Below are 72,089 nucleotides of genomic sequence, written 5' to 3'. Positions count from 1 at the left end.
CGTCTGGCCTGTCGGTGGGTTCGCCTGCCTTCGGATTTTACCTTTTTAAAGTTGACTAGATTTTCTGCAGTGGGAGAAGCGCGTAGTAACCCCCACGCCCTGTTCTCTTTTTTACGAGCGATCCTACAATCGTCGTTCCACCATGGGACACGCCGTTTGCAGGCCAAGCCTTTTACTTCTGATATGCATTTATATGCGACATCTATTATGAATGCTGTAAAAAACTCGACTGCAGCGTCAATTCCTAACGAAGACAGGTCAGCCCATGAGATACTAGTTAGAGATCGAAATTTCTCCCAATCAGCGGTCTCAATCTTCCACCTAGGAGCGTATGGTGGATATTCGTTTTCCTTATATGATCTTAGCAGTATAGGGAAGTGGTCGCTACCGTAAGGGTTGTCGGTAACTTCCCATTCAAGTTCAGGCAGTACAGACGGGGAGACTATACTCATCGACTATACTCGCAGACTATACTCACTTCCATACTCAAGATCTATTGACGAAAAGGATCGGTTTGCAAGAGAGTAATATGTGGGCTCTTTCTTATTGAGAAAGCACGCTCCAGAAGAGAAAAGGAACTGTTCAACAAGGCGACCTCGCGCATCTAAACGAGAGTCGCCCCACAGGGAGCTGTGCGCATTGAAATCGCCAAGAACAGCATAAGGTTCTGGCTATTGATCGATCAAGGAGTGAAATTCATGTTTGTTCAGTTGGTAATGCGGGGGTATGTAAAGGGAGCAAATGGTGATGAGTTTGTTTAGTAGGACAACTCGAACCGCCACTGCTTCAAGGGGCGCTTGTAGCTGTAAAGGTTTACATGCAATACTTCTATGAGTAAGAATCGCAACACCACCCGATGATACGACGGCATCATCGCGATCTTTGCGAAACGTAAGATATGTACGGAGAAAGTTTGTGTGTTTAGATTTTAAGTGTGTTTCCTGTAAACACAGCACTTTTGGATTATGTTTGTGGATGAGTTCTTGCAAATCATCAAGGTTTCTAAGGAGACCTCTGATGTTCCATTGGATGATTTGTGTATCCATGTTTGAGGTGAATTGGTGCTGTGTTTACGGAGACGGAGTGGATGCCTTATATTACAGAGCCCTTTCGAGGCCCTTTAATAGGTGTTTTGTTCTTTCTGAAGCGTTCGAGCGATTCTCGACGCTCCTTAGGCGTTTGCTGCGCCTTGGGGACAGGTGTAGTGTCCATTGCCTCGTGTGAGGCGCCGGACAAGCCCTCTTGCGAGCGAGAGGATTTCAGAGGGAGTCCCGCCGTGGAGGGCAAGACCCCTGCGCCCACCAGCCCGGAGGTTGATGAGGCTCCCTGAGGGATTGGGCTGCGCTGGCCTTTGCCAGCGCTGGAAGGGGCCTCGGAGGTTGGGGCAGCCTCGGCTGCACCCACCTTTGAGGTGGATGGTCCCTTCTCCTCGGTTGACGGAGCAGCGCTAGCTGCAACCGCCGCGGGGGCAGATTGCGTAACTGCCGACTCACTGCCTGTGGGTCGGAGAGCCGCCGGAGGCCGTTGTGACGCTGCCCCCTTACGCGCCACATCGGCAAAGCTGCTCTTAGACAGGTATGACACCCGCCTACGTGCCTCCTTGAAAGATATATTTTCTTTGACTTTGATTGTCACAATCTCTTTTTCTCTTTTCCAGGACGAACAGGCGCGCGAGTATGCGGCGTGCTCGCCATCACAGTTGACACAATGTGGAGTCTTCTGGCATGTTTCGGAGGAATGTTCAGTGTCACTACACTTGGCACATGTCAGCCGGCCTCGACAGTTCTGTGAACTGTGGCCGAACCTTTGGCACTTAAGGCATCTGAGAGGATTGGGCACGTATGGCCTAACACGAAGTTTGATATAACCGGCCTCGATGGACTCGGGGAGGACACTTGAACCGAAAGTGAGTATCAGGTGTTTCGTATTGATCTCTTTACCGTCTCGCCTGATCTTAATTCGCTTAACATTTATGACGTTCTGTTCACTGAAGCCCTCCAAGAGTTCAGCTTCAGTGAGCTCTAGCATGTCATCGTCCGAGACAACGCCGCGGCTGGTGTTCATGGTACGGTGCGGAGTTACTGTTATTTGGGTCTCGCCAAATGAGACAAGTTTCGGCAGTTTCTCGTACTGCTTCTTATCGTGGAGTTCCAAGAGAAGATCACCACTTGTCATTCTCGACGCCTTATATCCTGTTCCAAAAACTTCAGTTAAAGACTTGGAAACAAGGAACGGTGAAATGTTACGCACTACTTTGTCTGGGTTTTCTGAGTGGATCACATGATATCTAGGAAAATTCTGGACTTGTCGTCCGAAAAACTGAAAGAGATCTTCGGTGCGCCCTCGTTTGTGAGGGCAATCAGGGAGTTTAGGAAAAGCGTTTTCCATGAGTACAGTAGGGTTTTCGGCCGCGATGCCGACCACCCACCATGGAGCCCAACAGGGGGACGTGACAGGAGTTCCTCCTAGAGAAACCCTGCCAACGCCAGCCGTACATCGCTGCTATAACCAAATACAGCATAACCAAGGCTGGCTAGCTACACAAGGTTAACCCTTGCCGCCGGGAAACTAGGAAGTGAGGAGAAGTGATGAGAAGACAGGAAAGATGAAAAAGGCGAGAGAGAAAGACGAAGATTGGAGAGGAGGACAGGAAAAGGCGACTGCCGATTTCCCCCGGGTGGGTCAGTCCGGGGGTGCCGTCTACGGGAAGCCGAGGCCAAAGGGGTGTGTTGCCGCCGCCGAGGGGCCGTAAAGGTCCAAACACCCGGCATTGGCTCAACCCCCAGGATCCCCTTTTCCCCGGACACGGCTAAGCCGCGCACGGCTACACGCGGGAGGGTCCAACCCTGGTGTGCTCGGGTCCGTGGTGTCGCAACACACCAAACGCCTGCTTGCGCAGACGCCCCTGCGGGGACTTCGCTGTCGTGGTTAGTTTGTTTGACTTGTTAGTACATGTGCAAACAGTATTTTGTTATGTTCTGGAGTTGTGGAACGTCGTCGCCCCCATTGCAAGTACTTGCGTTGCCGCGACATCATTCGAACACTATACGAACAGAGCAGAAACAAGTGCTATAACCTACCCCGGTGGTCGTGTAGGCGTCAGCTCTCGAAGTATTGGGCAATGCACGGTGGAAGCCCGTTTTATCTGCAGATGCGTGCTTGCACCAACTCTGACGAAACTCTGATCATTCGGGACCTATGAAAGCAGTGCTGTGTTGTTTTTGTTCCCTGCTTAGTTCGCCTGTTTACATACTCGCCTGAATGTGTGCTATTGTGATTTGTAAGTTTTCCCCCGTCGGTCTGTACCAGATACCTCGCATTCAGCTGCTTGTCACCTGTGGTCGTTTTATAACTTTGCTGCAGAATTTTGTCCTTAAGTCGAATAAACTTGGGAAGGAAATCGTGAAGCTTTACTCCCGAAAAGCGCTTGTACGTCCATAGAATTTACAGTTCAAATGCAACACATGTTCTCACTTAAATTTTAGAAGAATTTGTGATTTCAGTAAATTAAAATTGCAGATAAACAGAATTCAATAAATTGAAGATTACTATATGCACACCAAATAAGTTCTGCAAAGTAGAACGGTTTGTTACATTAAAGTTCAATATATGGAGGTCTAATTGTACAAAATTGATTGATATAGGGGTTAATTGGATACAGGGTGTGCATATTCACATGCCTGCTTCCTTAGTCAGTCGTTACGTGCCGATCTACTTGGGCAATAAACCAAGCAACAATGTTAATGTTTGCGAACTGTTCATATATCGGGAGCACACCAAGACGGTGATCTAAAACCTCCAGGCATATGGTGACTTTCTGCTCCAAAAGAAAAAAAAGTAATAGTAATGTGTACAGTGGCATAGCAGAGTAAACAAACAAAAAAGCTGTCTTTTTAAGACAATGCTACATTTTTTTTTCCTAATTACAGCAGCCGTGCAAGGTGTTCTAGATCAGTTACAATATTTGAAAATTCATTGTGATGGGCCAGTCTGTTTCCTTTAGTGTTATAATGGCCTCATATTCTTGCGAAGTTAATTACATTACTCCTGTATCCTTACTACATTGAACTCCTGAAATGTTTTATCCCGGCCACTGCTCCTCATCCACCATGCTGCCTCTGCTTAATAGTTCTCAAGGCAATTATATTGTCCTCCTCTCCCTATTATTCAGGCAGAGAAACAGATCCACATGGCCATCACAAACTAATTTTCACTTGCACATGCCCTGACATTCAAAATATTGCAGTTAAGCTAGAAGCTAGAGGGAAGCTAGAATTAGCACTAGTGAACTGTGAAGGTTGTTAGCAAAGGTGCCCACAGTGTGTGAGGCCACAGTTTATGCGAAGATAAAAGTTTTGAGAAAAATTACATAAATTTTGCAGTTGATATTGTTGTTTTATTAATGCTTCTCTTGCTTTAGTTATCCTTTTTTTTAGGTCACCATATGTGTTAAATGTCACAGCATTTGATATTATAGCATTGACAGTATCAGTGGGGTGGGGGGTCCTCATCTGGATAGTTCATTTTTAATCCATACACTTTGCATGGCTTGTTCGCGTTGCCAATACCTACTGTATTACTTTGCAATTAAAACCTTCACAATTGTTTTTCACACAAAAATAAAACAAGCAGTCTAAAAATGTTCCTTTGTATCATGCAATACAGCGCTCCTCTCACCTAAATCTGTATGTTCTCGAGACACAAGTAAACAGCTACATGTTAGCTGCAAAACCTCTTAAATTTGCAACAATATCGAATATATTGAGACAAAAAAAATATCTTGGTGAACATATTGCTGCAGATGCTGACCAGCACATGAGTAGTGCTTCTTTTATTACAAACATTTAATCACCTTGCAGAGAGTGCGTACCACTTAAATCACAATCATTTTATTGAGATATTTTTGTGTCATTTGCATGTGGCAGAAGCAGGAAATAGTATGCTGATTCTGCCTTAAAGCAAACATATGCATGAGAGAGCGCTTTAAGCATTACGTGTTCAAACCGAGGCTTTGGTGTCTAGACTTCACGACGAAGAGAGTAAAATGTGAGGTCCCTTACCCTGTATTCTGAAACCATCTATGACTGGAAGCTTCGTTCCACTGAGCTGAGCGCAGTGCCACCCCTCGACTGAAGACGACGCTGTGTTTCACAGTAATTGACATGAAGTTTAATTAAAGCTAAGCAACCGCCTCTGTCAAGGAGCGGGGCTGCTGTGCATTTGAATCCAGGTGGAGTGTTGAGTGGAGTATACGGGAGTTAGTCATCTTTACTTATCCTCAAGCCTCTTAAGAGATTTCCTACAACATTTAAGCTCAGCCTTTCTGTTTTCTTACAGCATGGTTATTACAGGTGGTACAAAACATTCCATTGTACAGTTTCTATAATTCTTCGGGAAAAAATCCATCACCTCACTAAACAGGAATATTCTCAATAGGTTCACTGGTATCATCTATAGTGTTTCCATCCAAGACCTATTGCTATTGCAAGGCATTGCAGACATTCAGTGACGTAGCCAGAAATTTATTTCAGCGGAGGATCTTCCACTGACCACTACCACTCCCCCATAACCTCTCTCTCTCGCACTATATAAATGTGAGGAGGGTTCTACATCGCACCAAGACAAAGTCCTAGCACTATCCGGACAAGAATGCTTTAGCAATGAGGATGCACATTTTTACGTTGCCAAAACAACTTTGCTTAACTTCTGACAAAAGTTTTTCATTGCTAAGGCATGCAGCCGCTTAAAATTATGCTATCATCCTTGTGCTGTTTTTAAAAATGATTATATTAAAAATAACATATTGTTTACAAATTGATGTATTTGTATAATGTATATTATGACCTAGTTGGTACATTACTTTCCAAGTTCTCCAAGTGTTCTATTACTTTCTACCCATGACTGCATTTTTAATTTCACCGCCTGCATCGCCAGCCTATATATAACTGATGTTATCGTAATTGGTCAGAAAGATTTTATGTTCTTCTTATCACCTTTCCCTTTATAAATCAAATTCATTTTACTCTGTTTCCAGCTGTGCGGAATTTGCTTATTTGTTATGACTGCCTCCAATGCTTTTGTCAGCGTTTCCTTGCTTCTTGGACCAAGTTCATTAATTACCTTGATTGTAATTTCGTCTATCCCCGCGGACGTGACTTTTGGAACATTTGCTTCCGCCTTTTTCCAGTTAAGATTGGTCAATTCTAAGCTGTTTTCTATTATGCTATTCTGTGTTGCTCCCTCACTTGGGGCGATTACCCTATCGTATTTCCTAAATGACTCTGCTATAACTGAACCAATGTAGTTCACAGCGTCATCTCCCTCTAAACAATTTCCTTCGGCATCGTGAATCTGTTCCTCTTTTCTGTGATTAGCTTTACCCAGCCAGCTTATATGGTTCCAGAATTTTCTTGACCCCCTTTAGTTGCATCGCGAACTTCAGCCAGCCAGCGATCAGAGGACTGCTTTATTTTAGCCTGGACAAGGACCTGCACTTGTTGTTCCTTTTGTGGATAATATTCCAATTTTTGGCCTATTTCCTCTTCAGATAACTGCGCCCTCTTTGCTTCTCTGTGTTCCCGAGATGCCCACCGTCGTTGTTCGATGGCCTCTCTAATTTCCTTATTCCACCAACTTCGTGGCTTCCCCTTTCCTCTCCAGCACTTTACTCCTTTTACCTCTTTTATTTTTGTACTAATGAGTAGCTCTAACTGATTATAATCCCACCTTTCCATAGGATGTTTCTTTATTGCTTCCTCTATGCCAGCCGCTATTTGCGCGTCATTTAATTTTGCGTACTCTTTTTGGCTTCCCTGCATTTCTCTTATGAGTAGGGCTCTCAACTGTAGACCAATACGATTATGATCACTTCCGAGGCTGTACTTCCCCTCTTCGTCTATTTCCATTATTGCTAGCTTGCTATACAATCCCTGCGACATTAAGCAGTAGTCAATAGTCGTTTGTCTGTTACGGGACTCCCACGTGATTTGCCCCTCACACTTAGTTTCTCTATTTACTATAACTAGGTTGTGTCGTTCACAGAAGTCTAGCATCAACTTCCCATTACAATCTGTGTATCCATCCAGATCCTCGATGTGGCCATTCATGTCACCCAGCAGACAAATATCGGCACCTTCTCCAAACAGCTTTATATCGTCATCGACACACTTCACTAGATCTTTGTTCTCTTGCCTGTATTTGTCCCCTGTCCCTAAATAAACTACTCCTAGCCATGCCTTTTTACCGGCAATTGTACCTGATACCCAGACATGTTCTTTGCAAGTTAACTTTATTCTTTGCCAATTTGTTCCTTGGTATATGAGGATACCTACTCCTCCTCCCTTCCTCTCCGTTGTTGTTCTATTGCTCCCTTCCCAGACATAGCCTTCAATAAGCGGTGGGTCTTCTAGATCCCTGAGGTTTGTTTCGCATAGCGCGTATACACCTACTTCTTCGTCCTTTAACTGCGGTTCTATTTCTAACCACCTCGCTCTCTTTCTACCGCCTTGCATGTTTATGTACCTGATCCTGGTGTAAAATGTATTTGTAGTTTTCTTCCTGAACCTCCTAGTGGCCATTTTATTGGCGTCAGCCTCTATTGTTGCACTTTCTACACTGTTTCTACCTACCCCTACGCCCTGAGTGGTAGGGGCGTAGGGGTAGCCAGGCGCCCTGCCAGGCGCCAGCCGATCTCGGCTCCTGGCCTTCCATTAAAGTGGATGCCATCTCGTGTAAAGCCTCCGCCAAAGCCTGCTCTATGCACTTCTCTGTTTATGTCTGCCACTTCAAATCCTTTCTCGTGGCTTAGCTTTATTTCACAATTTACAGCCACAACGTCCTTGGCAATTGCTCCATTCCTTCCTTGCACCTCTGGCACTGTGCGTACCACAATCTGGACTTGCTTTGCTATCACCCTTAAATCGTCAACTCCCTCCGCTAAGCTCCCCACTACTTTTGCAGCTTCACCATTCAACACATCATTTAGCCCCGCCGCTACCACTACCAAATTGCGCTCTGCAACATTCTCAGAAAGCTCGCTTTTTGTTTCTCTCAGTACTGCGTCCATTTTCCGCCTGGGAACGTCCCGACTGCTACCCGCTTATCACCCTTTGCACGCTCCATTATAGCTCTTTTGCACTTCTTTATATTTGAATCACCACCGATAAGTACTAGGGCATTCTTTCCCTCCCTCTTAACTTCCAGGTTGTGCTTATCATTGACTATGAGCTCATTCCTTGGGGTTAGCTTGTTCCCCTCCTCTCCTCGCGCTCGCTGGCGCCCCTGTGGCTGCAGCGTCGCCTCCCGCGGGGCGTGTTGCGCTGCTTCGCTATAACTACGCCGATTCACCGGCGGCGAGCTGACTACCGTTTGCTCTGCCAACCTGCCCACGACTTCACATGTAGGGTCTACCCTACAATCTGTGCTTTTGCCACCGGCTTGGTGTCCCGACCCATCATTCTCCGCTGCGCGCGTCTCAAGCGCATCGAGACGCCTATGCAGTTCTGCTCTCCTTTCCTACTCTTCTCCAAGCTCGGCCACGGTTCTTACTAATTGCGCGGCCTGCACCGCTTCCACCTTCCCCAACTCGGCGACTTTCGCCTGCAAAGCTAACCGCCTCTCCCGCTCCTCCCTCAGGTCTGCATTCAGCTCCTCGAATTTGGCTGTCCAATTTCCTTCCAGTTTTTGGACTGCTTCCCTGACCCCTTCGCACAGCCTGCACGTAAAGCTAGACTCCTCCGCGTCTGCTAAGCTCTGGAAACTGGTCTCGTCGAGGGAGCACCAGCGCAGGCACTCGTCGCACTGCACTTGCTCCGCGTCCCCCGCGGCCTTCCCTTTCTTTGGTTTCATCGCTAGGCCTACGTCCTTAGGCTCAACGAGCACGTCCGCCAAATCACTTCGAAGAGCTAGCTGAGATAGTTAATTAGGCCTATCAAATAGGTCCCGCCTAGCACCTAGATCTAACGAGGGAAACCGCCAGACCTAGACAAAGCCGGTACGTTTACCACATAGAGTTAGTACAACAACTCTAGAGGAAAAGCTGGGCCGGAAAAGTGGGAACCTCTAGGGCGCCGCCCTGTTGCTACTGGTCAATGTGGTCAGCGCAATTACTATTGAAAGAGCTGAGAACAAGTACAGGTCACCTTATGCTTTTTCATCTAAAAACGCATACCTGATGGTTTTATGAAGGTGGTACGTTAATATTAGGTTTACAGAAAGCGATCGCTAAGTCCGTGACTTATGGAAATCACGATGTACGCATTCATGCAATAAAGGATGACGCGAATTTCGGTTTCGAATCTGTTTTTTGGATGCGTAGTAGTTTCGTTTAGGTTTGACATGCGATCGCGCGTCGACATCGGACGCTATGACACACTCGTGCCTTATGTGCCACCGAAGCCCCGAAGTGGTCTGGCATATACCTGCACATGTAAGTAAACGAATGTATCTCCTTGTTGAGAATATCACGCGAGTAGGCAGCTCTTGTGGTACATCACAATCGTTTGAGAAGCGTCACAGTATAGAGCATTTTTCTGCATGCGGAGCGGTGTTTTTATTTGCAGGTTTCCCTTCAGTAGGAAATTGCTGAACAGGTGGACCAGCGCACCGGAATTGTACTGGCGAAGCCACAAGCAACTCAAACAATGTGTTAAATTGTTGCACTTTGAACAATCATGCTTCTACAAAGGCCACAGCAGAAAAACAGCCTGATGCCGAGTATTTCTGTGCCACGAAGTAATCAAGAGGCGAGTGCCTAATGCGGACGAAATCGAGTGCATCGAGACTTAGAACGACAGAAAGCTGAGCTAGTTGGTAAGGATTCATTATGCAAAACAGGTGAGGCGTGCAGACAGGACACAAGAGTAGAGAAGTGGGCGGCGCTCGTGTTGTTTGCTTGTAAATACTCTACTCTTGTGTCCTGTCTGCACGCCTCACCTCCATTTTGCATAACGAGTGCATCAACCCACATATTAATAGCTTAGGCGTTTTATTAACTGTACAATATTTTCAACACTTCCTTGCATGCCATTTCATGTGGAATATCTTTTCTGGTCACAAATTTGTGCAGCGAATCTATTTGCATGATCGACTCTGGCCCTGTGGGACCGTTCACTTGCACTTGATGCTGAGTCTTTTACATGTATCCATAAACTGCAGATATGCACATCAGATCCCTGCGAGCATTTTCGAAATTCAGTTATTTTCGACAACAGGCACATATGCAATACTGACATAATCCCGAATACCACTAAGCAGCTGGGACACATTTTTGTTGACCATACTCGCAGGTAAAATAAGTACATCATGTGGACAGCTCCAGCTCATTTTCCTTAAGTCAGTGTGTACAAGGGTTATGCAAAAATAATTTTTTTCTCGCGCACCGATTATTTTGCTTTAGAAGCAAGAGAACCCACCACGTTAGTGTAACATATCTTGTGCATCACACTAATATGTGCTTTCATTTACCAAGTGAGATGAGTTACTTTTATGGCTCATTCAGTCATATCACACTGCAAGCTGCATTCATCAATCTTCAATTGGATTTTGCAAATGTTTAATGAAACATGTTTCCCTTTTATGTAGATATGCAATGGCAAGCCCTTCCATGTGTTCCAAAAGTAAAATTTAAGCTCTAAATTAAAGAAGATATTTCTAGTCAGAAACAAGCAAAAATGGTGACTGCAGAGTATCAGAAGCCCAAGGTACAGAAATTATGAGAAGTGTCGAATGATTTTAAGGAAAGAGTCGTATTTGAAAATGCAAGACTCTTTAGTGGAGGTCAAGCAAGTCAATATAGGTAGAATACTCTGCAAAATTGTGCGAGTGAGGGGATGTCAAACAATGGGTCAGGAAATGCATTGTTTTTCTGCAAAACAAAAGCTGATTGCCATTACATAAGTCACTTTAGCATCATGATAAATTCAGAAATAAACCAAAAAACAAGACACGCAAGAAAAAAAAAACATTTAATGATATTCCAGCAGAACTTTTTGTTGGGCTAGTTGGTGCATATTACTGAAGTACTATAGCGCCAAACAGACGACACAAGAAGAAGAGACACGGACATAAGCGCTCGTCTGTGTCTCTTCTTCTTGTGTTGTCTGTTTGGCGCTATAGTACTTAAACCATTTAATGATGCTCTCTCCACACGGGGATAAATAAAAACAAACACATCACATCTAATGTGGACATATCAGATGCCTTGTGAAACACTAAAGGAACAATTCAGTTTCGAGTTATGGCACTAGCCGCATAGATGTGGGGGGGCCTTGCACCAATAGTGATAGTTACCACTGCATTTAGAAATTGAAAGCGTTCGTGCAGGCAAGGATGATTCTTTATATTTTTGGCTACCACTTCAAATGCTTCCACCAAGTGTTACAATGCTGCACGCAGCCATACTAAGGATCTCGCAGCAACACCTACAGGTAAAAAGCAGAAGCAGTCAAAGTGCTGGTGTGTTCTGGACACTGTTTGAAAACTTTTAGGCAAGAAGAGTGCAAGAAGCAGACATAACAACTACATTTATTTCCATAATTCCCCATTTAATTGGTCTTTTCTTTTTGCTTAGACAATGCCTACGCCTAGCCACAGCAGCTCCCACATACAGACTCCGCAAGCCAAGAGGCCGTGGAGGCAAATGCAGGTAAGAGGCAATAAGCAATAGCACTGGTATCTACATTCATCTAATTTCTTTTTATTTCGTTTAGGCAGCCAGCACACCTCCAACAGCCACCTTGACTGCGGGTGTGTCACCCTAGTCGCCAAGGAAACATTTGAGGGAAAGTGACAGGCAATGTGAACAGCCACTTCTCCATGTAAACAATACTCTTTCTCTCGGATGACTCCTTTGCCTCGCCACACCAGCACACTTGTGCACAAAGATGCCGCAGAGGCACGTGCAGGTCAGAGGCAAGAAGCAGTGGCACTGGTGTCGACATTTACCCCATTTCTTTTTCTTACACTGAGGCAGCCAGCACACCTCGAACAGCCACCTTGACTGCAGGTGTGTCAGTAGATTCCTGTTGTACATATGCTCATAATAAACTTCAGTAAACTTTAACTTCATAATAAACTTGAAGGCAAATGGGACGTTGATGCATTGTATTTTTGAACATTTATTGTACACATACAATGTATGTTATACTTTGCAGTGCTACAGAGCGTATTTTGAAGCTTCCCCCTATATTTTGCACCTTTAATTACGCATGTGTTGTGTGGCCCTCAATGCAGTTCATGTTGTAGCAGCTGCTTTGTCTGTGTATCGCACATTGGCTTAAGCTCATGATATCCACATACTTCTCTCACATATACAAAATAAAGTTCTATGTAGTCCTGAGTGTAACAACAAAAAATGAAAGTAAACAATCCGATCGTGGAATTGTGTTTATTACAGTGATTCCTACGACAGTTACTGACAAGTTGATAACTTGAACTGGTCAATCGGTCCATAGCCTCCTCTATTTTTCAAAAATAAAGGAGGCTATGATCCGTCATGGCAAGGAATTGTATGTATACATAAAAAAGGGGGTATGTGTGTGTTTGTAGTGGGGGTATAGGATTAGGGCAGTACGAAAAAATGTACCAACACCGTCCTCTAGACCCATTCCGTTAAGGTAGCGTAACAAAGCGTATTATGCATAAAGTTCGTACAACCAACTCTGATATTACTACAGACGCCAGGCGACGCGAGCTACATTTGTCATGATGCATTCGAGACTGCACCGGATGCCCTCCACATTATTCTCGTTAATCGTGCTCACTGCGCCGAGGCAAAGGAAAGATCATGGGCGCAGATGCCTTTAAAATATCTCGACCTTGCGAGGCACGGCTGCGCGAGCCAGGGGAGCTGTCCGCGCGAACACTCCCTGGCACACACCTGCCTCGGCGGCCCCAACCTACGTACCGTTCTGCTTCGAGCTTTGATCCCCTCACTGTCCCTCGGGTGCCCTGGAGTTCCTGCGCCGCCTGCTCTACTATCATCTCGGGTGATCTCCTGAGACTTCCGTTTGTCGGTTACATGTGCCCTACAGCTGTTTCATTACCTATAATAATAAAAAACGCGATCTATCGTCACGACGATAGATCGCGAAAGCGGCTTTTGCAACATACCGCGCCCGTGCGAAGAGAATTACGGAACGCCAACGAGGAATCTGACCACAGCTTCGAGCTCGTAACGTCGTCGAGTGACACTCCTGCAACAGGCGTGACCGCTGAAAACCGCATACCGCCGGAAACTTGAACAGGATCATCCCTCAGTTCCATAACTGCCAGCTGTACGGCCAACATGGACCACACCCACACCATCCCGCAACATAGAATAAAGAACCGACTTATAAAGCCCAAACACACGGCTGCATGCACACATCTCAACACTACAAGTGAGACGCCATGCTGCTGCGCTGCTACTGTTGCCGGATTAAAACTGACTACTGTCACCATGTCTAGCAAGCGTCTCAGGAGCTGGCAACCTCGGCGCGTAGCAACATGGTGGCGCTCTTGCGGTTCCCGATTTTAATCCATGGGCCCTATGGGTAGCTTGTCCTCTAGAGTCAGCATAGTAACTCTATGGTTTACCACGCTTACCACGAATTCAAAATTTGCGCTCCTGCTCAATGAAAAATAAAACACTTCAAAAATATCAGCTAATAAGAAGAAAAAAGAGTACTTAGCTACGAACGAAGTCGCTGGAGCCTCGACACAGGAGCGTCCGCATGCCCAATTACTATTTAAATGCAAAAAAAACAGCAAATAAAAACAAATGCAAGCTCAAAGCATGCACAAAAATTTATGATTTCGTCGTGGCCACGGAGCCCCGAAAAGCACGTCCATCCGCCACAAAATCCAAATCCAACTCTCCCAAGCGACCTGTTGATGGCGCCACCCACCACCCCGTTTTCAATCCAATCCAATCCAATCAGCATGTCTCTCTGTTCATAGAGTTTCCTACTTTGCCTACAAAGTAATTTTGACGAGCACATCGAAAATGATTTTCACCGCTCTTTCTGCGCACGCGCGTGGAGCAGTAGTTGAGAGAGAGAAATGTGGGGACTTTTGGCGCTCAAATGTTCTCCTCGCCTAGGTACTACTGGGAAGAAAACCGCTTGCTCCGTTTGTCCCTAGCCGAGCTTGCAGCACAGAATCGACAGGATGCGTGGGCGGCAACACGACAAAGCCGCGTCCGAGGTGAGTTTGTTGCTATTTTGTTGCGACCGTAGCATATTAACGCGACAGCGTTAAGGAGCTCGTGTCGCAGAAAAGCCGGTGTCGTCGGCGTCGGCGTCGTCGGCGTTGGCCATGAGCGATAAATCCCAGCAGGCACTTCATGAATAAGAAACAGCTTGCAACATGGGCTGGGTGGGAATCGAACCAGGGTCTCCTGAGTGTGAGACGGAGACTCTACCACTCAGCCACGAGTTTTTTTTCTTTATTGCCTTTTTACAAACGCAAACAAAAAGATCAAACACACGACATGTACATATTCTAAAAACACCAGGCACAGCTCGGCCAGTGTAAGGTGTTTAAAAGGGTTTCACAGAAGCCAATTGGTCTAGTACAGGAAGCCATTCCGGGGGTTCACATAGTGCTCTGAACAAGTCGCGTGTGTATATAATGCTCTCAGCAAAATAGTGTCTTGCTGAGTAAGCCTGTATATGACAATGCCTGATGTCCATTCTCGTCTTCCATACGCTGTGCATGCAAAGCAGCATTAGCATATCACTCGGCGCTCCCCCTGTTTCTGCACGTGGAAGAAACCGGATTCCAAAAGGGCTTATCGGCAATTCTTTTTTAAGTGTTCTTTGTAGGACGTCCCACAGAAATACAGCGTCATGGCAGTCAATAAAAATATGCTCAATTGATTCTGGCTTATAGTTAGATGCTTCAAAGTGGTACAAAAGCTTCTCTAGTGAATGCGGTGTTGGCTTAGAAACGAGCTCTATGGCTCAGGCGTGCGTCGCTTGCTCAGGCGCACATTTCGTTGCCGCGCCGACCGCGGCGCTGCTCGACGCTCACCGCGTCCGGTGCGGGACGCGTAGTCGCTGCGCCGTAGCCCACCGTCTTACACCCCTTGGCGGGTCGACAGGAACGCTGTCGCGTTCCACTCTTGAGGGTGAAGCTTAAGCGTCCTCCAATTTTTAAATTTTATAGTCGCAAGGGAATACGTTTGGAAGTGAGGGGTCTTCTCGGATGACTTTAGTGGCAAAGCATTACGTCGTGCCGATGCATTGTTCATTAGTGTCGTTGATTAAGGTCAGCATACCACACACTTCAGGGGAATCGCGAGAACGGAAACAGTTTATGAATTAACTGCCGTGCCGGTGCATTAGCTCTTAATGTAACTGAGAATACAGCACACTTGGAGGTTCGTGGGAATGGAAATCTTGTACTCTGTATGTGTAAGTATAAAACTTGCGTCGCCATGCAATCTGAGCCGTAGGTCGTTGTGAGCTGTACAGCCACACTGGCAAAACACTACGCCCTGCGGATGAATACGGAAGAAATGTATGCTAAAGAAAAATAGACGTCATGCAATTTCATAGTAGTAGACTTTTGTGAAAGCTGTGCAGTAACACTGATGTTGGCTATAGTTAATAATCCCGGCTGTTACGATGTCTAGCTCATATACGGGGCGCTCTATGTGGGCGAAACAAGAGCTCAGATCACTACAACCGCATGCGAAATAGCTCTGAATGCCTGCCAGTATACTTGTTCGGCGTCTCTGTGCTTGTACTGCGGCAGGAGACGTGACGGCAAGTGGGCACGTATATCACAGTGGCCGCTTTCCACTCTTGGTATATTTTGCCGCAATACAATGCGCATGCTTCATTGCGCGACACTGGTACCTTGCAGCGAAGCTGGCTTTAGGCAAACGGCATTATGCAACGCTCGAGCCATGTTGTCCGTCACTGTGGATAGAAAACGCATAAACGTTCATGCTATTTGAGCTGCATCACTTTGTCGATGTTTAACCATCTGTACTAAATGAAGAGCATAATAGCATAATATACGCCTGTGTGGGTGATTTAAAAGATTGATAAAACGCCTGGTAACAAATGTGCAGTCAGTCAAAAAAACACTATTTATGCAGACGTCCACGCTCCTACAAAAAAAAAGAAATGCAACTCATTGATGACCCTCTGGAGGTGGATCCGCACCTGTATAAGCACAGCCGGCTCATCAGTCGCAATGTAGGAGCTGAAGAGAAATTTTTAATGCTCATTACACGACATTAACAGCGATTCATTTGTGGTCAGCCAGTGACAAACGCATTGCACGAAACAGTGAGACATTGTTTATTCCGCAATGCTACTGTGGCCAACGTGAGAGCAAAAGGTGAAAACAATGTTTTCATACAAGGCAAGTCATCCATGTAATTTCATTTATCGTTGGTGTAGTGTTGATGCACTTTCTGAAGAGCGTTGATGCACTTTCTGAAGTCCAACCTTCAATGCAACTTAGTTTTCGTTGGTGCAAGTGCTTCTACTGGAAACATCCAAAATATGATTTAACAAATCAGGTTGCTGTCTTGTAATTTTAGAAATTTTCCTCTGGTCTTAAGTCTTTTCTGAATCTGGAAGAGCTGGCTGATTGCACATTTCATCTCGAGATAGCTCACACACTTCCTGCAGCACAGGTTAGCACACTTTGTTGAGTGCAGATGAGCACTGCAAATTCAATCATTTTGATGAGGCACCGATCTAATGCCGCTCACTCTTGCCACAACACTTTTTCAACTTGTACTGTACTTGTTTCTTCCACCTTCCATTTGCAGCACCAGGGCTAAGGCACAACAGCAATAACATTTCTAGCAGAAAATTCTTACTCCTTGGCATCTGAGCTCCCCATTAATTTGCTACTTTCTTCAAATTTTTCTTTTCATGTGATGCTCTTGCCTTCACACACTGTCAGGCTTCTCCTTCATGCGTTTCTTTAATACTCCTTCTGTCGGCTTCTTGCTCGACGTACCGTGCATGCCTTCAGTCATGTTCAATTGTTCGATGCAGTCTTGTCCTTTTGTCTCTCTCCTCCAGAACCTGCAACTTTCGACAACCACTCCCCAGCATTATTTTGCTTCTTTTTGTTATAGTGCCTGGCTATCTGTTGCTGATGCCACACATTCACTTTGCATGGTTTATTAGACCACATACATAAATTAGTAGCTGTACAAAACCTTGACTCTCCAGCACTTCCACAAAATTCATGCAGAAGTGGAAACACAGATTACACTTCATTCCTCACCACAGCTTACTAGAACGACAGAAAGCTGAGCTAGTTGGTAAGGATTCATTATGCAAACTAGAAGTGAGGCGTGCAGACAGGACACAAGAGTAGAGAAGTGGACAACACGAACGCCGACTATCAACTGAAGGGAGCACTGAGGCGAAAAATGAAAGAAGACACAAAACTTATCTGCGCATGCTCAGGAATGGTAACACCACGTGTCAATCGGGTACACGTGCTGGTCTACGTGAGAGATAACTGTTAAGACACTTAATCTCTTCCTTATGTAAAGTAATCGAAGGCTGACTCACGCACGCACTTCCACCATTATAGATATGCCATGCCTCTACCATAAGACGCGTATCTTCATTCTTATGCCTGTACAGTATCGCGCATTCATCTAACTTTGGCTTGCAGTTACAATCTCGGCAATGTAGCGAAAGATTAGAAGGCGATCCACCGGTTAACGACCTTTTATGCTCCATTAGCCTCTGATTGATACACCGTCCCGTTTGCCCTACGTAAAACTGGCCACAGCTAAGGGGAATTTGATATACCACACCCATACGACATTCTGTAAAACTGTTGTTCTTATTGTGCTTCACTGGACAAATATCTGTTCGTTTTTTACCTTTAACATGCTCCTTTTTATTCTGTACGGCAGCGCATATCTTACCTAGCTTATTGGGAGCAGTGAAAGCAACATTACCATCATATCTACTAGCAACTTTTTTAAGCCTGTGCGACACTGAATGAATATACGGAATAGCCACTACTCTTTTTTTGCGATTACTGCTTTCTGTGATTACGTCCGTCCCCCTGGAAACCGACTTCTTTAGGCGCTCAGCTACAGTGGCCACCGCTACATTAGGATAACCTGCTTCTAATAGGCGCCGGACCTGCGCATTAAAACTGGCGCTCATTTTGTGCATGCAGGATCTTGTGAGGGAAGACTTAAGGCACGACATGGTGATTCCGTTTTTTACTAATTTAGAATGCTTGGATTGAAAGTTTAGCAACGGCTTCGAAGATCTTGGGGAATACTGCCAACAAACATGATTTTGTTCGAAGATCAAGGAAATGTCAAGAAACTGAATTACGCGTCGCTGAGGTAATTCCTTGGTAAACTTTATTCCTCCCCCATAAAGTTTAAATTGCTCACTTACTGAGGTAGCAGCCGAGTCTAATTCTTTCCTATTGCAGAAAATCAGGTAATCATCAACGTAACGAAATATCTTGATAACGCTATCACCTAAGGCTTTCTCTAAGCAGTTGTCAACCTTACTCAGGTAAATGTTGCTAAGAATAGGGGCAACCTTTGAGCCGATGCAAATGCCTGATTTCTGCAGAAAAACGCCATCTCTCCACCCAATCAGCGTCGACTTCAAGTACATTGAAAGAATTTCTAGAAAAGCTCCCGTGGAAACACCGCATCTGTCAATAAAACCCGACTCTTGCACTTGTTCTTTAATGCACTTCTAGTTTGCATAATGAACAGCTTACTATGTCTGCATCAAAACTTGATATTACCTACACGTGTGCACTGTGTTTGTGTCTTCCTTTCTAGCTGTCGGTCACTGCATGAGCAGAAAAAGATTTTGTTGCTTAAATGTTCATGTGCTTAAGTAGGCAATGTAGTGTACTTGATTTTCACAATGCTTAACTCAATTGGTGGTATGCCTGCACTATAACATGCACAAACTGAACACCATATCCAAACAAGAAAATTGCTAGCCTATCACAGTTAGGTTGAGTCATTTGAATGAAAGTTGGGACAGTTTTTGTATGGGATGGCTGATGGCATTCAGGCTCATCATATGAACATCATAGTGGGAGCAAAAACGCAGTACATGTATAAAATATGAGCAGTTTTATTGGATTGTGGTGCTTTACATGCACCTCACTTCAAGCACAACGATGTCTTTGCGTGTAACCTGTGTCGAAATAAAGCCACTGCAGCTGGTGAGCAATGTGCTTGCAGATGGCACTGGCTACATTCCTTTGGAAAGGCATCCTCATGTTGCACAATAAAGTGAAGATGAAGGCTTTTAAATTAATGTGTACTTTATTTTTTATTTACCTCTCACCTACTGTTGCCAACACAAATGATGTCTCCTGGTAAGCCGAATGCCTGTGAACATTGCAAAGCACAGTGTCTGGCAAGCGTTTATAATCTTCAGCATAATACTGTAGAAGGCGGCCTTCTCGTTTGTATACATGAAAGCACCAGGAAAGCAAGCTAGATAGACTAAAGACTAGCTGACTTGATAGCTCTGTACAGCTTGTACTGCTTACAGAAAGCAAGTCACACTGCTCATGGGACCTATAGCTGCGGCATGCAAATAGAGGTTTGTATTGCCTGTAGTACATATACATAGCCTTTCTTTGAAAAATAAGTTTGGTCACTTTTCATTAACTTTACCTAGTCAGGACATGCATTATCACTTAAGCTACTTGGTCTTCAAATAAAATGAGCATTTTCTGCATAGTAACCTTTACTTACATGAAATATGTGGTGGTGTTGACTTGTAGAAGTGTACAGCATACATAAAATTTTGAAGCACTTAAGCAGAATTTACAAACAATGCTAAATTTAGGTGTGCTGACAAACTGGACTGTACAACACAGATAATATAGGGCACTTGCAAGACAGTTTCTTGATGGCCTAGTTCCTAGAAGGTATTTAGAACAAAAACAGTGTCAACTGATTGGAAAAGGAAAGGGGACAGACACAGTGCTCACTTATGACTCAAGGTTTTTTTTGTGTGTTTGTGTGTGCAGTAATATATACGAGGTGGGTTCGAAAAGAAACCGAACTTCTGAAATAGCGTGCCAATCAGCAGAGGGAGCGCGCTGCGGCTAGTGAGCGCATGTAGCGGCAGGTTTAGACAACAAACTGCCATTTTCCGCGTTTCGCTCTGACCGTTGTTGGCGAGCTACAGCCGCTGAAGTGAGCACATGAACAAGCTGCTCTTCGGATTGGTGCCAAAGTGACAATGAAGGAAGTGGAAGAACAGTGTGTGTGTGTGAAGTTCTGCTACAAACTTGGGAAAACTTTCACAGAGACTTTTCAGTTGCTTAGCCAAGCATACGGGGAGGACTATGCGAGTCGCACGCAGTGCTATGGTTGGTTCAAGCGTTTTGAAGAGGGAAGAATGTTGGTCGGTGACGATCCCAAGCCTGGACAACCTTCCACATCCACAGATGATTACCACATTGAGAGAGTTCGAACTGTGATTCGTGGAATTCGTTGTTTGACTGTTCGAGAAGTCGCTGATGAAGTGGGTATCAGCGTAGGATCATGTCATGAAATTTTGAGTGACAAACTAGGGATGCGTCGCGTCAGTGCAAAATTTGTGCCATGTTTGTTGTCTGGTGCACAGAAGCAGAGCCGTGTTGAAATCAGCCAGGAAATGCTTACCACTGCCACTGACGATGAAATCTTTCTTAAGAACATCATAACAGCCGATGAGACATGGGTTTATGCCTACAATGTTGAAACGAAAGTGCAGTCGTCGCAGTGGGTGGCCAAAGGTTCTCCTTGTCCAAAAAAAGCACGCATGAGTCGGTCAAAAATGAAGGTGATGTTGGTTGTGTTTTTTGACTGCAAAGGCATTGCCCATCAGGAATTTGTGCCACATGGTTAGATGGTAAACAAAGAAGTTTGCCAGGGAACCCTAGCATGTTTGAGGGATTCTGTGTGGAGTAAGAGGCCTGAATTGTGGGAAAATCAGGCTTGAATGTTGCATCATGACAATGCCCTGGCTCACATGTCGCTCCTTGTCCGCAGCTACTTAGCGAAACACCACACTTCTTTTGTGCCCCGCCCACCATATTCTCCGGACCTAGACCCTTTCCAAATCGTAGAGGAGATCCAGGACAATGCGAGAAGAGACCTGCATGCCATTCCAGAAATTGCATTCCAGGAGGCTTTCCAAAATGGAAGAAAAGAAACATTCACAAATTACTTGTAATACAGAAAAAAGTTATTCGCCATATCGAAAATTCCCCATACGATTCCCATACGCGGGATTTGTTTCAGTCACTTAATGTCCTTTCTGTCAAGCATGCATACATATTTAACCTGTTCTTAAAATACCAGACCAGCTTAAGACGCACAAATGAGCATTTTCTTCGAATGAGCTGCCTCAAAAAACCATTGCAGCTGCCGTACAGCGTAAGGCAAAGAGAAATATGGGATTTGCATTTTTCCCGAACTAATAATGGTTTTAACAGGTTATAATATCGTGTACCATTCCTGCTAAATAGCCTTGAAAAGAGGCATATAGACCCGAGGACCATCACTAGAAAACAATGGAAAGAATTTTTAATGGCAAACGACGGTCTTCAACCTTAAAAAAAAGAAAGAAAGGGGAAAAAGGCGAAGGGAAAAATGTAATGTAAACGTTTTCTGTTATAGTGCAGGTCACTTGTTTTCGTATTACCTTTGTATGATTCTTTATTGTCTGTACGACCTGAGTGAAAATGGTCTAAATTGGACCAGAAATGCGTTTTTTATCCTTCCATTTTCTTTATATGTTTTCAGACATGTTGGCCTGTACGTGAGATGCTATTGTACGTGAATACATTTGTCATAGATTCCTTTTCCTCAATATTGTCACGTGGTAGTGACGGTGAAGAAAGAACACTGTAGCAGTACTGTGATAGACAGAACTAGCTTTTATTGGGCGAACCTGTGCCCACAAAACAGGATACACTTAAAGCACAACGATAGCGGCGAACACAGTCGGCGATCGTCGAAAATCTGATCAGCGGGTCAAGTGCGTCGGCTTTTATAGAGCAGTCGTCGAATGTTCCAGACTAATCGTTCGGACCCATGTGCCTTCCACAAAGTTCTACACCATTCGCGTTACGCGATGAAATCAGATAACACAAGGTTCGGCGACAACAGACAGCCAGGTAGAAGCATCGATAACTTTCCAGAAACATCGGATACATTCAGGCGCGTCCCTCGCTGTGCGATTACAGTTGTTAAGCGGCGAAACGTGGTCGCCCGATAAAGATAAGTACACGTGTCAATACCCCCCTCTTAAAAAGCATCGACCCGATGCTACATACAAGCGAAATAAAAACACCCGTAGCAAAGAAAACACCAACAAAAAATAAGGAATTTCGTCAGCGTCCGTAAAAGGGTTTAAGGCGCACCACGTGGACCACTTCAGATCGTGCGCGGCGCCGCTGTGAATGCGAAATGCCGTCTGGCACGACCTCATAGTCCAGAGCGCCAATACGTCGGGTGACCTTGTAGGGCCCGAAATAGCGTCGGAGTAGTTTCTCACTGAGTCCTCGTCGGCGTATCGGTGTCCAAACCCAAACACGATCGCCGGGCTGGTACTCAACAAAGCGTCGTCGGAGGTTGTAGTGTCGGCTGTCGGTCCGCTGTTGGTTCTTGATCCGTAGGCGGGCGAGCTGTCGGGCTTCTTCGGCGCGCTGGAGATAGCTAGCGACGTCAACATTCTCTTCGTCAGTGACGTGGGGCAGCATGGCGTCGAGCGTCGTCGTCGGGTTCCTGCCGTAAACCAGCTTAAACGGCGTGATCTGTGTTGTTTCTTGCACCGCCGTGTTGTAAGCAAATGTTACGTACGGCAGGACGGCATCCCAGGTCTTGTGTTCGACGTCGACGTACATCGCTAGCATGTCGGCGAGGGTCTTATTCAGCCGCTCCGTAAGGCCATTCGTCTGCGGGTGGTAGGCCGTGGTCCTCCTGTGCCTTGTCTGACTGTATTTCAGAATGGCTTGGGTGAGCTCCGCTGTAAAGGCCGTTCCTCTGTCGGTGATGAGGACTTCTGGGGCGCCATGTCGAAGCAGGATGTTTTCGACAAAAAATTTCGCCACTTCGGCTGCGCTACCTTTCGGCAGTGCTTTAGTTTCAGCGAAGCGGGTGAGGTAGTCTGTCGCCACGACGATCCACTTATTTCCGGTTGTTGACGTCGGAAAGGGTCCCAGCAAGTCCATCCCGATCTGCTGGAATGGTCGGCAAGGAGGCTCGATTGGCTGTAGTAATCCGGCTGGCCTTGTCGGCGGTGTCTTACGTCGCTGACAGTCTCGGCATGTTCTGACATAATGGGCGACGTCGGCGGTCAGGCGCGGCCAATAATACTTTTGTTGTATCCTCGAGAGTGTCCGGGAAAAACCGAGGTGTCCAGCGGTCGAATCGTCATGTAGGGCATGCAATACTTCTGGACGAAGTCCTGACGGGACAACAAGAAGGTAGTTGGCGCGGACTGGCGAGAAGTTCTTCTTCACTAGTAGACTGTCTTGAAGCGTGAAGGAAGATAATCCGCGCTTAAATGCCCTGGGGACAACGTCGGTGTGCCCTTCCAAATAATCGACGAGGCCTTTAAGTTCCGGGTCCGCTCGTTGTTGTTCGGCGAAATCTTCCGCGCTTATTATTCCAAGGAAGGCGTCGTCATCCTCGTCATTTTGCGGCGGCGGGTCAATGGGGGCGCGGGATAGGCAATCGGCGTCTGAGTGTTTTCGTCCGGACTTGTATGTTACGGTGATGTCGTATTCCTGTAGTCTGAGGCTCCACCGTGCCAGCCGTCCTGAGGGATCCTTTAAATTCGCTAGCCAACACAAGGCGTGATGGTCGCTGACGACTTTGAATGGCCTGCCATATAGGTAAGGGCGAAATTTCGATGTAGCCCAAACGATGGCGAGGCATTCCTTTTCGGTTGTAGAATAATTGCCTTCCGCTTTTGACAACGACCGGCTAGCGTAAGCTATCACGTGTTCATGTCCATCTTTTCTCTGGACCAGGACGGCGCCGAGGCCTAGGCTACTGGCGTCAGTATGGATTTCTGTATCGGCGTACTCGTCGAAGTGCGCAAGTACCGGCGGCGACTGCATGCGTCGTTTGAGTTCTTCAAATGCGTCGGCCTGCGGCGTTTCCCACTTGAACTCAACATCACATTTAGTTAGACGTGTCAACGGCTCGGCGATGCGTGAAAAGTCCTTGACAAAGCGCCTGTAGTAGGCACACATGCCAAGGAATCTACGCACTGCCTTCTTGTCGGTGGGCTGCGGGAACTTTGCGATGGCAGCTGTTTTCTGCGGGTCGGGGCGTACTCCGGATTTACTGATGACGTGGCCTAGGAACAGAAGCTCGTCGTAAGCGAAGCGGCATTTTTCTGGCTTCAGAGTGAGCCCTGATGACTTGATGGCCTCTAGTACTGTGGCAAGCCGCCTAAGGTGATCGTCGAAATTTCCGGCGAATACAACGACGTCATCCAAGTAAACGAGACAGGTCTGCCATTTCAATCCCGCTAAAACCGTGTCCATCACGCGCTGGAACGTTGCAGGCGCCGAGCACAGTCCAAATGGCATAACCTTGAACTCGTAGAGGCCGTCTGGGGTGATGAAGGCGGTCTTTTCGCGATCTCTTTCGTCGACTTCTATTTGCCAATAGCCAGACTTGAGGTCCATCGAGGAGAAGTACTTAGCGTTGCAAAGCCTATCCAATGCGTCGTCTATCCGTGGAAGGGGGTATACGTCCTTCTTCGTGATCTTGTTCAGACGACGATAATCGACGCAGAAACGTAGGGTTCCATCCTTTTTCTTCACCAGGACAACAGGGGATGCCCACGGGCTTTTCGACGTCTGGATGATGTCGTCGCGCAGCATTTCGTCGACTTGTTCTCTTATAGCTTCGCGTTCTCGCGGCGAAACTCGGTAAGGGCTTTGGCGGAGTGGTCGAGCGTACTCCTCGGTGATTATGCGATGCTTGGCGACTGGTGTTTGTCGAATCCTCGATGTCGTCGAAAAGCAGTGTTTGTATCGTCGGAGCAGACTTCTGAGCTGCTGTTGCTTAATCACTGGGAGACTCGGATTAATGTCGTAGTCTGGTTCGGGAACCGTGGTCGTCGGGGTAGATGTGGCGGAATCCGAGAGGACAAACGCATTACTGGTTTCCACAATTTCCTCGATGTACGCGATCGTCGTGCCCTTGTTGATGTGCTTGAACTCCGGGCTGAAGTTTGTCAGCAACACTTCAGTTTTCCCTCCATGCAGTCGAGCGATCCCTCTTGCGACGCAAATTTCACGGTCTAGCAGGAGGCGTTGGTCGCCTTCGATTACACCTTCTACGTCAGCGGGTATTTCGGTGCCGACCGAAATAACAATGCTGGAGCGGGGCGGGACGCTCACTTGGTCTTCGAGCACACTCAAGGTGTGGTGACTACGAGGGCTCTCCGGCGGTATCGCTTTATCTTCCGACAGCGTTATTGACTTCGACTTCAGGTCGATGACTGCGCCGTGTTGGTTCAGGAAGTCCATACCGAGAATGACGTCTCGAGAACACTGTTGGAGGATAACGAAGGTGGCAGGGTAAGTCCGGTCATGAATGGTTATCCTTTTCCAGTCGGCGTAATCAGGTGTCCTCCAGCGGTGCGAATTTGAGGGCCTTCCCATGCAGTCTTAACCTTCTTCAACTTTGCGGCGATGTGTCCACTCATGACGGAGTAATCAGCACCGGTGTCCACTAAGGCGGTAACTGCGTGGCCGTCGAGAAGCACGTCGAGGTCGGTGGTTCTTTGTCTGGCGTTGCAGTTAGGTCTTGGCGTCGGATCACGGCTGCGTCGTGTTGAACTGAAGCTGGAACGTCGCGTCGTCAAGCCGTCTTTCGTCGGTGTAGTCTTGGCTTCCTGACTTCGTCGGGTCGGCGGCGTGTCGTCATTAGGTCGTCGAGATCGTTTCTTTGTCGTCTTCGTCGGCGGCGGAGGATCTTCGTCAGTTCGACGAACAGCAACCGCACCTCCATCGGTTGCTGCTTTTAGTTTTCCGGATATGGGCTCGCAGAGCGGCCCCGGGCTGGGCCGGTATATGGTCGGCGCTGCGGCGACAGGTAGCGTCCTGGTGACGGCGAACGGGACGGCCGTCGAGGGCTCCACTGAGTAGCGGCGAGGTAATCGGCGATGTCACGTGGGCGCTCGCCAAGCTGTGGACGCGGCGCGTTGACGGCGAAACCTCGCAGTCCCATCTCCCGGTACGGACATCGTCGGTAGACGTGACCCGCTTCTCCGCAGTGGTAGCAGAGCGGGCGGTGGTCAGGAGCACGCCAGATGTCCGTCTTCCTCGCGTAGGTGCGCTGGGCGACGGGTGGTCGTGCTGGCGGCGGCGGCGGTGGTCGACGGAATTGCGGCGTTACGGGGCCCTGACGCGGCCGTGGAAGGGGACCTTGACGGCGGGCGACGGCGGCGTAGCTCATCGCTTGCGGCTGAGGCTGCGGCGGTTCTGGTTGCACCTCAGGAACTCCAAGCGATCGGTGCACCTCTTCTTTTACGATGTCGGCGATCGAGGCCACTTGAGGCTGCGACGAAGGCAAGACCTTGCGCAGTTCTTCGCGCACAATGGCCCTGATGGTCTCGCGCAGATCGTCCGTGGCCAGTGACTGAACTCCGGCGTAGTTTGTCGAGGTCGTGCGGCGGTCGAATTGCCGGTTTCGCATCTCGAGTGTCTTCTCGATGCTGGTGGCCTCGCGAAGAAACTCGTCGATGGTCTTCGGTGGGCTTCGTACCATTGCGCCGAAAAGTTCTTCCTTCACACCACGCATGAGAAGGCGGACTTTCTTCTCTTCGGGCATATCCGGGTCGGCGTGGCGGAAGAGACGTTTCATTTCTTCCGTGAAGATAGCAACGTTCTCGTTCGGTAGCTGCACTCGGGCGTCCAGCATGGCTTCGGCCCTTTCCTTGCGCACGACGCTCGTAAAGGTGCGCAGGAAGCCGCTACGGAAGAGGTCCCATGTCGTTAAGGTCGACTCCCGGTTCTCAAACCACGTTCTGGCGGCGTCTTCTAAGGCGAAGTAGACATGCCGCAGCTTGTCGTCGGAGTCCCAGTTGTTGAATGTCGCGATTCACTCGTAGGTCTCCAGCCAGGATTCCGGGTCTTCAGTCACTGCTCCATGGAAGGTCGGTGGGTCCCGGGGTTGTTGTAAGATAACGGGGGACGCTGGGGCAGCCATTGAGGTTGTCTTGACCACAATCTTCTTTGTCGCCTCAGGTAGAAGTCCGTGCTCTGGGGGCAGTCCTTGCAGTCTGCGGCTAGCACGCTGGTCTTGGGCGGTGTCGGTTTTGTCCTCGGGCTTCGGGCTTGGATCGCGGCTTTGCGGGGGCGTTCGGTACATGAACGCACTAGCACCTCCACCAGATGTCACGTGGTAGTGACGGTGAAGAAAGAACACTGTAGCAGTACTGTGAAAGACAGAACTAGCTTTTATTGGGCGAACCTGTGCCCACAAAACAGGATACACTTAAAGCACAACGATAGCGGCGAACACAGTCGGCGATCGTCGAAAATCTGATCAGCGGGTCAAGTGCGTCGGCTTTTATAGAGCAGTCGTCGAATGTTCCAGACTAATCGTTCGGACCCATGTGCCTTCCACAAAGTTCTACACCATTCGCGTTACGCGATGAAATCAGATAACACAAGGTTCGGCGACAACAGACAGCCAGGTAGAAGCATCGATAACTTTCCAGAAACATCGGATACATTCAGGCGCGTCCCTCGCTGTGCGATTACAGTTGTTAAGCGGCGAAACGTGGTCGCCCGATAAAGATAAGTACACGTGTCAATATGTTTTCAGACATGTTCGCCTGTACGTGGGATGCTATTGTACGCGAATACATTTGTCTTGTTTTTTTTTTCTGTGAGATGCAACACATATATGTAAACAATATGTATTTACTATGAGTGTAAAACTTTCTCGCTGCCAGTTAAACAGGGGCAAGGGCCTCGTCAAGCTGCTTGTAGCAGCTTTTATGCTCTTGTCCTAGCATTCTTTTTTTCATACGCGGAAGAATGCTGAATAAAGATTTGATTTCATTTGATTTGGAAGAGTGCATTGCCAGTAGAGGGGACTATTTTGAAGGGGACAGCACTTAAGATGTTGTACCATAAGCAGCAAAGCTGTTATAGCAAAAGTTCAGTTTCTTTTTCAACACACCTCATATGCATGGAAAGGGTGGGGTTCAAGGCAGGTGCAACAAAAACGCCCAATGTGAGGTCGAATGTAGAGTTTAATGTCCAAACCACAGCAGTAAGCTGGTAACCTTTAAATGGTAAGCAGAACAGTAATGCTACGGGAACTGTCATGCCCTTCATAATTGTAACAACCGTCGGAATGTTGAAGTGTCTTTTCAATGTCCCATTAATTTCCACTATTCTCATTCTAAATGGGCAAATGCACCTCCATTCATTTACCATAAGACATATCAAGAGGTCAACCCCACTAATGCTAGTTCTTTCTAGGTAGCTGAAGCAAAATAGCATTTCGTTCAGTCAGTATTGATGCAAGTTTTCAAACACTCCTATCATGAAATAGCTCAGTTGTCCATCTTGAGCAAGGCAGTTATTAGCTGGTATAATGTCAGAATTTGTTTATCATTTACTGGTAGACCTGCTGATGATAATGTAAGCAGAATGCTGCTGAGACCATTGAGAAAGTGTGAAAAAGAAAATAATTATTGCATTGTTCCAGCCATCATTCCCTAAGGTGTCCACCCTGCCCCATCGTAAGCAATCACTTCACATCCCAGCATGCATATCTTGCACATTTCTTTATTTCACTCTTTCTCTATTGTGGCCTGGCCATATTAGGACTGGCCATATTAGCTTAAAGCACTAGAAATCACTAACAATGACATCAGCATTGCCGCTGAGGAAAGACTGAAGTTAAAGAAAACAGAACAAAATCATACAAGGAAAGTAAGGAACACACATGAGCACCTATTCACAACTGGAAGTTTATTGGTGGAAAAACAGGTACAACACAAATTGATAAGGAAAAAAATGTTCACGGAAAAACTGTACATGTGTAACATAACCTTGTGGGTGCATAAAGAAAAAAAGACTAAATGTGAACCTCATCACCCAATGGGTCCCTGAAACTATTTTATTGGTGTGTTACCTACACGTACACAGTATCTCTCCTCGAATGGTTACTCAAAAAAAGCTTCATGTCACCATGCTATATAAAGAGCTGAAAGTGGTTAAAAGTTACCCCACTCTAAAGCCTTTCCTCTCCAATGTCACTTTTATTCTATGTGGCCTTGGCTATGTCCTGCCTCATTGGACACGACATCGTACAGTGACAGTAGTGTTGGCTACTTGCAGTTGACTTGAACCTAGTGTGTTCCCGTATGACTTAGAGATGCAGCTTTTTTTGTGATTGTAGTGATGATGGCCTCAAAACGAAGTTTACATAGAGCGCTTACGTTTTGTACAGTGTGCAGTCGCGGTAACTTACTCTCTGCACTCACCTGCAGTACTAGAATATAAGTGCAATATGTACAGTGCAAGTTTCTGCCACCACATGTACCCCTCTGCTGCTTTGCTTTGGTTGCTGTCGTCACTGTGCTATTGTTAAACATTATTCACTCTTTTATTTTCACTCTTTGCCTGCACATCTACAGCCTGGCACATCTATAGCAAAGCCCTGCTTTTGTGGAGAAACTCTAATTCATACCTTCCCTACCACACACATACAAATGTACTATCGACCCAAAAAGTTAACGAATGAAGGGATCTCACAAAAAGCTGAATATCTCCGCAGCCTCAAAACGAAGCCTGGTATTCCCATTTCCAGCCTCTACTAGTATATGCGAACATTGTGATGTACGGTTTTACTGGCTACCTCTAAAGGCTGCTCGGATATTTAGCGTTTTCTGAGATCCCGTGGTCCGTAAACTTTTTTAGTTGATAGTATGTGTGTAGATAACAGTGGCAGACAATCTGCTATCTCAGGCAAGTCTACCATTGGACTCAAGAAACATCTACATGTCTTACATTAGTGTGTTTACTTTTACAGGTACATCAATTACTATGTCTTCATATCCTACTAAAAATAAGCTAAATGAGGAGGCTTGCTTTGTGTATTCTTAATGATGTCATGTGGGAAGCCAATCCACTTCATGAAAACTCAAAATAATTTCAGAGCCCTGAAAACGAAGCTTTTTTTCCCTACTCGTCAGGTGTTTCACAATCTGCACTGATGGTATTCTTCTCGAGTATGGCTGGAGTACATATTTGTGCTGTGCGAATGTTCAAAATGTCAAATGTAAATCAAATAGCTGTTGACCATTTGACTTGTATTCAATTGGAGAACACGCAATTAGAAGTTATCAAATCTTCCTTTCTGTCAATAATTGCACATACTGGAATCTTTAGGGAGAAAGTCAGGTGCATGTGGTGACCATTCTGAAAGGGAACTGCAGTTCCCGAGCGGACGTATACAGCAGGTACTTTTTTGCTTTGCTTAGTAATTTCTAGTCGCGCAGTAAGGATGCCTCGCCTTTAGGCAGCCAACGGATTTTTCTCAATTGAGGCTGTAAAAATTATCATTTGGACAATGTGAACATGTTCCTTATGTCATCTTGGTGCGGCAGATACTATCACCTTTCAGTCACTCTCATTTACAAACTTATCAGTTGACCAGAAGCCTGGTTGTGACTGGCATTACATGTGTCAAACAATCTAAAAATCAGGGTGTCTACCAACCGGGAAAACCGGGAAAACCGGGAATTCTCAGGGAATTTGTATAGTCTGGAAAAACTCAGGGAAAACTGAGGGAATTTGTGCCTTTCTCAAGGAAAAGTCGCAGTAATGCTGGCTCGAGTAACAGACAGGACGCACTTTATACGATTCGTACGAAGCGCGTTTTCTCCAGAGCCATCGCCGGGCTCCCGCACTGTACTTTCTAGAGAACGTGCCAGGAAAGCGGCAAAAAGCGCAGCGCTTCAAATTTCTAAGCGAGTCGAAATTATGCGGACACTTCCCGGCGCCAAGTACTGCAGAAAACGGGCTTCGTAAGGCTCGCAATCAAGTTTTTCGACGGTCGCCGGCGTCCCCCCTCCCCCCCTCCCCCCCACTTGTTGTTTCCCAGCCGAGAAAGCTCCAGCGAAGCGGCAGAAAGCGTTGCGAGCGAGACTATAAACTCGCGGACAACTTTCTACGGGGGCGGAGCTTCTGCCCATGTGTTACCGCGCCAACTAGTCCGTCAGCGCTTGACAGTGCTTTCGGTTGCTCGGAGAAGACGCTGAATCGACGCTGCTTCCGCGAGCGGCGGTTCCCTTTTGTCCAGACGGGGAAGGGAAAAGCCTCCAAATAAGTAACCTTTTACGTTCAGTGGTGTGTTTTGTTTTATTTAACTGTTTCTAATAAGATGTGTGTTTTCTCTTCCACAGCTTAAACTAACGTGGATGAAAACGCGGGACTCTTCAGAAGGGCTCACTTGCGCGCGCTTTGCCTCCGTAGCTTTCCCTGCAGAGCCACAGAAAGTTGTCGCTACGCTTCCGCTTTCCAGTACGAGTCTTAAACGAACTTTTCCTGCGCAATGCTTCGATGGAAGCGTCCATTTCTACCTTGAGGGGTGGCACGCGCGGGACGCAGGCGGCAAAGCAGAGGGCGACTATAGCTTCGCGCCCTGCCATAACGCTGCCGCGAGCTGCCGACGCTGGCAGAGATACAAAGTATGGAATCGTGTCGCATTTTTTAAGTTTTAGTGACCTCGTTCTGACCCGACTTGGTTTAGTTACAGCAGTGGTGCAGCAGGCAAGCTTTGTTCGGTGTCAAGTATGAGCGCGTCCAAGTGTACTTTCGTCCAGGACTGGACGAATCCGAAACATTGTGAGTTTGCCACCTGGGTTAGGCCCGTTGAAAATAACGCGAACGCGGCGTACTGTACGCTATGCAGAAAGCAGCTTTTGCTGAGCAACATGGGAAGAAGAGCGCTGACAAGTCACGCTGTAAGTAAGAAGCACCGACTTGCTGCAAACGGAGCCAGCACACCTTCTGTTGCTTCGTTTCTTACGCCGCCAGCAAGTGAACCATCGGGCGCTGTTGTGACCAAAGCTGGGCCAGTGGCGTGAGGTTCTGCGCCGCCTTCATCTTCTTCAACCACAGCTACGGACATCCAACCCGAGCGTGCAGCAAAGGATATTTTTCAACGTGACACAGAAGTGGTAAATGCTGAGGTGTTGTGGTGTCTCAATGCTGTCATGACGCACACATCATTCCGTGCTGCCGCGGCATCGGCTTCTCTGTTCCCGTTGATGTTCCCATCATCAGCTACTGCCAAGAAAGTGCAGCTTGGCAAAGATAAGGTGGGATATACTATTGTCTATGGCCTCGCACCTTTCTTTAGAGAGAGCCTCGTGTCGGAATTGAACCAAGCCTCCTACCTCGTCTTAGCGTTTGACGAATCGTTAAACAAAGTTGCACAGAAGGAGCAAATGGACGTGTTGGTTCACTTTTGGTCGGATGCAGAGGGAAGCGTGAAAACACGCTACCTGACGTCATGCTTTCTTGGGCGCACGCGAGCTGAAGAATTGGTGTCCGCATTTAAAAGTGCCACTGATGGACTCTCACGTTCGAAAATTCTTCAGATATCAATGGACGGGCCAAACGTCAACATGAAGTTTCGCCGTGAGATCAAGCAAGAACTGTGTGAATCCAATGACGGCCGCCAAATTCTCGACGTTGGAAGCTGTGGCCTTCATGTGGTGAACGGCGCGTTCAAAACCGGACACGCGGCAACAGGATGGCAACTTGTGGAATTTCTCCGGGCTATGTACAATTTATTTAAATGCGTACTTGCCCGACGTGCTGAATACGCACGCATTACCGGGAGCAACATTTACCCTTTGAAGTTTTGCTCTGTGCGACGGCTTGAAAATGTTCGAGTAATTTCGAGGGCTCTTGAGGTTCTGCCTCACCTAAAGGTGTACGTTGAGTCGTGTCAAAACGAGAACAAGCGACCGACCAGCGCCAGTTACGGCGTCGTCGAAACATCCATCCAAGATCCTCTGTTGTCTGCAAAGCTAACTTTTATGCTTTGTATCGCGGAAGAATTGCAGCCGTTCCTGGCTTAGTTCCAGATGGATTCGCCTATGCTTCCATTTCTTGGTACAGCATTGGAAAATCTTCTGCGATCACTAATTAGTAGAATAGTGAAGAAAGAAGTGATGATGGCAGCGGACAGTCCGTTGAAGTTGATAAAGGTTGACATGGACCAGCATGCGAACGTTCTTGCGACGCCCAAGATCGACCTTGGCTTTGCTACGAAGAATGCGCTCCGAAAGGCCCCAAAACTTTCAGATGGTACTATTTTTGAGTTCAGAAGGGACTGCACCGCTTTCACAAAGAACTGCGCCAAAAAAATCGCGGAAAGGTCGCCGCTGAAATTTAAGCTGACGAGGGGATCGTCCTCTCTGAATCCCGCGTGCGCCCTGATTCCGGAGCTTGGGGAAAGGCGTTTCACTGATGCACTCGAAGTTGTGACGGAACACCAATGGATGACCGGAGCAGAAGCTGATCGGGCAATGCGGTCCTACAAGCATGTGTGCTCCTTAGCCTCGGCGCAAGCAGCGTTGAAAAATTTTAACAGGAGCACGGATCGGCTGGATACCCTTTGGGCAGGCATCTGTGGTTCACACAAGGAACTACTCACTTTTTCCAAGATGATTCTATCTCTTTCGCATGAAAATGCGTCTGTGGAGCGGGGATTTTCTGTTAACAAGGGCTGTCTTGTCGAAAATCAGAAGGAACAATCTCTGGTCGCCCAACGAATCGTCTTTGACTCCGTGTCATCGCCTGGAGGAGTTGCCAGCGTAGAAGTAACTAAGAGAATGCGTCAAATGGTCCGTGGGGCGAACGCACGGTGGAAGGAGGAGCTAGAAAGGAAGAAAACAGAAAGACCGACGCACTCAAGAACGAACGAGAAAGGAAGCGTGTCGCCGCATCTTTGAAGCAGCTCGAGCTAAAAAAAACAGAAAGTGTTGGCTGACGCCGAGATGCAGGTGTCCCTCATTCAAACTGAAATAAACTCTCTAAAACAGTGAACCGCAACACTGGGGCGTTGTGCGCGAGCTGAGCGTATATCAGGACGGTTGACGTTGACTTTGTAGCTGGTGAGAGAGAATCACTTGTGAGAAAGTTCGGGCCTCCAACCAAGATGGTTGCTATCACTTAATAAAAATAGCCCACTTTGAAAAATATTTGCTTCTGTGTGCGCCTCCTTTTTATTCGTATTTGACAATACACGACTCAATTTGCAAAGGGCTTTACCATTTTTTTATCGAGAATATTTTACTTGCTGTGCATTTTACTAAACCTTCTGTTTTCTTTTTGAATGAAGTAAACATTACACCTTACTATTCAAACTAGATTAAGTGTTTTTATAATTGCAGTAGCAATTATATGGACACTCCAGGTGCGTTTTTACCGTCGCCATCGCCGTGAGTCTCCGTATAAAGTCCAAGGGCGATAAAATCGTCGGCGTGCCCCGCATGCTGTATGTGCGGGTGAAAGCCTACGCGGGTGAGCCATCGACAGCGGCTCAATCTCGCGCACTCGACGGAGGAAAGCGGCGAGGAAGTGCACTGTCGCGGGCAAGGCACCAGGGGAACGGACAAGATGCTCATTTGAGGGATCGACTTCCGTTTGTGTTCAGGCATAGCCTCCTATGGTTCAGGCGCCAGTAAGAGCGGGCGCGAGAGAGAAGGTCTGGGTGCTTCTGCTCCTTGAATATATGACTCTGCCTAGGCACTACGGAGGAGGTTTCTTAGCGCATATGTGTAGGCGTTTGTCCCTAGGCGTGCCGGCATTGCGGAGTGGAGTCGAGTTTGTTTACGCACGGACGCTGGCTGCCGGCGCGGTAAAATAGGTGTAGCAGCGGGCACTGACGCCCGATGTGGCGACCGCTGTCTCAGACATGCTGCCTCGCGGCTGCGGCGCTCGCGCTCAGTCAGTTGAGCGCAAGTGCCTGAAAGGCAGCCGGTGACGATGACTGACTCAGCACCAGCGCCGCAGGCGCGAGAATGTCTGTCCGATGTACCTTCAGAGGCAAAGTTCTGACTGGTGTTGCAAAAGTCGTACGTGGGGCGCGGGTGTGCTCGGGCTTAGCGTCACAAGTTGACGGCTGGACGTAATTATGTTTATTCAATCGTCTGCTTTACTAATTGTAACAGCGTGTCATTATTTCGCAATATTGGCGGCACTTCCAGGACACCAAAGCTAGAACCCGGTCTGGTCCGTGGGTTGGGGCTCGCTGAGGCCTGCGCGTACCTGGGGTGTACAACATGGGATGTCCGCTATCGCGGAAGCCACTTTTTTATGCGAACACTCCTTGGTACGCTTCGGCCTCCGCGGCACCAACCCACGGGGCGCCTTGCTTCCAGCTTGGATCCCCCAGCTACCCGTTGGGTGCCCTGGAGATCCTGCGCTGTCTGCTTTATTATCACCTAAGGAGCTCTCCTGAGTCCTCCGTTTGCCGGTTACATGTGCGCTCCTGGAGAAGTGCTTGTCAAAAAATCCCATGTATCGTCGCGACGAAAAAAGCGACCCGCGACTTATACAACCTTGCCCCTTCAGAAACAGCGATCACCATTGGTATGGGGCGTCCGTGCCCACTGCTTCACCGTGCGGGCAGCCCGCGGACTCCGCACTCCGCAAAGCCGGCATGTCTAGGGACAAACGAATACAACACGCGCTAAGAAACCTCATCCGTAGTGCCTGGGCAGAGTCGTATTTTCAAGGAGCAAAAACCCCCAGATTGTCTCTCTCACGCCCGCTGTTACTCGCGCCTGCGCACAAACGGATGGCGATCCCTCAGTCTAGTGGGTAACGGTGGTGGTGGTGAGGGGAAGGGGGCGTTCTACTTCGGGCGGCCGCGCGCGCATGACCGGGCCGCTGTATCTTGAAACCCATCTGCGACAGGGACAGGGTCCGCCGTGCGCTGTTTACCACGCTTAGTTCGCGTTGAAGCGAGAGGCAGCACGAAAGTCAATTCGCTCATTGCTGCTGCCGCGCTTCCTCACTCCACCGTGGTGACAGCGATTTTCCGTGGTCATCAAGTGAGATGTGCTCACAGTTGCTTCTGCATGCGTGACACCATGCTTGTTAATTTAGTTAGTAAGTAAATGTTACAAACTTAAATGGCCAATAAAACTACTAGCCTTACTTCGTATAGCTGTCTACTAGTTTGCTATCGCGATCGATGCTTCGCCTTTCGGGCGAAGCTGCAACTTTTTTTTAACATGCTTATTAGAGAGTGACTGCATCGGGCCACATGGTGTCAGCCCGTCTCGACATAAAACAAAGTTCAGTGTCACTCAGGGAATTTAGCAAAACCAATCAGGGAAAACCTGGAAAACTCAGGGAATTTGGAAATGTCAACTTGGTAGACACCCTGAAAAAACATCTCTTCTAAAGCTTTCCGCGGTTTATTTTCCACCTCTTGAGTTTCAAAACCCGCCATAATGCCTTTGGCATTGTGTGCTGCTAATCCCAAGGGCGCGGAATCCAATTCCGACTGCAGCAGCTGCATTTCCACAGGGAAGAAATGCAAGAACACCTGTTTACCATGCATTGAATGCACATTGAAGAATTCCAGGTGGTCAAAATTAATTCGGAGTCCCCCACTATGGTGTGTCTCATAATCATGTCGTGGTTTTTGCACATAAAACCCCAGACTCACCTCTTGTTCCCTGTAAGTAGCATTCGTTACACGAATTTAAGGCCATACTGCTCCACTCGAGGCCTATATGTAGTAGGGGTTTTCATATTCTGATATTTCTGGATAGAATTAAATATGGATATTTGATGAAACTGACCTATTGAATATTGAATAACAAATATGTTCACATTACAGAGAAGTGTGGAGTATTCTTGAAAAAAAGAAACTTTACATTGCAAGGGTGGACTTTTAACATTGTTGGTACAACATTTTTTTTAATGCTTAGCGCAGAAACCATAGACAAGACAGGCGAGAGAAGAGACACACACAAGTGGTGCTTTCAACGATTTATTGGAAGTTGGATTACGGGTTTATACATGCAAGCATTTGCTACACACTAAGAAAAAAAAGAGTATCCCTTACTTTTTTCGAAGAGTCTGGACTCGTCACGTATATGACACACTTTGTGGGAGACACCCGAACTCTCTTTTGGCAGAGAGTCCCGAGACTATCTGTGCTCCATACAAGGTGTTCGCGTGACTCCGCACACAATAGTCATGCATACTCTGTTGTAGTAGTCGCCTATACCCTCTCAAAAGGGTTACAAGACTAGTGCTGAGGGAGTCGGTTAACAATTCTAGATGAGTCAGACGACTCAAGATAAAGTGTCACATGAACACTGCAAGAATGATTCAGGTAATTGTTCTAGATGAGTCTGATGACTCCAGCAGTGTGTCAAGTTACCCTTAGTGCGTTGTGCCGGTCTCTTGCAAATAAAGTAAAGCAACTGATCCATGTTAGTCGTTTCACTCTTGGATGGCAGTGTCGAGCTGCTTTTCAAAATGTGTCAACAACTCTTGCTGTAAGTACACACGACTACGGCTAGTTCTCAAGAAGACTGCTGTGAAAAGACAACATAGGACAACAAAGAATCCACAGTAAACGTGCAAAAAGCACATGGCAGGCTAGCAAGAAAAAGTTAATATTTCATCAATCTTTGTTATTGTCTTCTGGAAAATTCAAATGTATCAGTCAGCACAGAATCACTATGAAAGCAAGACAGTTCTCATTACTATTAAACTGGAATCAATAGCCAACCAAGCAAAATGTAGCAAAAGCAAACTCCTATATGTGGCCTGCAGCTGCATATGCATGACACTGCAATGCCACTCAGAACCTTGATGAGACCCCAAAATATTATGTAACTCATGTAGAAGTTTAATTCACCCCCGCACAAGTCTCTTATATGATGTCAAAAGATTGATAAGTTCAACCTATTTCCCTGTTCTAAACTTACGACTTAACATTCTAAGCAAGTAAGCTACACATAACAAATAAGAAAGGCTGCACTTATGTGCAAAGGAGACCCATATAATGAAATGCAATAAAAACAACATTCCAACTTAGATTACATTATCTATGCATTATACTATGCTTGTTAAAAACAACTGGTTGGCAATTGATAATCCAATCTAACAGTAAAAACAGCTGTCTTACCTTATGGTACTCTTGTTGGCACTTTTTCCCACACAATTTGTGCATGTTAGCCTGAGATGAAAATTGATCTGAAAAACACCACATTAAAAAGTTGTGCATCAATTTTATTCTGTCATACAACATGCAACAGTGTATAAAAACTTCATAACTGACAAAATTACAAAAATAAATACAGCAACACTTATACTGATCATTTATTTATGTTGAGAAACATACTTTTGCAAGACTAAGTATAATAGCTGACACAGACAATTTCACAGTTAGAAAAAACCGCTAATACAAAACTTTCCATAATGCAAACACGTTGACAAAATAAGTAGCACAGGTAGCTGTATTTTGTTACGGCAAAGATAGCACATGAATTATGAGGACAAGGAAGGAAGCAGAACACATAAATACCCAGCTACATGCACGCAGCTGTAACAATACACATAGTGCACAAAGATCCAGAAGAAACAAAGAGGAAGATGTGAGGAAGGCTTCTTTTACTCATCACAAGTCATCCTGTAAGAGCACATTATGCACTGGCTGTAATCTATCCTCAGCCCATACATGAATAAGTTACATTAGGTGCCACATTTACAAATCACTCATACAATGTTCTTGTGATTTCCCTTATTCCAATCTTTAACTAAGCAAGCATGACTGAGTTACGTAAAGCCTTCCTACGGCTTGGCACATATACAGAAGGAAGTGTTTCTATAAACACTGGAGGTCACGGACGGATGACTGACACATACCTCTTTTAATTCTTTTGTCTTTGTCATTATGATTATCTCTCACAGTAGTCTTTTGTAGAGTGAAACACTTCCAGAAAGTACTGTGTGCAACCAAGTGTGAATACCTGTTCTCGATTTCTACCTTTCTCTGGTGTCCCGCTAAGGTAACAATGGCGCAAAGGATTGTCTTCCCAATGTATGCGTTCCCATACAACAGGAGCAGATGATAAGCCACATTAATGGTGCGTGAAATAAAACATCTGTGCTTAACTTTCCACTGCCGCTCCAATCTGGAGTGATTTTTTTTTGCTTTCTGCACACTAGCACAGGTGCTACGTAGTCCCCTTGGTGCCCAAAGCAACTCTCACACCCCAGCAGGATGTCCATTTTCTTTAAATTTTAAGCAAAACTCTGGTTATGGGGGACAATTGCGAACTTATATTTTTGCTTTGTATCCTAATTATGTTGTTGACCTTTAACTTTAGCCACTTCACTACTTTTCTGCAGGTGCAGACAGGCCATTGCACCAATGCTAGGTTTTGAAAACACCAGAGCAGGGTAGAAAGCAAGGACAGATATTTATAATTTGGGTGCCCACTCTGCATTGCATGGATATGTTTCAATGAACGATAAAACTACTTGGTAGATAAACATATGAAAGATAAGAGAATTAAGCTCGAAGCCTACCATATCAGTAACTGGGAATTTCATGTGTAAATGAAATTTTGCGATTCCCAGTTATGAAGAAACAGTTTTGACAATATGTGCCAAGGTCACCAACTCACTCATGCTCACAAAGGAAACAAAATAAAAACAAGCAAGATTGAAAGAAGTTCGAACTTGCAACCTAAAGTGAGACACCTCGCATGACTGATTTATGTATTTACTGAGCATAAATTACATCTGGCACATAATCTGCTTGCACAAGATGACAAACAATGAGTTCTGTAAGCCTTGTGGGACAATTCTGTGTGAAAGAGAAATCTATTTGATCATTACCTTTTGGGTATGTGTATCTCAGAACTGGTGCTAGTCTGAGTTCTTACAAAGTAGACGTCATTGAGTACTGTAATTCTAATGCCTGCCGCTGCTATAAATTTCTGTCAGTCGCACTGTCATGAAGCAGTTATTATGTTCAATCATTAGCGGCAGTCACTGCTGAAACACTCAGTACAATACACGAACTAAATATATGCAGTCGGAATATAACTGTCGAACAAAGTTATAATCAAGTCTACATTTCACAGAACTGTCTTTTTTTCTGTTAGTGTGCCAATACCAATTCCACATTCACAAACATTTTTGTATTGCTCTCCTGACAAATGCAGGAAAATGCAGTCTCTAACAGAAGCCCTTGAGAAGACAGCCCAGAGTCGCTTTGACAAGAGGACTTCCCTTAAACTTTTGTCGCTATGTTGTAGGTCACTATAGCAAGGGGAACATTTTGCTGATTGAATATTACTCGAAATATTTTTATTATTTGTACTAGAGGTTTCAAAAGAGAGCCAATTGTAGAGTTCTTCATGCAGATTTCATATATTCCATTAGTTTTTGTTTAGCTGCTTCTTGAATTATGTCCTACACAACAGCAAAATACATAGTCATATTTGCGGGCACTTTCTTGTGTATTAAATTTTCACAAAAAGCAGTGTGCTGCAGCTAACTCAGCTCTTTGTACACTGCAAAGTGTTAATATCTATTCAAACAGCATGTAAAGTTAATAGAAGTATGCAAGATTAGTAGGCAGGCAGACAGGCCTGCCTACTAATCTTGCATACTTCTCATGCTATTGTGAAAAAAAATTAGAATATTAGGGCTGTGCGAATATTCGAAACTTTCGAATACCGAAGCGAATAATGTCATATTCGATTCGACCTTCAATTCGAATAGGGCTATTCGAAAACATCGAATATTTTCGAAGTCTTTCGAAGTTTAATAATACCGGTACGCGTACATTTTTTGCAAGTTTGTCTTTCTATATCTACCCTGGGTAGAGCATTTTCATGCCACTTTGCTGACGGAGCCACGACCGCTTGAAAGAAACAAGCGTGACCGAGCTTTGAACCTAGCATTCAAATTCACGAACGTAAACAATATTGATAACGATAGCGATGGCTCTTCGGAAGTTTTAAAAAAAGCGTTTACTATTGCATATTTTGGAACTAAATGTAACGTAACTGTAACGTCATCATAATATCCGTAGGTATTTATCTACCTAAAAGTACATATTATACCTTGTGATTGTAAGATATAATATAAATCGCCTTAACACCGACAAAAAAAAAGTTAGTCTTAGCGGTAGCAAGTATTTGGTGAAGCAACCATGTGCTTTCTATAGCTTCTTTTTTTAGGCTTGCGTTCTTTATTCTATGCTTGCGCGTGCCAACGTGGTCGCCGGATGTGTACGTCGCTTCGAGTTATCAAGTTCAGTCACGCGTTAGTTGTTCATTTTGCTCGATTGCGCGCGCAGCCGAAGTAGCCAAACCATGAACGAATCGGCGCAGCGGGTGTTCCGGAGTGCCATCTGGGAGTTCTTCGATCGCGGAGCCAGTGACGCGACGTGCCGCACGTGCAAGATGCGCCTTAAGACGCCCACGGGCACTACAACCACCCTCGTCAATCACCTAAAGCGTCACCCTGACCCATTCAAGCAGTTCGAGAAGCTCCGCGCTGCCGAAAGCTCAAAAAAGCTTGCAGGCCCGAAAAAGACGACGGGCACCAACAAGGCGGACGCAAGTGCTGCTAGCTGTAGCTACTTCAAGCCGACGTTGAAAGGCGACAGTCAGCGCGCAAAAACGTTAACGAAGGTTGCACAGTTCCTGGCCACTGGCTTGCACTCTTATTCGATCGTTGAGGAGCCAGGCTTTTTGTCTTTGATGCACACAGCAGTGCCCGAGTACAAGGTCCCATCGAGGACTACGTTTTCTCGGAGTGTCGTGCCAGAGCTTTACGCCAAAGAAAAAGAAAGGATCAAAAGTGAGCTGCGCCATCACTTCGCTGACGGGACCCCATGCTACTCGGTGACGACCGACGGGTGGACGTCTAGGCCCGGGGATAGTTACGTCTCATTTACATGCCATCTCGTCGATAAAGAGTTCCGGCTTCACAATTACCACCTGGCATGCCGGCACATGCCGGAAGGCCATACATCTGACAACCTGAAGCGCATCCTCCTTGACTTGGCAAAGGAGTGGGGACTGCCTCAAGATGTTCCAGTTTTCATTGTGACTGACAATGCCAGAAACTTCCTGGGCGCCGCATCGCGAACGGGATGGACAAGTATACAGTGCTTCGCGCATACGTTACAGCTGTGCATCCAGTGTGCAAAGAAGGACACTCAGAATTTTGAGCAGCTGTGTGTCAAGGCCCGAGCAATTGTAGGGCACTACAAGAGGAGTTCCCAAGCCAGAAGTCGCCTCAAAGAGGTTCAGGTTAGCATGGGCTTAGAGCCCCTTGAAGTAATTCAGGATGTTGCGACGAGATGGAATATTGAATATGAAATGATGTCACGCCTTTTAAAGCTCCGTGTACCAATTTCCTTGAATCTGTCGGAACAGGACACATTGGAAAACTTGACTTCAAGTGAATGGCATCTGATGGCATCCATCACATCAGTGCTAAAATGTGTTGATGATGCAACAAGAGAGTCTTGCTCCGAAAAGCACCCAACTCTCTCGCAAGTGGTGCCACTAGTGCATTGCATGCAACTTCTGCTCACTCAGCAACAGCAGCGTTGTGGGGAGGAGTCTGCATTTGCAGGAAACCTCCTTCACAGCATGAAGTCCAGGTTTGTCGATATAAAATTGCAGGTGACATATGCCTTGAGCACAGCACTGGACCCCCGATTTAAAGCCGTTTGTTACGACACCACAAGTGAGAAACGGTGGCTAAAAAATCTACTCTGCTCAGCTGTGGAGAAAAGCCTGCCTCAGGAGAGAGACAGCGAAGAGCCCAGTGCACCTGCACAGGCTGTCTCTAGTGATGTGTGGGATGTTTTTGGAGCTTTGGCCTCTACCACCACTTCAAGCACTGGTTCCCAGCGACTTATGGAAGAGGTGGAGGAGTACCTCCATGCACCTGTTCGGCCCCGCTTGGAAAATCCTTTCCTGTGGTGGAAAAATTTCGGCGAAGACAAGTACCCGTCACTGTCCAAGCTAGCTCGGCTATACCTGTCAGTGCCAGCAACCCAAGTGTCATGTGAGAGGTTGTTCTCGTCAACAGGAAATGTTGTCACCACTAGAAGAGAACACCTTCTCCCCGACCATGTTGAGCAGTTAGTGTTTATACATAGCAACATGCACTAGGATGAAAGGCTGGGTGAGCAGTGCACAGTGGTCTGAATAAATTGAAAAATGAAAGGTCTCATGCCTCATGTCTGTTTGTCATTGCCTCACATTTATAATGGTTCAGAAAATATAACTGATAAAACAGCCAGCAGAGATCATTGTCACTCCATCAATTTTTCTGTTGTGTACTAGGAGTCCCAAATATTCGCTTCGATTCGAAAATATTCGCTTCGCTTCGAATTCATTCGAATTCGATGACTATTCGCTTCGTATTCGCTTCGAAGTGAAAAAGCACTATTCGCACATGCCTATAGAATATACTTCAAAAACGTTTTCTCACAATAGCATGAGAATAACCTTATGCACTTATAATTGTCCTATACTAACGAAATTTGGCATACATACTCTTCAAGATATGCAGAATGCTGATATCTAATTGAAATCGCAATCTGTAAAATTATTTAATGTGGCCTAATATTTTTTGCATAGTTCCAGTAATTGTACAAGCCGTTTCGATAGGTTTCATCACTTTGCAGTATATAACTAGCTAAATAAGATACAGCATGAAGCTATTTCTGAAAATTTTATACACAGGGAAGTGCCCACAAGAATATTTTGCCACTGTGTAGGACCATAACTAAAGAACAGCAGCTACACAAAAATCAATGACAATTCAAATCTAATAAAACACTTTATGAATGACAGTATATTCAAATCTCTAGTACAAGTATATAAAAAAGTTGTTTTGAGGAGTATTTCCCCTTAATAAGTGGGTGTCAGTGTTTTCTCCCAAAGTGTTAGAAAATGCCTTTAGGCATACCATGGGGAGCTTTATAAATAGCACACGCACGCATCTGCCTAAAAAGGCCCACGCCCTGCTTGCATTCATTCGTCATTTTTGCATTCTGTTGTATGTCACCATTTGCATCCCTTAACATTGAGTGCGCAAAACGAAAAACAGCCTAATACCGTATTTATTCGCATAATGATGGCACTCGCGTAATGACCGCACCCCTAAATTCTGATGTCAAAATTCGATTTTTTTATTTCTCGTGTAAGATTGCATCCCAAACTTGCCGCAGCGATATGTCATGTGCCAAGTCCAGCTAATAATGATTGCGCTTACCATCTGTCAACTGCTATGCGAACAACTCTTCAAGACAAACCAAGCAGTCTGCACGCACCAAACATTCTTAAGCAGATGCCCCATTTCATTCCGTCAATCACTTTCCGCACTTATATGACAAAAAAAAAAGCTACAACCAAACTTGCCTTTATTATGTGTAGGCTTTGTAATGGTTGTGGTCAACAAAAACTACAAAAAAGGCACCTTTCGTTTCTTCTCGTCTGTACTTGTGGGCACGCAACAAATCGCGAGCGGCAATGATAGCAGCCACGTTTACACTGATACGTTAGAAGTGTACCCTACTCATTCGCCGATGTTTGTAACGCAGCTAAGATATTCACCCACCCTTAGCGGAAACGTGCCATATTAGGATAGTGGTGAAGACAAATGCTGCAGTTTCCGCAGCATGCCCGCCATGTGTTCCTATGTCACAGGCAGCTAAGCGCGCCCATCTGTTTCTGTCCCCTCAGAGTGGACATGGCTATGTTATTGCCGCAAACTTGCCGATATTATTCAATACTGATACGGAAGAAACTGTTTGAATGCACGTAATGTACTCACGAAAAGAAAAAAAAATCGTGTTCGGCGTGTACGGCTTGCTCTGCCAGCCACCATGTTTTTTTTTTTGTGTCCCGCAGTACATACAGAGGCAGCCACCTCTTTGTCGACCTGTTGTCATCCCGTAGCAAATGGCAGAGGATATATTTTTTTTCTTTTTGTGGCAAATTTACCCAGCGTAATGATCGCACCCCTGAATTTGAGTCAATTTGAAAATAAGTGCGATCATTATGCGAGTAAATAGAATAACACACTGAATTTTTAGCCTGTAAAGGGGTTGTATACAAATGGGGCAGCCAACTCTAGTGTGACAATAAACAAATATTTGTTCTCACAACAATGAAACCAGACATAAAATATATCCTACAAATTTGGAGATGAATGCCCAAAGAACCTTGCTGATTGTCACATTAATTTCCTAAACAAGATCTTTTGATGTTTATAATTCCTAGTTTAATTCACTTTCTCTAGTAAATGGGCTCTGACCTAGACTATTCAGTGTAGGAGACTAACCCAGACCTGGAAGCCAATATTTAAATCTGAAATAAAGTCATTCATCCCACGACCACGTCACTGCTATGTCATCAGAAGCGTGCATCCATGGACATATAGTCTGTAAAATAATTTTTACATAATCTGTACTGTTCCTCTTGCACTAATAAATTAGGAAATGCATTTGCTATTTAAAGCACTGCTGTAAACCTTTGTGTTTGAGAAATGCAATACTCAAAAGTGTAACACAACCAATGTGTACATGAAACCTACGATGCCTTTGACATTCGTCAGAGTGACAAATAGGCACTGAGAAATGCCAAGGGCATCATAGCTTTCTTGTTTCAAACCTTGTATGCGAGTATATTACTGGTATCTTTGCAGTGAAGGGAAGTCACATCATTATCAGACTTATGAGGGGAACTCATGTTTCTCTAGTTTAATATTTTCTTTTTTGTGCTCCTATATTCATTACTTTTCCAAAAATAATGGGTGTTTGAAATAAGTACTCTATATTGCTCTTAAATTTTTCCTGCACCAGAGCCCGCGTTGGGCTACATTTCTTGAACACTTTGCAGTGCTGTAGATTCTCAAAAGGAAGAAAAAAATGCCGTAAGTTTGCATTTTAGCCCTCTGTATAACAAGAAGTATGAACCTATCAATTACATAGACAAGTACAAAAGAACTATGAAAAACTGGGCATAAAGACAGACATACATTATAATAGCAGGAATCGATGGCGAGAATTCTAATAGAAAGGAACCATTAAAAACTAGGCACTAAAGACACATATTAATTATAATAACACAAGTATTTGCTAAGGATTTGAAGAGACAAAAAGAATGTCTCTTCAAATCACTCCACCCCAACATTCATCCATGGTTCGATGAGTGACCACAGCTGGTGATGCGGTTTGGATAGGGGGAAGCTGAGTGCAGCTGTGCAATAGGTGGAACATGTTGAGGGTCACCAAAGGTTGCACGCTGGTTGCACAGCAGGTTGCCTCGATCTCCGGACTCACTCGACATCATGCGTTGAGCCTGGTTATACGTCGTTTGCAAGAGGCCTGGCCCAAGTGTGTGGCACGGCTTGGGTAAAATTTCGAGGCAACCTGAAAAACACAGATCCATATCTATAAGCAACAAAATATTCTCCATCATAGGGCAAACCTGAAGTTTACCATCTGCACATAGCAGATAATGAAAACAGACACAAGTCACCAGACTTGAGGTATACAGATGTGCAAAAGTGTAAATGAATGTGAAGAGCTGCTTATAGGACGGAATGTTTCATTCCGTCTTTTGTAGATCAATAATAGTATCTTAACATAAAGTCAAGTGTACTGGGCCCTCCATAAAAAAATTCAAACAATGGGGTTTTATGTGCCAAAACCACTTTCTGATTATGAGGCACGCCGTAGTGGAGGACACCGGAGAGTTCGGCCACCTGAGGTTCTTTAATGTGCACCTTAATCTAAGTACACAGGTGTTTTCCCTTTTCGCCCCCCTCGAAATGCGGCCGCCGTGGCCGGGGTTCAATCCTGCGACCTCGTGCTCAGCAGCCCAACACCATAGCCACTGAGCAACCACGGCGGGTATGGCCCTCCCTACTTCTGTAAGTAGGCTATTTCATGCGAGCTGTCCCGACCTGGCACACGACCACTTGAAATTTGTTTTCGAAAAACTGGAGGCCCTTCAATATAGGACAAATGTTAATTTCAAGAAATACTTGTGTAACGCACCAAACTATGCATCATAAAAGGCATAGCCAAAAAATTGGTTCCTTCATTAAGGGGGCCAAATTTTTCAGGACAATAAAGAGAGGCCTTACACCAAAAACTGAACTGCTTATTAGCCACTGCTCAGTTTATTATGGGTCATTAAAAATGAACAAAATGGCCTATTAACTTTATTTTCATAGAACTCGCTTACAGCAAAAGCTGCAAATTTATGTAATCCACATATTTAGGACTTGTGCTGCACGCAAAAACTGGTTTCAGGAAGATAAATTATGCAGCAGTGCACAGAGATGAGGATTAACTAGCAAAAAAAGTCAGTTTTGGTGTAAGTTTATCAGCATACTTACTATTGAGGCAGTCCTAGTAAATTTATGCCCAATAACATGTATGAAAGTACACTGTATTGTTTTTAAATTCCTAAAGCTTTATCAAAGCAGTTTTGTGTCAAGCAAGAAAAAAAATTGTACAAGTGGTCTCCTACTAGTTTCAAAATTTGCATCGCATTTCATCTAATCCACATAGCCTCTTGGTGGCTAAGGCAAAATGGGTGGACTTGAGCATTCCTGCACCGATAGCAGGGAGTCTAAACTGCTTCGAAGTTAATTCTTTTATTGCTGAGTGGCTACAAGCCACTTCACTCAAAAACTTGCCACTTAGTTACATGTATTTACCTCAATCCTTCTGTCGGCTTCCAGCCTGCTTGGCATCATCACGAAGGCTGCCAACTCCCTAGTGGACGTAGTCAGGACACAGTGGTGGCAGGACGCAGTGGCAGGAGCCGCCAAAGGCTTCGAACTCCCTAGTGAACGTAGTGAGGACACGGTGGTCGTAGGATGAAGGGGCGGGAGCCACCAGAGCGTACCTGCAGCAAATTTGCACAAACGCTCTTAGTCCTACCATGTCACAGTTTACAAGAAAAATTCAGCTGTCTGTGTAACATGGATACCAATACAAATAAATGTAAACAGTTAGGTCCTACAACACAACTAGAACATCGACAAAGAAGAAATGGTACTTATGTTTATGAAAATCCAAGCAATGAAAAAAAAATGTGCATCCGATTTGTGCGTGGAAGCTCAATGGTAACCTGAGCTCATACCATCAAGTGATTTGCTAGTCAACTGCAAGCCTCTTAAAATGTCATTGTATATTTTTTACATGCACTATGTTAAGCTGCATTAAAACAAGTTCAATATCTCTGAATATAAGTAAATCACGAAGCAATTCAATTATTGAATTCCAGTGGTCGTTAATGCAACAAAGTGCAAGCTCTGAATGAAGCTGGCCAAACTGGGTAGTGACAAATAACAATGTGGTTCTCTATATCTTGTTTTTCTGGCTTTCGCTGTAGCATTAAAATACACAAGAAATTTCACATTCCTGACATTTAACCCTGCAAATGTTTATTCCATAATGCATAATACTTCAGCAAGAGCACTAATGCTGTCTTTTAATCGTAAATAGTGATAGAACAAGAAATTTTACTGGGCCGTCCAGCAGGTCTCGGCGGCTCTTGAAAGACAACGGCCGAGCGAAACCGACGGAACGGTGCCCCTCAGGGCGACCGACCGCGGGAGTAACACGCGCTGGAGTTGAGTAGAGACCACCCACTGAGAAGACGTCTGGGCCCGCATCATGGCGCCATTTAGTCATGGTGTCGTTCTGCAGGCGACTACATGAAGTTGTCTCTCTCTCTCACTGGAGCCAATGTTTGGCAAGAAAACTTATCTCCTTCTCTTTGTCGAAACATTGGCTCCAGCGATGCTCCTTGTTCTACGGCTCTTATCATTTCAAGTCTCTGTCTTCCTGTGAACCTCTGTACTTTCAATGTTGTATCAATAAAATTGTAATAACGGAGAATTAGTAAATGTAGCTGACGAAGAACTTGGGCTTGTTGGTAGATAACAACAGAGTAACTGCGTAACATAGACATACGAACAAAGGAGGCTTTTGTGTGTCGTCTCCTCCAGCCATGTGTCTCCTTTGGACAATTACTCTATCTCGATGTAAAAGTATTACCCTTTGCACAATAATGCTAAAATGAAAAAGGCCAGGAAAGTGGACACAAAAATTAAAACAAATAGCATCATATGCTAATGAGATATGCAAAAGTGCCTGCTACGATCTGTCTCACCCATAACGTGCTGGGTAAGATGGCGTCTTCTTCTGGATGTTGCCATTTCTTGAATACATAAAATAAAGTGCATTTCAAAATTACAAAGATACACAGAACAACAGCAATAGCAGAGGAGATAATGCATTGTTTAGTAAAAGAAAGTAAACTAATCTCTGATACACCGCAGACGAAATTTCCTTTATTAAATTAATAGAAAAATACACCACACCTCATTTCATTCAATGATGTGAGCGTTTCTTGGTACAAGAAAAAAAGGTATTTCTGCATGAAAACAGTAAAATAATCATAGCATTCTACTTTTACAAAATACGCTACAGTGACTAAGCCAACTACGGCTGTATATACTTAAAATTGTTATATGCACCTTACAATAACCAAGACGGGATAAAGTTGGGTTCATATGCATCTCACCGGGAGATACAACTTTGCAATCAACTCATTTCTGCTTGCCAAATATCTGCACTAACATAAGACTACAAATAAAAAGGCCCTCTTTTTCATAAAACACCGGACTCAAAATAGAAAATCCAGTAGGAATAGCACAAATTCTCTACACAACACAGCCAGGTTTTGTGCGCCTAGTAGGATTTACTATATAAACGTTGCAGCAAATTCATGCTTTTAAATATTTACAACCGTGAGAATAAAGATGACAAAAAATAATAGCATTATACATCGGCTTATACTGTAAGCCAATGTGTTTCCGACATGACGCCAAATGCACATTTAATTTGTTCTGTTTCAGCGCTTTTAAAGGGTTGTGTCTGTTCGCTCGTGCATGCAGCCGCCTTACTGCTACGAAAATATCTGTGCTGCCACATCGCCTGACACTTCCATACAGCGTGGTAGCGTTTTTATTATTCGCGGTAATATACCTAAAGCGCTAGTAAATCTTCAGAATAGATAACTGTTTTTTCTACAACCTGTCTTCGCCAGCGAAAGTCACACTGGTGCTAGTATTGTTTCTACATTTCAAGTTACGCAGTACTTGGTATTCTACGGATTTTTCGATGCGACAGGCCACTCGTCATTGGAGTCGTTAAGAACGGTGTTCATCTATGGCAGTACAGCTTTGCTATAATTTCAGATGCTCTCCTGAGGCTTCCGTCTGCCAGTAGTATTTTCGCATACATACGCCCACGCATGCCTAAGAAACGTCTGTGAACTGCCAAGAGAAACGTGGCGCAAAATGTAGCCGTGCCGGAAGGGCCGATTACGCGCCGTTTGTAAACTCTGAACAAAAGCTGATATGCTTACCTGAGAGGCTAAGAGAAATATGGCACAGGTCACTCTCCGCTGGTAGTCTTTCGTATGCATCTGGTCGTCTCTGCGTTGCGATCTCCCATATCACAAGGAAGATGCAGTGCAAAACGCAACACTTGCGGCGCTTAGGACGGTCCGGCGAGCTGCACTTGATGTCGGCAAAGACGAAATCGGCGACACGCCGCTGCTGGCGGCAGTCGTCCTCGTCGCAATCACACAGCACGGACAGAAGTTCCCACCGTAACTTGCCGCAACGCCTGGTTGCAGCCACCCCTAACACAGCGCTTTCAGAACCACTCCATAGAATAAAGAACCACCACTCGACGACAACGTACGCGCGAGATGCAACACAACTGAAAAATGGCGTCATGCTATTGACGGCTTCGGCTTTGGATCATTTGAATCCGCACAACTAGTTTCGGTTTTCTTTCCTTGCGTTGAAACAAAAACTGTTTTGCTCACTGATAATTTTACGTCACGTAAGCAATGTTCACGAATGAAACAGCTGTGAATTCAACACGCGTCCTGAAATACCCGCTACTTTCACTTCGCAGAAGCAAAATTTGCTCGTCCCAGTGCGGTTACGTTTGAAATATCTATCGTTGGGCTGTCGGAGCATGGTCGAAGTGGGAAGACGCGGCGTAATTGTTCTTAATTTGCTTAGCTATAACGGTGCGGCTGCCTTGATCCCTGTCGAGTTCAGTTTGCTCTGATGTAAGGCATAACTACAAAGCCGCCGACGTTACTGAATAATCTAGTGCACCTGAAGCTGCCAGAACTCCGGTATTTCCTCCACAAATTCTTGCGACTGCGTTCCGCTGTCACCAAATGCGAGCGTAGTGTTTGACGGAGATTTAGCAACACATTTTCCCGAAATATCGTTCACCGCTGTATCACGACGTGTGGAGCAGCAGCGTTGTTGGTCCTCAGTAAAATTTTCTGTTTATTGCGAATTTTGCGATAGCAGTTATATGGGCACAACCGTCCGAGCTTACGTATAAAGTCAAGTGCGATAAGATCCCATCCCGCGCCGTTGACTGTGCGCGTTAAAGGAAGTGTTCGAGGCTGAGCCGGGCTGGATGGGCGCCCCAAGTCAAGTATCTAAGGAGGCCACGTGATAAAACGCGCGCAAGCCGGGAGAGGGAGGCGCTAGTTTAGCGCGCTTCTCCTCCTCTAGCCGTTGCTCTAGCCCGGCCCGGAGTGGGGGGGGGGGGGGGGGGGGGGTAAGAGCATAGGTAAGAGTGTGCTCAGATAGCGCAAATTTTCGGAGGCGCTTTGAAGGAAGAGGCAGCAGAAGCGTTCGGTCCGCTCTGCTCGCGCCCTTCATCACGCCAACGCTGTGACAACCAGTGTTCGCCGTCATTGAGCGAGATCTGTTGAAGTTTGCACGTGCGCGCGTGACCCAGTGCTTGCTAATTTAGGGAGTAAGTGAATGTTTACTGCAGTTTATTCAGCCGATGAAACTACGAACCTTGGTTCGTGCAATAGTTCGTGCAGTGGTTCATGCAGCATTGGGGTGAAACTGCTGTATTATTGTTTTTATATTTCTAGGTGGTTCCAAAGCAGTGTTGCGTACACTAATATTTGTTTCTGGTCGCGGAACGCAACGCACTGCGGTAGCCCAGTGGCTTTGGTGTTGCGCTGCTGAGCTCGAGGTGACGGGTCCAACCACAACCGCGGCAGTCACATTCCAACGGGGTCAGAAGGCGAAAATGCGCGTATACCGTGGATTCCGTACACGTTAAATAACCCGAGCTGCTGAAAATAAATCTGCAGCTTTCCATTACCGTGCGCCTCATAACAAGATCTTGATTTTTGAACTTAAATCTTCAAAATTTAATTTTAAGTCGTGGAATTACACTTACAATCGACACTGTTGAGGGCGCCTACTGAACTTGTTATCTCGTTGCTGTGCTCTCTTTAGTAGCCAATACTTTTTTTTTAGATTTACTTATGGTCAGAATCTAGTTTGTCAAATCCAGGTCTTCCTTAGCATAGGAAACCAGCTATCGCTTAAGCGTGCGAGGTATCAACAAACATGGTCAAGGAAAATCAATATATAGACTTCGAAGTAATTGCAGAACATGACAAGGATGAAAGAATGATACACCGCATTACAACCAGGACAGAAACCCGAGGGCCTGCCTAAAACAGAAGAGTTTATCTGGTATTTCTTCTCCTGCATTAAAATCTTTCTCTCGCCTGACTCATCTCAAATATCAGAGAATGGCGATTTTCCACGACGACTCTTCGCGTGCTATTGAGAGTCAAACGACCCATGCGCAAATGTTGACTCTTGTTTTCTGACTCTACTCGCGTAAAAGTGGGTCTTCGGAAGAAAAAAGAGAGTCAAGTTGCCGTGACTCACTTTTTACTCTCTTTTTTCTTAGAGTGTAGGATTCTTGATAAGCCTGGCCAGATTAATGTTATATTCCTGTAGTGCAGACAGAAAAGCATTTGAGCTTGTTTGACACTCTAAACTAATTGAGAAGCTCCAAATTGCAAATCTTCTGCCATACTTAATTGGCTGAATCTCTGCATACTTAACTAAGCACAAACAATTCGTCAGCATAAGCGATTGCCCTTCCCATGAAGTGCCAGTTACTTCCAGTGTTCCTCAAAGCAGCATGCTTGGCCTCTTGTCATTTTTAATATGTAATAATGATATAGAAGTAGTCAGTCACCCCTTTTAAATAAAGTTGTTTGCTGATGATCGTTTTTTATTTAATGAAATACATTTCTGTGAGCCCAAATTTCTGTTATTTCAATCTCAAAATTGGCCTTCGTCGGATAATTCGAACCTCACTGGTCAGATTCGCCCAAATACAGCCGTGTTATGCGCTGAAGCATATGCAACTTACTGTGGTGAAGCATACCGAGAATGGAAAAGGGCCACTGTCACAGGACATCGCACGTGTTCCTTGATTATACAGTCATGCAGTTTCCTGTCACAGTAGGAGAACCTAGCCACCTAATAAGCATAGTGGCAGCCATTCAGAGCTGTTTCTTACGTTTCAGTAGTGATTTGAGTCCTTTTTTTCAGCTTCCATGCATGTCTTGTATATGAGACCGTTAATGAGGCCTAGTACGTCTTCTTTAAGTAAATGTGCCGTGCACAGAGAAGTGGAAAACAATTGTGTTTTGGGAAAGCTAGCAAAAAGGAAGGCAGTAAGTTGAAAAAACTGCGTTAAGCTGAGGAGATGTCAAAAGCCAACAATAGAGTATGAATATATCAAACTCTGAAGGCCTACCCATACACCTATTAGGCGTCTTGGTGCTCATACTGTGACTGGAGACTGCACATGTGCATGTATGTAAATTAGGGAACACGTGCTGTCTTGCAACAATGGCACCTTTCCCTGCTTGGTATGGTTCTATGCATAACGTGGCTGTATTGCAGTGAAGCTAACAATAAGAAAAATAGTAAACTGGGCGAGTTCGTAGCTGTTGATGGTTGCAGGTGTAGCGCTAAACTGAAACGCGGCCAAAGTTAATTTTAAAGGCAAATACTGCAAAGTGAAGCAATGGCATGTTTCAATGTTTTTTATGCCTTTTGTTTAATTCGACCAGTCTCAATGGTCCCCTCAGGATCGAATTGATGGGCATGCCTCATAATCAGAACTGGTTTTGGCAAGTAAAACCCCAGAAAGATTATCAAATTAATGGAAGTCGACTGTATATATGGCTCAGTAGAGCCACACTGTCTAAAACTGGTACAACAAGAAAACACCAAGAAACGTAAATGACCCATTGCAAATGCAGTCAACTTTCATGGCATGCGCAAATAATCTAACTTCCTCACGGACAATGATAGTGATAGTTTGCCGATACATTGGTCAGCGGCCGATAGGATTTGCCCAGTTTCTACAATTAATCTTACACACTTGCGCTCATAATTTCCTACTCACCGGAAGTGAGCCTCCAGCCTGTGGGAGATGCAGAGAGAGGCTGACCGTCCTCCATGTCCTCGTGGAGTGTCGGAAAGCCGAATCTGACAGAAAGAAACATTTTCCGTTAGCATACCGGCAGCATATTCCCCTTCATCCTATAATGTTACTCGGCCCAGAACCGCTCTTCGACACTAACGCAGTCCTAAGTTATCTGAAAGATGTTGTGTTGCATGTTGTTAGCCCCACATGTTCGTAGCGTCTCCTCTTTTCAGAGGATGGCGCTGTGATAGTTCTTTCATGTAGCACGTGCCTCTAGGCCCTTGTGTTTCAAGGGCTCTGGCTAGGCAACAGTGCTCCAGGCATTTTTACCATCTCATATATTTTCTATTCTGCATCATTCTTTTACGATGGATTTTAATGTTCATAGTATTCGTCATCTGTCATCGCCATAATTTTATAGCAAGTAAATTTTGCGCACTCTACAGCGACTATTTTTAGGCCACGGTACAGCCAAGTCACATCTTCCACAATACATCGTCAACATCACCACTTGTCATGGCGCACTTTGGCCAAGCCTGGCCCTTGCGCCACAAAACACCACATATCATCATCATCACACACTTGCGCTTATCCCTGTATATAATAGCGGTGTCATTTAGAAGAGGGCGACATGGACATGTATTGCAATGCAAAGCAAGAAAATCGTCACCTGATACACTATATTTCTGTGCTCTCTTAAGTGCTCATTATTGCATCTTCCGGTTTGGCCTATGTAGCATCTACCGCATGACAGTGGAATATGATAGACCACTCCTACAGCGCATCCGAAGAACTCATCTTTGCAATGCTACCACAAACCGGCTTATTTGTCCTTATTGGGTTAGTGGTTTTACACAAGGTGCTTAGCTTATTTGGAGCTGAAAAAAATTACCGACGATTACGTTACTTCCTAATGCGAAATTTGAGCGCAGCAAATAAGCTGTTTCACCTTTTCGATAGATTGAGGCAAAGAAATCGAGCAACACATGTATGCGCTATCACAGAATTTTTTTTTATTTTTCACACGTATTCCTTTAACAAAGACTCCACTAACAGTTCTTGACAGTCATGAAGGAAGCTTTGTGGTCGGAGAAATAGACTGATATATGTTTGACTTGGTACACCAATGCTTGATTCTCAAAGACGAGATCTATACAAGTGCCTCGCGAGGTTGTCACAGCCGTGGGACGCGTTACGAGCGAGAGGAACGGGATGTTCTCCGGCATAAGTGTTAGGAAATTGCTGTTTGTCTTTATGTCAACATTAAAGTCCCCCACTACTAACATCGGTGTGGATCGATGGACGGTTAATGCGAGTTGCAGGAAGTGCACGACGTCTTTCGTGAGTGCGGTAGCGGACTCACGAAAGCGGTATCAGTCAGTCGCTGCTAGCGCTGGGGGGATGAAAGGGGGGCGGAGCTGGTTATGAGGCCGACGATAACGCCGACGACGACGCGAAACCCAGGAACGGACGCCAAAGAGCCATTTGTGTAGCCAGCCCTCCTCCACAGTCTCTCCTCCTCCCTTCCATCATCCTCCCTCGCCCGGAGAGCCGACAGCGCGCATGCGCGGCGGCGGAGCAGATTCGTCGGCGAGCTACGACGCGAAACCCAGGAACGGACGCCAAAGAGCCATTTGTGTAGCCAGCCCTCCTCCACAGTCTCTCCTCCTCCCTTCCATCATCCTCCCTCGCCCGGAGAGCCGACAGCGCGCATGCGCGGCGGCGGAGCAGCAGATTCGTCGGCGAGCTGGTTACGAGGCCGACGACAACGCCGACAACGCCGACGACGACGACGACGACGACGCGAAACCCAGGAACGGACGCCAAAGAGCTGCGCTCTAAAAACACCCGCACATTACCTTGGCTTCCCATCTTTTTCAGGCAGTGTGATATCTGGTGTATATACGGAATCACAGCGATTTTCACCTGGTCACGGCTGCTAGCTCTTGCATTTGCACGGAGGCATCGTTTCGAAAGTTCCTGTCTGAGCAGCCTTTCTGCCACCGACACCAACACGTGGTTAGGGTAACCAACCTGCTTAAGACTTGCAGCCGATTGCTGGAAAGTGGTTCTCATTAGGACGTTTTTGAAACACGTGTTACTTACGAAGGGTGTAAAATTGGGCTTGTTGATAAATTATGCTTCAAAGTCAGGTTAACAGCGCAAAGCCACCAGAAGGGATAGAAGGAGAATGGAGCGCTGAACTTCCAACTGTTCCTTTTCTTTTCAGAAAGCATCGCCATTTATACAGTCACACAATAGCCCACCAACCATGCTTAGAACATCAAGACAAAGCCACGCAAAATTGAATGTGGTGATAGCCTGAGCTATCTGATCTCCTTGTCAGTGACAGCGATAGAGGGGTGCTGATGCAACCATCCTTTAAACGTAGAATTTCTCCCGCTTTGATTATCTCACATGTAACATGGTCTCCGTGTTTTGCAACAATAAAACATTTTTTGAATTTCGGCCTACATCCACATGCGCAGCAGTGGGCAGAAAGCCATCCCTATTAGTTAGTTATGCCCCTCTTCACCAAATTCAAGTGGGCTGAATGAAATTGGAGAAGGGGTTTCTTAGCTCATGGACTGTAAGCCCAGCAAGTCCTACTATCAGTAAAGATCAACTGAAAGTCAAGAAACTGAAACGTATTGCACTTCAAAAGTCACTTCAAGAGGTCTCAAACACTCGCAAATAATCTTAGACATCGGGACATTTTTCTACAAAACTATTACTTGGGAAATCCAGAAACACTAAAAAATTGTTGACAAATCTAAAAGCTCGCTGAAAAACTGTTAGTCCCGTGAGGTGGTCATATATGTGCCTATCTAATTGTGCTAAATACAGGTTGCTAAAGACGGGAGCCAGACACAACCCTATGCAAATGCCTTTCTTCTGCAGATGCAGCCTATTGTTCCAATGTGCAATGGTTGGCGACATGTAAAAACACCATAATTCTAAATACCCTTCTACTGAAACAACCTGCTTCCTGTGAAAACCTTACGGCGCCATATTTGTCAATACAATCCTCGACACATTGAAGAAGGTCATTGAGCAGGATAGAATAATATAATTCTTTGACCTTAGCTTAGAAGGCCTTGAAGCCCTTTTTGCCGCGAAGAAATCAACGATTCGTCAGAACCTTTTACAAGAAACTGGTCATCAATCTCTTTAACGTTCAGCTTTGAAACCAGGTACGGGGCAGCTTGCTTCTGCCAGGTACCCCTTTCGGAAGTTGTGACCCGGAAAAGAGCATCCTCCTTGTGCACTTACTAAAAACTACATCTTTGAACTTTTTTTTAGTTTATCGAGATTCAACTTTCTGTAAATTTCACTTGGTTTTTGTGCTACTTTCATAAGTGATACATCCTTGCGCTCACTGAACACTGCAGGAATTGCTTGACTGGCTTTTTCCAAGAAACATTTAAAGGAAAAAAGTGCAAAACCACCCTCTTTGTCAGCTGGTATGACACACAATGAATAGCTCTTCAGGTAAGACTACACATATTACAGGTAACTTAGAAGGTTGGGGCTTGCATCACAACAGGGCATCTAAACTTTCCGAGTTCATCCTCACACCATCTTCTTGCGGGGCTCTTCTGGACACTTTACTTATGACGGACACGGAAGTTCCGGTTTAGTGCAGCTGGTAGCTTGGGCAAATTTTGGACCGAGGCCAAGAACTTTGCACACACTGTTGGGTAGGATGAAACCTTCAGAAACGTAGACATCACTTGTTGCTTTCTGTCAATCCTTGTTCACATGAGCCCGTAGTAGTCTTATTTGAGGTTGTCAAAGAAACTTGGTGACCTGATCAGCTAAGTGCAGGTGCCTCCACAGAAGATTCCTTGCAACGCACGGCTCATACTGATAAAACATTTGCACGCTGAGGTAATCTCTGTGGAGACACGCCTGCTGAAGTTGTTTAGCACGTACAATCTTCAAAATTCTTTTTCCGTGACCGACATCCGAATGGTGCGAAACCAGTAAACAACGATTTTATATCCTGTGGAAGGTGCTTGTTACGAATACAGAACCTTAGGACACACGTGCTGCTGGCAGCCATGGCAATGAGGGCAACAGTATGCCCGGAATCCTGAGGAACATATTGAAAAAAGCCTGTTGTACTAGAAATGAAATCGACAAGGTTGGCAATATGGGCTTGTTGGTCGGTCATCATGGAATGGTATCTGGGTAGTGCAGCAAAACACGGACATAAAAGAAAGCTAGAACACCTGTGAGCACATATATATGCACAAGTGCATGGTTGAGTAAACTCACAGGTGTTTAATTTGTTTTCTTCTGTTGCTACTTTTTCTTGCATTTTGATTGCTACATATATTGTAATTCCCGCAAAAAGCATCAGCTAGTAGTCACCACTGTATTTTGCAATGCAATTTGTATTTTGTTATGCAATCTTATCTCAGCGCGCGCCTGAAGGCGAAATTGTTGCCTTAGGCAATCTATCGCCGAAGTGGAACGTTTCAGAAGACGTCCCCAAGAATGTGCACAAATATTTCACTGAAAAACATTTCAGGCGTTTGTTTTTACTAAAATTTTGCAGCAACACAGCATTTCTTTACTCCAAGTTATTTATGAATCACTAGATGTCATTATCTACGTCGTTCATAGGTACTTTAGGCAGTGAAAACGGCACACCCACCTGCGAGCTTCTTCGATACCGACGTGTCTGTTATAAGGCGATGATATATATATATTATTCTGGACAAATCGGGCGACGCCAACATGCTAAGCATATAATGAACGATGAGTACCAACAAATGGGATCTTGTTTTGAAATCGAACTAGAACTGAAGGAAACGAAAACGCAGGTTAAGATTGCGGTAGATTACGGTAGAGTTTACGGTTACGATAGTACCCATGTAGTGGTTTCAATACCACTTTTCATCAGCCCTATAAGAAAGTGGCGGTCAGATGCAGCTGTATACCGATAAAGTATGTAGTTAAATTACAGATATTGCCCTTGCAACGAAGGTCGGCGCAAGCTGGCCGAGAGGGTTTGCTTACCTCCAGAGATGGTGCGTATACAAAGACACACGTATCGATGCAGGACTTTCTAGAGGCTCCACAAATACGCACAGCATCTATTTAATGACATTGCATTATGCATAACGGCACACGAAAGCTTCGAGACTCAGCTGCGTTAGTTATGCCAACTTCGAAAAGTAAACAGGAAGCTGCCATGGCACTTTTTGCAGGAAGCAGGTGGCGCTTCATGCATCAGAAACTGAAACAGAAACTAGCAAAACTATTTTTTTTTGTCAGCGTTAATCTTGTTTTCGGCGCTCGGAAATTATTCCATTAGTTTGTTGCAGGACGTCCGTGTCATTGAAGGATTCAGTCCCAGTTTAAATGGTTTAAATTCTTCAAACAGTTTGTATTTTTTGCACCGCGAGTACACAGAAGCGTTTCATAACGATCTTTATTGATATGTGGCCATTGTTTATTACGTTTTGAAGAGCACTCGCTTCGTCTTTCCAACAAGACACATAGGTTCGGCGCTCCGATTTGCATTTAAAGTGAGCGTTTGATAGCCTTACTTTATCCATTTACGCGCTATATATGCGTTGTGACGCCTTTCACTAGTTTGCGACGACACAGAGTATAACAGCGGAGTCCCGCTGTTTACCTTTAACATCATAAACGAAGCAAAACCTCGGTAGTGCATCGTAAATTTTTTCTAAACATAATGCAGGCACCACTCGCACCGTTAAAGCATGACTCTTAAGAAGCATTTGCAGCAGCTCATTTGTCACTACGTTGGAGCGAGAATATTGCTCATCTGCCGCTTTACCTTTCTTTACTGCTCCATATTTTTGTGTATCCGGCTATTTTAATTTTATGCAAACCACCCCTTCCGTGTGAAAAAGAAAAGAATTTAAGGAAAGGAAGATGCAACAGTTGCAAGGAAGGTGCAACAGTTGTGTGAAATAAATAATGCTTTACCAACATCTGTAGTGACCTGGTGATCGTGCGTCTTGGGCGAATTAATTTTGTGTAAAAATGTGTTCCGGCTACTTAAAAGGTAAGCGTGACGTTGTGGCATCAACTGCTATCTCTCTTGTTGAATGAATTTTTGACAATACGTCATTGTCATGGTACCGAGGCAAAACACAACTAAAGGTCACCTTGCAACTAAAACGTTGCCTTTCAACATACGACAGGAACACATAAACAAAACATTAGTGTATGCTTCAGTATACCTTATTTTTACAGCTATTTTGAGCTATAAAGCTTAGGTAGTTGTGAAAATGACAGGCAACTGTGATGGATATAGAAGAGCATAGTATGCTTGCATGACCAAGAAATTTTTTAAGGATGAAATTTCAGTACTTGAAAACAGTGCATAAAAGTAGAGCACTGCATGGACACTTTTCCCTGGCCTGACCCGAGCCAGTGCCATGCACTGGTCCACCCTTGTCTAGCTCAGCTAGGTTTGTCCAGTTAGCCCTCGAGCCTCAGTGTAGCATGATCCACCTCTCTGTTGTTATGAAGATGCCAACAGCATATGTATTTGCTAGATACATATCTTGATAAGCAGTTTTCCACTTGCGTTGCTGCCGACAAGTGGCAAAAAAAATTAAATTTTTGGCTGCAGTGAATAATTTGCCGCCTTGCATTACTTTAGCTGTGGTCATAGTAATGCAAGCACAAAAAAAATTTAGAAAATTTCTGAGAGCAATGCAATTAACTGGAACTGGACTGGACATTAACTGGACATGGAAGGATATAAATTATGGATATACATTCACCAATTATGTTGCAGGTTAAGGTGTAGTCCAACCGACTAATGGTTTCCATTTAATTTCTTTATTCATTGTTCAAGCAAGTTGAATGAAGTTCTGTAATTCATTGCATAATTACATCTCCATGAATGAATTCTTGATTGAAAGTTTTGTTCAATAAATACTTGAAGGGGGGATGCTGCGAAATTTCTCATTAGTGAGAAATTTCGCATACACCATATTAACATACACCTGCGCTTATTCCTGCACCTTTGGACCTACTGTTCCCTATGCCACCAGCCTGGAACTGACTGCCGCTGATGCTCCACCTCCGAACCTTCGCTACAGCCACTCGCCCTCACCTCAACGCCATCAGTCTCGTTCGCCCCAGGCCCGTCGCTTCTCCCCGCTGCCTATAGACTCCTGGATGCAGCCAAAAAACTAGGCACTACAGCTTCTGGAGGTGAAGCTGTGTTGTCGACCCTGCCCTCAAATTCTCTGCTCATGTTACCTACGAACCAAAACTTTCTTGGCATTGACAGGTATACTGTGTGACGTTCGACCAGCGGGGGCGGGCGATCTTTGAGGAAGGGACCGACGGAAAGGCGCCACCAGGTCTGCTGTGACGACTCGCTTTGAAAGGACGACCAGACATCAGTCCCCAGCCCATCGGCGCCACCATGGCTGTGGCGGCGACTAGTTTTGTAAGGATGACAATGCGCCGCGTCCCCAACGGAAGGGCGCCGAGATGGTTAGACACAGTGGGCGGAGCAAGTATTGTTAGCGTGTACACTGTCAAGGTCTGCTTGGAGCAGGGGAGCTCCTGGAAGATACTTTGCGGTGCCGTCTCATGCAGCTTAGAACCCGTCTCACGCGTCAATCAACGGACAGATGCGGCGGCCACTGACTGCAGGATCAACTCTGGGATAAAGAGGCGCCTGCTCGGGTCAAGCACAGTGTCTGCGAAAACCCTCTCACCTCGGTGTGGTCAGTGCAACCTGCGCAGAAATGAGTGCGTAAACCCTCCCCCTCAAAGGCGGGCTGGTTACAAAGAACTTTGGATGCTCCAAATTGGTCGGCGGTGAACTGCTGTGTTCCGTCACCTAGGGATTTCGGTAGGACAGTGTATTTAAGGAGCTGTTGGCGGCTCTTCAGGGTGCATTCCTTTTTCTGTCATGTTAGACTGATGAACTGTAACATTCTCATGCAGATACTGTAAATAAATCCCAGATTCCTCGTTCTTGATGAGAACAAGTCTCTCCCTTCAACAACGTCCTCAGCGTGGATAAGTTTGATGACCGCATGGGCCAGCTACCATCTATTTCATGCCCGACTCCAACCATTACACCTGCCACTGCACTCATCGATGCAGGAGCACATCTTTCTATTATAAGTGCTGCCTTCCGACGACGACTGAAAAAGCACTTCACCCCAGCGTCAGCACGCGTTGGTCGCGTTGCGGATGGCGGTACTGTGCCTATCATCCGCATATGTACGGCATGTGTCAGCATCGCCGGCCGCCACACTCCTGTCCCCTTCACCGTGATTGCTCATTGCCCCATGACCTAATTCTCGGACTCGATTTTCTCTCTGCGCATTCTGCTCTTATTGACTGCTCTGCGAGTACCCTTTGCCTTGAGGTGCCGATTCTCGTAGAACCTTCTAACGCACCCCAGTGCCGCTTACGCCCCACCTGCTTTATTCGCCTGCCATCGAAGTCAACAGCCTATACTGAACTGTCGTGTTGCCCACCTGTTCCTGATGGCGAGTACCTCGTCACTCCCCAGCCCAGCATTCCACTACAGTATGACATCACCGTGCCTCACAGCATTCTGACTGTTACTGCTAACCACACCCGCATGCCTATCTTTAACTTTGGATTGGGAAAGCAAATCCTACTGCAAGGTATTTGCCTTGTCAACGTTGATTGTCTCGGCGACCATCACGTAGCAGCTTTATCAACCGACGGTTCTTCTGAGCTTAGCAGGCCCCTCGCACCAGCCTCGGGCACCGATGCCAACACAAAGAAAATGGTTGCGGTAGTCCTGTTCTCTGCGCAGGCTGACAGCCTTTGCAAAGTATTATCGTCCTACCGAGATATTTTTTACTTCAAACGATTGCCCTTTAGGCCAGACGCTCGCGGTCCAGCATTGGATTTCTACTGGCGATGCTACGCCTATTCACCGATGACCATATGAAGTTTCTGCATCGGGACGCCGAGTGATTCTAAGTGAAGTGAACAAAATGCTAGATAAAAACATCATTAAGCTTTCTTCGAGTCCCTGGGCGTCACCTGTGGTTTTGGTTAAGAAGGGCGGCACGTGGCACTTCAGTGTGGACTACCGTCATCTGAACAAAATTACTAAGAAGGACGTCTACCCGCTCCCAAATATAGACGACGCCCTTCACTGCCTCCACAGTTCTAGCTATTTCTCTTCTATTGATCTTCGTTCTGGATACTGGCAGATTGCTGTTGGCGATATGGACAGAAAAAATATGCTCAATCAGCTTAGTAAGTTTAAAAAAGTAGGGTACGCTGTTCACTCCAGAGAGAAATGTTTTGCGTTCCTGGTCCATTGGCCTTGAGACGAAATTGTCCTCGCTGTACAGAACTATAACATGGTTGAACTTCAAAAGTTCCTCCCATGAGAATGCAAAGAAGCTCCACAGTCAAGAAGACCCACAGTCAAGATTCTATGGCACATATGTTTCTTTAACAAGGCCAACTTAAAGCAAGGTGTGTGTTTTTACACCGTAGATCAGCAGCACGTAAGCTCCACCTTAAATGTGATTGTTCACCTAAATCTGCCTGCAATTAGAAAGGTAGTGCAAACCTTAAAATTAAATTAAATTGTGGGGTTTTACGTGCCGAAACGACTTTCTGATTATGAGCCATGCCGTAGTGGAGGACTTTGGAAACTTGGGGTTCTTTAATGTGCACCTAAATCTAAGTACACAGGTGTTTTCGCATTTCGCCCCCATCGAAATGTGGCCGCCGTGGCCGGGATTCGATCCCACTACCTCGTGCTCAGCAGCTTAACACCATAGCCACTGAGCAACCATGGCGGGTAGTGCGAACCATCTGTGCTGTTAGAACCCAATTTCAAAGTGTTTGCCCAGCCCTGTGCACTGTAACTTGATGGTTCCAAATTGCTGGTTTTTAGGCCGTTGCCCAACTGGTTTGTTGAATTAGATGTTAAAACGAATGACGGCTACAATTGCCTGGACACTTATCAATGAGATTCCACTGTAATTTCACTGGTGTTCACAGCAACAACAGATTTGGTGAAGTAAGGGACAGGCAGATTGTTAAAGAGAACTGTGAAATCCATCAAACGGATATGTTGAGCTAACAATGTGGACTGATTGTATAAGGCGAGCAAGCTGCAGAGAATTGCTAAGCTTGATGTGCAGACCTCATTTCTCAGGCAAATATACTGTGCAATGTCTTGTTTTATTATTGATGACTGCTCTCTCTGCCAGTCTGTCTGAGTTGTCATTTTTTGTATTTATCATAAAGCAGGCAAATTCATGTTTTTGTAGTTGTGTGACACAGAGTCATTTGTTTCTTACAGCTGTCGTCTTCTCGGAAGCAGGCACTGATGCTTGGAGACCTGCAGAGCACAAACTGCAGCATGTATGCCGAAATTAACAGCTATTGCCTATTTCAAATAAAACCAATGTAAGGCAAGGCCCCTTTTTGCTGTACTGTGCTTGCAAATTGCAAAGCAGTGATAAGACACAATGTAGAAAGAAACATTTTGTTTTATTTGACGGAGATTAGAGTGGCATCGAAAAAAAAAATATGGCTGTGGCTTAGCTAAGGTTAAGCCCAGGATGCGAAGCATACTAGCCTTTATTTTAGTTGAACCACTGTTTAGCCTGGTGAACTGCTGTTGCTTGGCTATATTTGGTTCGGCTAGACGAAGAAACAACTCATGCGTTACTCTGCTTATTCCTTTATTTTCAAACCAATAAATACGCTGTGGTGATCAGTAAAGTAGTGGCTCTTTGTTTGAACACACACACACACAGAACACACGTAGCCGAAAGGATTGATAGTGAAACGCTTGTTAAACTCACGAGCTGCACTCTCAAACTCCCGAACTCTTCTTGCATGTTCTTCACAACGTTGCGCCTCACGTTGTTCTATATCGGCATCGGTGAGGCATTCTTGGGTCTGTAGTAAAACCATCTCTTCTGCGAGCTGCTCCTTTCATTTCTCGCTTTGCCTCTTCCTGTAAGCACGTTCCTTTTCGAGACGCTGTTGCCTCTGTTCCGGAGTTTCTTCGGCACGTATTCTCCGCTTGGTTGCATTTCGCCACTCCGAGCAAGTAGTGCTCCCAGATACACGCAACTTCATCCTTTACCTCGGACTCTGTGGAGGAACGCTGCTGTTTAGCCGCGTACTGTGCACGTCGCTTGGCAAGCCGAACTTCTCGTTCTTCGGCCGTTTCTGTGGCTCTTTGTAACTTGCGCTTTGCGGTCTGACGAGCGGCCCTTTCCTTTCCCACCATCGCGCGGAACGGCAGTTAGGCCGCAGCACCGGCTGTGCGACCGCAGGCGAGCGCAAGAGTTGAGCCCGGCTTGCAGCTGTTGTGACGTCAGTGCCCTAGTGGGAGGAGCGGGAGTTAGGCCGCAGTACCATCTGTGCGACTGCAGACGAGGGCACGAGCTGAGACCCGGCTATGTAGCTATGCGGCCGCAAGCGAGCGCACGAGTTGAGCCTCCGCTTTTGCAGCTGTTATGACGTCATATGGTAGTTACGCGGCCGCGCGCGGCGCAGCAAGGAAGAGTGTGGTTGTGCGGCTAGTATGCTTCGCATAAAAATATTGAGCAGCCCCAAGTCAGTCACTACACTAAGCAGCTCAACTGCAATTCACATGACTTAGGAATCCCAGCCATACAACCGAATGATTATTCATATAAGTGACGATCAAGATCATTCTTCACTTGAATGCCACGGAGCACTGTTCAGTAACAGCAGTCAGCTTGTGTCCCTGCAAACAGGAATATTAATTCGTGTTTTGGTTATTGGTGACATAACGAAATTTATCGTTTTCTGGCCCATCAGATGTTTGAATCAGAAATAAATTCTCCAAAGATGTACACCTTGTCAGCGGTACATGCAGGATGATTTGCGGCGGCCAGAGACTTTTGAGTGGGACTTCGGTATCAATGGAGGTATAATGTGTGCATGCTTCAGTACAAGGGAGATTGGAGGCAACATCAAGGCAACCTATGGGCACTGTGTGAAAAATCTTGAAAGCTACGCTATTTGCTAATGCTCTTCTGCCCTCTGCACTTGATATAATACTTTCCAGCTTTAATTTCAATCGGAAAAGAAATTTAGTATTTTCTGATGCTACCTTGACATGCAAACAAGTTTTTGTCATGTAGGAGGAGGAGGGGGGTTACGTTAAACTACAACACAATTTATCTATAAGTTTTTCAGCGTGCTATTTCATGTGTGGTACACTTTCTTTAATTTGGCTTGCTGACCTGGCAGTTGCATAGTCTTGGGCCAGGGATGACTGGATGCAAGAAGACAATGAGGAGTACTGTTCATTGCTTAATATGCGCTTGCGTAATATAACATGTAAAAATAAGAAAACGAGTGATATTTTTATGCTTTAAGCGTTTTGCAGAGTGAAGTAAAGTTATAACGAATTTTTTTTTTCTCTAAGAGATGAGAGAAGATGGTGTTGCTTACTCATGATGTTGCTGGGATACCCTAGTACCTAGCTCATAACTCTTTAGTGCAGTGAAGATCACCAGGTAAAAACCACATCAATATGTAAGAGTTATGAATCTTCAGCATGAAAGTAAATTAGTGTTTTATTTTATTGGATACGTTCCCCTTTTGGACAGTTCTGTGCACGAAATCAAAATTAGCAAAAGGAACAAATAAGAATTTCGAACAAGCATGCTATCAACAACCCTAATGCAGAAGCAGAATTTAGTCACACTACATACCAATAAGGACAGTGTAGGTGTGAGAACGTTGCTGATTACTTTTCCATCTATGACAAAGGAAAAAGTACACTCGAGTAATTCAGATGAGAACACAATTCTTGTTACACCAGGTGTGGCGAGCCCGGGAGACCGCAAGAGCCGCAGGAGTCCTGGACTAAGGGCGCCTCCCACACAAGCAGAAAGACACCTGCTTTTCCTTTCTTTTCTTTATTAAATGTTTTTTTCTTCTCCTCCTCCTCCTTATGTTCTTTAATACAATGGTTTACCTGACTTGGAGGCAGTTTTATCTCGGGAGCTCCTATCTGAATACATGGGAAAAGAGAAATAGTTTTTCTCTGAAGCCAGCAATATAATTCGATGAGGTTGGTTACATGTTAAAAAGAAAAAAAAACTGAAATGTAGCCACTGTTTTAGGGGGCAATATTTTGTGGCAGGAAATTTTGAAAATTGTGAAATTAAAAAGACTTCCGTATGAAGTTTACAACTTGATACAAAAGCTATGACATTGTAAACTTCGTGCTTATATTTTTTAAGCTTACTGACTCAGCAATTTTTCCTAAATATTCAAGGTCCTAAATCAAAATTATGCAGCCTAGAATGACTAAAATTTAACTTTTTCTCTCAAATGCAACAAATTTAATTGAAATTATTCGAGCAGTTGTCTCAAAAGCATTTCTGCATTTTACATGTATTTGAATAAAGAGATTAGAGTTGGCACTGAACTAAAGCATCCTCCTCAAGGTAAGCACGTCAATTCTGGCCGTAAGGCCAGTTATCAGTCAACACTCTACACTATAAAAGAGAATTGCCTTTTTTTACACTTTTCTAGCAACTCCAACTTAGTAGCATGCTTAACTGAATGCAGCTAGGAAGAAGGAAACTTGACAATATTGAGTTTATGTGCAGAATTAATGCATTTGTATGTCACTGAATTTCGGCCTTCATGAGCATTCATATCCTTGAATTTTTTTCAATGTTGAATCTAACATTTGAATCAATTGAATCAAAGGAGCCATCAGGCCACCAAGCAACGTAAGGGCAAATAAGAACTTCATGTGGAAGCACTTAAAAGGTCTGTTCAAATCACCTGCACAACTGCGAACCAGTTAACGGAGGTTCACAAGAAGTTCAGAAATTGTGCAGCTTGTTTCTGCGGTGCAGGCACAGCGCAACACTCGAAACGAATGGCAAGGTGCAGATGCGGTGCAGGCGTTATGTTATGCCCGATAATGTGCACAGAGTGCATACATTTGAAAGATCGTGAACTACAAGTATCAGCTTGTGGGCCTAACTACAAACCACACTTGTACACACATCAGATGTGCGTAAGCGGGCTTTTAATGGCGCTTGCGCCCATGTGCTGGATTTTCTGCTGCACTGCTGCGTCGCACTTGTATGGCTGTACCAAGTCGGCACCGACAGCGGAGTAGGTGCAGCAAAATCATGAACCAGCCCTCCACCTTTTGAAACGAACGGAGTGGTTCAGCGGGCGCCACTGGAACAAATGGCTGGATGCAACACGTCGTGAACTCGTTCAGGCGGTGCAGGCGAATCGAACACACCTAAAGTAAAGCACATTCAGGGGCGCTATAACATAAAATGATTTCAAACTGTTTTGATTCCAATCTCCTTACATCAAATTTACGTAACCACCGGTGCAAGCATTGGGCGGTGACCTGCAGCGTGGTCTGAACAACCCAATCAAACACTCTCCTCGTTTATAGGAGGTCACCTTTGTTCACTTTCAAAACCAATAACATTGCCTACACTCAGCGGTTTTTCTTATCTAATTGGCTGACAAGAGGCGAGGAGTACGGTCTAGTGGAGAGGGTTTCGATGGGGCTGAGCCAGCACAGTGAAAATAGATAACTGCATGAAGAGGGTGGTGCTGGCTTCTGCGATTGGTCCGCTTCACCTTACTTAGCTTGCGGTGGCTGGTCGAACATCGCGGCGGCTTGCAACAGAAGGATAAGAATGCCGCTAAAACGGATCCTCAGCAAGGAAGAGTTGGCAGAGCGATGCTGTATACATGCCGCAAGGGCTCGATAACGTTTTACTGTCATGCAAAAAGGTTTATCATGTGCAAATAAATACATGCTGACCGGCAGGTGCGAGTAGCGAGGGCCTGAGCGATCGGCAGGCAGCCATCTTCTATTCCTTTCAGAACGGGGCAGTCTCTGTTTATTCAGAAAAATTTTAAGTTTTGTTCGGCATATTAATGCATTTTTTTTGGCGAACAAGTCACTTTGATGCAGTGAGTTTTTGCTGTTTTGTGAGGTCGCGTGACAGACAGGTGAGGTGGGTGTCCACCAAGAACATTGAACCAATAGCAGAGGGCTAATGCTGAAAAGGCGTTGAATAAGGAATAATTATTTTTCTTTTGTGCGGTTTAACCATTCATTATCAGTGTGTACATGTATATCAGATGGAGAGCCATCACGGTTTTCGTGACGTCGCGTGACAGACGGGTGAAGTCTGGAGTGGCCTGAAAAAGTTTTGACCAATCGTGGTGAGCTGATTGCAGAATTGGAATAGAAAAGTTTGGAATCATTTTATGTTATAGCACCCCAGGATTCTACAGGGGGCCATAGAAATAGACTTCCATGCAAAGATGACCAACCTCACAAGGTTCACACGGCTGATGTAATGAAGTCAACCTAAGCTGATCTCAACCTCCCAAAGTGATGCAACATTGGTTGGCTTTTAAAATTTTTTAGCTATGGCAATGGCAACCTCATGGACAAATTTGAGGTTGAGTGAGGTCGAATGCTCGGTGAGGTTATATTTCACAGCAGCTGATGTGCACATTTCCACCTCATGAATAAATATGTGGAAAGTTTTATGATTTTACTGATATGAAGGGGTAATTATTTAATACAATAGCCCCAGGCTGGAATCTGGAAGTGGGCTTCACCCCAAGCCACCTGAGGCTTTGTTTTCAATTTTTATAGACAGCTCTCATCACATATGAAGCATAGGTGCCCATTTCTTTTGCTTTACTTCAGATGTGTGACACCACCGCAGTTAGATATCTTGCATCGGCCTGTGTCCTCTGACCATACTTTTAAAAGACAGTGAGTCGCATGCCAAACTTCTTCCTCATCGAGTATTCCTGCTCTAAACTAACAAATGACAGTTGCTGCCTCTCATTCAATGTTGGCCAAAGACACCTAGCCAGAGTCTTGGCACTGAATAATGAAACTACGCAAGACAAACATTCTTCTTCTGGTATGTTGCCTGTAGGCAACAAATGTCAATGAAGGGCTAATGAGAAATAAATTAAAAACTGAAATACAGTAGAACCTCGTTGATACGATCTTCACAGGAACTGGAAAATAAAGTGTATCATAGGAAAATCGTATCATCCAACATATTATCCAACCAAATTGGATTTTCGGGAAAAGAAAAACAAAACTTAACATTTCGAAAAATGTATTAAGCAGAATCGTATCGAGGTTGCACTTTATAAAAAGAAACGACACTGAAATTGGCTGTAGAAAAGTTAGTAAATTACTAACTGCGCTCTGAAGCTTGTCACAATTTTTTCTAGAGTTTAGAAGTCTAGGACCTTGATTTAACGCAAGAAATGAATAGTCAAAAATATTGTTACGGTGAAGGGAAGGAAGAAGTTGGATTAGACTAGACGAAGACGAAGTCTGGCAGTTGCCTGAATGCCATTAACGTGAGTTGTAATTATACATTATTTTACACTTGTGGGCCTGCTTTCTTCCTGCAACATTTTGGTGGAGGTGCTGGGTACAATCACGGAACTTCGCAGCAGACGTCATCTACCTGCCGCCACAATGGCAAATCAACCGGACGATACCGATGCAGACTCGGACATCAGTGTACTTACTATCCCTCTCCGGCTTCCTCCATATTGGTGACGAGCAGCGGAAAGATCCTGTTCTTCGAACACTTATGGAACGCCTAAGCTCCTCACCCAATGACCCATCCCTCCGGATGTTCACCTTGCGCGATGGAACATTACACCATCGCAGTGTTCGCCCAGACGGCCCGGAGCTTCTCCTAGTCGTTCCCAAGCACATTCAACTCGCCTTGCTCCAGCAACTTCACGCTGCTCCTTCTGACCCGACATTTATCGCTCTGTGCGCCGTTATGTCGCTTCTTGCGACCTGTGTCAGCGCCGAAAGATGCCTGCTATGCCTCCCGTTGGTTTGCTGCAACCGATTGATATCCCTACAGAGCCCTTCTACTGGGTGGGCCTAGACCTCCTTGGCCCCTTTCCAATTTCCATCAAAGGAAACAAATGGATTGCTGTAGCAACGATTATGCCACTGCGCTACAGATGTCGCCGACTTCTTACTATACGACGTCATCCTGCACCACGGCGCCCCTCACCAGTTGCTGACGGATCGCGGCCGCTACTTTCAATCGAAGGTCGTCGACGATCTGCTCTGCTCCTGTTCTACAGAACACCAGAGTGCTACCGCGTACCACCCTCAAACGAACAGCCTCACCGAGCGACTCAACCGCAAGCTAACCGAAATGCTGGCCATGTACGTTTCCGACGATCACCGCGACTGGGACGTCGCTTTACCATACATCACTTTTGCATACAACTCGTCCCGTCACGACACTGCCGTATTTTCACCATTTACCTGTTGTATGGCCGCGACCCCACCTTGCCCTTTGACACGTTGCTACCTTCCGCAGTACAATCACCCAGCACTGGTTACGCTCGCGATGCTATTGACTTAGCCGCCCAGGCCCGAGAAATAGCCCATTATCGCCTCACAGTCTCGCAAGCTTCTCAAAAGCGATGCTACGACCTTCGGCACCGACTCCCATTTTTCACCTGGTTCCCTTGTCCTTCTCTGGACGCCTTCACGCCGCGTCGGCTTGTCGGAAAAACTACTTTGCCGTTATTCTGGTCCGTACCAGATCTTACACCAACTTTCCAACGTGACATA

General features: G+C 45.5%; 3 protein-coding genes across 3 annotated transcripts; 2 read left to right on the top strand and 1 right to left on the bottom strand.

Annotated features, from left to right (window-relative positions):
* Nucleotides 1-31,921: 31,921 nt before the first annotated feature.
* On the top strand, nt 31,922-33,104 carry LOC139052994 (uncharacterized). The gene is made up of 2 exons (XM_070530127.1): nt 31,922-31,979; nt 32,104-33,104. The coding sequence occupies exons 1-2, from the start codon at nt 31,922-31,924 to the stop codon at nt 33,102-33,104; spliced, it is 1,059 nt and encodes a 352-aa protein (XP_070386228.1).
* Nucleotides 33,105-41,390: 8,286 nt separating this feature from the next.
* Nucleotides 41,391-43,208, top strand: LOC139052993 (zinc finger BED domain-containing protein 4-like). The gene has a single exon (XM_070530126.1). The coding sequence runs from the start codon at nt 41,391-41,393 to the stop codon at nt 43,206-43,208; it is 1,818 nt and encodes a 605-aa protein (XP_070386227.1).
* A 2,273-nt stretch (nt 43,209-45,481) lies between these two features.
* On the bottom strand, nt 45,482-54,467 carry LOC139052992 (uncharacterized). Its single transcript, XM_070530125.1, has 4 exons — nt 54,413-54,467; nt 50,499-50,777; nt 47,776-47,966; nt 45,482-46,477 (listed from the first exon to the last, which is right to left on the bottom strand). The coding sequence occupies exons 1-4, from the start codon at nt 54,465-54,467 to the stop codon at nt 46,394-46,396; spliced, it is 609 nt and encodes a 202-aa protein (XP_070386226.1). The 3' UTR covers nt 45,482-46,393.
* Between the last annotated feature and the right edge of the window lie 17,622 nt (nt 54,468-72,089).

Source organism: Dermacentor albipictus, unplaced genomic scaffold (genome assembly GCF_038994185.2).
Source record: "Dermacentor albipictus isolate Rhodes 1998 colony unplaced genomic scaffold, USDA_Dalb.pri_finalv2 scaffold_51, whole genome shotgun sequence".
Taxonomy (NCBI): Eukaryota; Metazoa; Arthropoda; class Arachnida; order Ixodida; family Ixodidae; genus Dermacentor; species Dermacentor albipictus.
This window is presented reverse-complemented; position numbering and strand designations above follow the sequence as displayed.

What these genes read in the sequence shown, in the direction of transcription:
- LOC139052994 (XM_070530127.1), top strand. Translation starts at nt 31,922, where the DNA reads ATGCAGAAAGCAGCTTTTGCTGAGCAACATGGGAAGAAGAGCGCTGAC. An exon ending in GAGCGCTGACAAGTCACGCT is followed by an intron (nt 31,980 to 32,103) that starts GTAAGTAAGAAG and finishes CAGTGGCGTGAG; the next exon opens with GTTCTGCGCCGCCTTCATCT.
- LOC139052992 (XM_070530125.1), bottom strand. Translation starts at nt 54,467, where the DNA reads ATGGAGGACGGTCAGCCTCTCTCTGCATCTCCCACAGGCTGGAGGCTC. An exon ending in AGGCTGGAGGCTCACTTCCG is followed by an intron (nt 50,778 to 54,412) that starts GTGAGTAGGAAA and finishes GCGCTGTGTTAG; the next exon opens with GGGTGGCTGCAACCAGGCGT. An exon ending in AAGCCGACAGAAGGATTGAG is followed by an intron (nt 46,478 to 47,775) that starts GTAAATACATGT and finishes TGTGTTTTTCAG; the next exon opens with GTTGCCTCGAAATTTTACCC.
- LOC139052993 (XM_070530126.1), top strand. Translation starts at nt 41,391, where the DNA reads ATGAACGAATCGGCGCAGCGGGTGTTCCGGAGTGCCATCTGGGAGTTC.